This window comes from Chiloscyllium plagiosum, unplaced genomic scaffold, assembly GCF_037043375.1.
Source record: "Chiloscyllium plagiosum isolate Xiang-an unplaced genomic scaffold, Cpla_swu_hap1 HiC_scaffold_21, whole genome shotgun sequence".
Classification (NCBI taxonomy): Eukaryota; Metazoa; Chordata; class Chondrichthyes; order Orectolobiformes; family Hemiscylliidae; genus Chiloscyllium; species Chiloscyllium plagiosum.
In genome coordinates this window covers 5,111,662-5,183,750 of record NW_028270159.1, presented here as the reverse complement: position 1 = coordinate 5,183,750, position 72,089 = coordinate 5,111,662, and the positions used below count along the sequence as shown (strand labels likewise).

General features: G+C 47.2%; 2 protein-coding genes and 1 pseudogene across 2 annotated transcripts; 2 read left to right on the top strand and 1 right to left on the bottom strand.

Moving 5' to 3' along the window:
• Positions 1–31,093: 31,093 nt before the first annotated feature.
• On the top strand, positions 31,094–39,841 carry LOC148146083 (uncharacterized; annotated as a pseudogene).
• An 11,992-nt stretch (positions 39,842–51,833) lies between these two features.
• Positions 51,834–58,543, top strand: surf2 (surfeit 2). The gene is made up of 6 exons (XM_043720649.2): positions 51,834–51,985; positions 53,721–53,872; positions 55,222–55,325; positions 55,750–55,932; positions 56,778–56,890; positions 58,327–58,543. The coding sequence occupies exons 1-6, from the start codon at positions 51,887–51,889 to the stop codon at positions 58,408–58,410; spliced, it is 735 nt and encodes a 244-aa protein (XP_043576584.1). The 5' UTR covers positions 51,834–51,886; the 3' UTR covers positions 58,411–58,543.
• A 913-nt stretch (positions 58,544–59,456) lies between these two features.
• LOC122565012 (surfeit locus protein 4) lies at positions 59,457–70,672 on the bottom strand. The gene is made up of 6 exons (XM_043720647.2): positions 70,520–70,672; positions 65,053–65,239; positions 64,893–64,969; positions 64,317–64,360; positions 63,941–64,127; positions 59,457–61,705 (listed from the first exon to the last, which is right to left on the bottom strand). Exons 1-6 carry the CDS (start codon positions 70,565–70,567, stop codon positions 61,439–61,441), a joined length of 810 nt encoding a protein of 269 aa, XP_043576582.1. The 5' UTR covers positions 70,568–70,672; the 3' UTR covers positions 59,457–61,438.
• Between the last annotated feature and the right edge of the window lie 1,417 nt (positions 70,673–72,089).

Here is a 72,089-nt window from a genome sequence, read left to right as displayed (position 1 = left end):
GTCTTCACAACAAAAGCACAAAGTTTCTGCGAAACTTGCATTTTCACAAAGTTCAGGCCAATCATACCAGCTGCAACTTTCCAGGTGTGTGTCAAACATCAGGAGATGAGAAACCAGCTCAGCACTCAGGAGCAATACCTGATAGCCAGAGGCTTACAGACTGGAATCTAATCGAGGGTTCAGGGAGTTTTTATACCAAACAACGGATACTGGGAGGGAGTTCCAGACTGGAATCTAATCGAGGGGTTCAGGGTGGTTTATATACAGAATAACAGATACCCGGGAGGGAGTTACAGACTGGAATCTAATCGAGGGGTTCGGGGTAGTTTATATACAGAATAACAGATACCCGGGAGGGAGTTACAGACTGGAATCTAATCGAGGGGTCCGTGGTGGTTTATATACAGAATAACAGATACCCCGGGAGGGAGTTACAGACTGGAATCTAATCAAGGGGTTCGGGGTGGTTTATATACCAAATGACAGATACCCTGGAGGGAGCTCCAGACTAGAATCCAATCAAGGGGCTCGGGGTGGTTTATATACAAAATAACAGGTACCTGGGAGGGAGTTACAGACTGGAATCTAATCAAGGGGTTTGGAGTGGTTTATATACAGAGTAACAGATACCCAGGGAGGGAGTTACAGACTGGAATCTAATCAAGGGGTTTGGAGTAGTTTATATACAAAACAATGGATACCCGGGAGGTAGTTACAGACTGGAATCTAATCGAGGGGTTCGGGGTGGTTTATATACCAAGTAACAGATACCCCGGGAGGGAGTTACAGACTGGAATCTAATCGAGGGGTTCGGGGTGGTTTATATACAGAATAACAGATACCCTGGAGGGAGCTCCAGACTAGAATCTAATTGAGGGGCTCGGGGTGGTTTATATACAGAATAACAGATACCTGGGAGGGAGTTACAGACTGGAATCTAATCAAGGGGTTTGGAGTGGTTTATATACAGAGTAACAGATACCCAGGGAGGGAGTTACAGACTGGAATCTAATCAAGGGGTTTGGAGTGGTTTATATACCAAGTAACAGATACCCCGGGAGGGAGTTACGACTGGAATCTAATCGAGGGGTCCGTGGTGGTTTATATACAGAATAACAGATACCCTGGGAGGGAGTTACAGACTGGAATCTAATCGAGGGGTTCAGGGTGGTTTATATACAGAATAACAGATACCCGGGAGGGAGTTACAGACTGGTATCTAATCGAGGGGTTCGGGGTGGTTTATATACCAAGTAACAGATACCCCGGGAGGGAGTTACAGACTGGAATCTAATCGAGGGGTTCAGGGTGGTTTATATATACCAAGTAACAGATACCCCGGGAGGGGGTTACAGACTGGAATCTAATCGAGGGGTTCGGGGTGGTTTATATATACCAAGTAACAGATACGCCGGGAGGGGGTTACAGACTGGAATCTAATCGAGGGGTTCGGGGTGGTTTATATACAGAATAACAGATACCCGGGAGGGAGTTACAGACTGGAATCTAATCGAGGGGTTCGGGGTGGTTTATATACCAAGTAACAGATACCCCGGGAGGGAGTTACAGACTGGAATCTAATTGAGGGGTTGGGGGTGGTTTATATACCAAGTAACAGATACCCCGGGAGGAAGTTACAGACTGGAATCTAATCGAGGGGTTTGGGGTGGTTTATATACCAAATAACGGATACCCGGGAGGGAGTTACAGACTCGAATCTAATCAAGGGGCTCGGGGTGGTTTATATACAGAGTAACAGGTACCTGGGAGGGAGTTACAGACTGGAATCTAATCAAGGGGTTTGGAGTGGTTTATATACAGAGTAACAGATACCCAGGGAGGGAGTTACAGACTGGAATCTAATCAAGGGGTTTGGAGTAGTTTATATACAAAACAATGGATACCCGGGAGGTAGTTACAGACTGGAATCTAATCGAGGGGTTGGGGGTGGTTTATATACCAAGTAACAGATACCCCGGGAGGGAGTTACAGACTGGAATCTAATCGAGGGGTTCGGGATGGTTTATATACAGAATAACAGATACCCTGGAGGGAGCTCCAGACTAGAATCTAATTGAGGGGCTCGGGGTGGTTTATATACAGAACAACAGATACCTGGGAGGGAGTTACAGACTGGAATCTAATCAAGGGGTTTGGCGTGGTTTATATACAGAGTAACAGATACCCAGGGAGGGAGGTACAGACTGGAATCTAATCAAGGGGCTTGGAGTGGTTTATATACAGAACAATGGATACCCGGGAGGTAGTTACAGACTGGAATCTAAACGAGAGGTTCGGGGTGGTTTATATACCAAGTAACAGATACCCCCGGGAGGGAGTTACAGACTGGAATATAATCGAGGGGTCCGTGGTGGTTTATATACAGAATAACAGATACCCGGGACGGAGTTACAGACTGGAATCTAATCGAGGGGTTCCGGGTGGTTTATATACAGAATAACAGATACCCGGGAGGGAGTTACAGACTGGAATCTAATCGAGGGGTTCGGGGTGGTTTATATACCAAATAACAGATACCCCGGGAGGGAGTTACAGACTGGAATCTAATCGAGGGGTTCAGGGTGGTTTATATACCAAGTAACAGATACCCCGGGAGGGAGTTACAGACTGGAATCTAATCGAGGGGTTGGGGGTGGTTTATATACAGAATAACAGATACCCGGGAGGGAGTTACAGACTGGAATCTAATCGAGTGGTTGGGGGTGGTTTATATACAGAATAACAGATACCCGGGAGGGAATTACAGACTGGAATCTAATCGAGGGGTTAGGGGTGGTTTATATACCAAGTAACAGATACCCCGGGAGGAAGTTACAGACTGGAATCTAATCGAGGGGTTCGGGGTGGTTTATATACCAAATAACGGATACCCGGGAGGGAGTTACAGACTCGAATCTAATCTAGGGGTTCGGGGTAGTTTATGTACCGAATAACGGATACCCCTGAGGGAGTGACAGACTGGAATCTAATCAAGGGGTTCGGGGTGGTTTATATACAGAATAACAGATGCCCAGGTTGGGAGTTACAGACTGGAATCTAATCGAGGGGTTCGGGGTGATTTATATACCAAGTAACAGATACCGGGAGGGAGTTCCAGACTAAAATCTAATCAAGGGGTTCGGGGTGGTTTATATACCAAATAACAGATACCCTGGAGGGAGCTCCAGACTAGAATTTAATTGAGGGGCTCGGGGTGGTTTATATACAGAATAACAGATACCTGGGAGGGAGTTACAGACTGGAATTTAATCAAGGGGTTTGGAGTGGTTTATATACAGAGTAACAGATACCCAGGGAGGGAGTTACAAACTGGAATCTAATCAATGGGTTTGGAGTGGTTTATATACAGAACAGTGGATACCCGGGAGGGAGTTACAGACTGGAATCTAATCGAGGGGTTCGGGGTGATTTATAAACAGAATAACAGATACCCCGGGAGGGAGTTACAGACTGGAATCTAATCGAGGGGTCCGGGGTGGTTTATATACAGAATAACAGATACCCCGGGAGGGAGTTACAGACTGGACTCTAATCGAGGGGTTCGGGGTGGTTTATATACCATGTAACAGATACCCCGGGAGGGAGTTACAGACTGGAATCTAATCGAGGGGTTCGGGGTGGTTTATATACCAAGTAACAGATACCCCGGGAGGGAGTTACAGACTGGAATCTAAACAAGGGGTTGGGGGTGGTTTATATACAGAATAACAGATACCCGGGAGGGAGTTACAGACTGGAATCTAATCGAGGGGTTGGGGGTGGTTTATATACAGAATAACAGATTCCCGGGAGGGAGTTACAGACTGGAATCTAATCGAGGGGTTCGGGGTGGTTAATATACCAAGTAACAGATCCCCCGGGAGGGAGTTACAGACTGGAATCTAATCGAGGGTTTCGGGGTGGTTTATATACCAAATAACGGATACCCGGGAGGAAGTTACAGACTCGAATCTAATTGAGGGGTTCGGTGTGGTTTATATACCAAGTAACAGATACCCCGGGAGGGAGTTCCAGACTGGAATCTAATCGAGGGGTTCAGGGTGGTTTCTATACAGAATAACAGATGCCCTGGAGGAAACTCCAGACTAGAATTTAATTGAGGGGCTCGGGGTGGTTTATATACAGAATAACAGATACCCGGGAGGGAGTTACAGACTGGAATCTAATCGAGGGGTTGGGGGTGGTTTATATACAGAATAACAGATACCCGGGAGGGAGTTACAGACTGGAATCTAATCGAGGGGTTCGGGGTGGTTAATATACCAAGTAACAGATACCCCGGGAGGGAGTTACAGACTGGAATCTAATCGAGGGTTTCGGGGTGGTTTATATACCAAATAACGGATACCCGGGAGGAAGTTACAGACTCGAATCTAATTGAGGGGTTCGGTGTGGTTTATATACCAAGTAACAGATACCCCGGGAGGGAGTTCCAGACTGGAATCTAATCGAGGGGTTCAGGGTGGTTTATATACAGAATAACAGATGCCCTGGAGGGAACTCCAGACTAGAATTTAATTGAGGGGCTCGGGGTGGTTTATATACAGAATAACAGATACCTGGGAGGGAGTTACAGACTGGAATCTAATCAAGGGGTTTGGAGTGGTTTATATACAGAGTAACAGATACCCAGGGAGGGAGTTACAGACTGGAATCTAATCAAGAGGTTTGGAGTGGTTTATATACAGAACAATGGATACCCGGGAGGGAGTTACAGACTGGAATCTAATCGAGGGGTTCGGGGTGGTTTATATACAGAATAACAGATACCCAGGGAGGAGTTCCAGACTGGAATCTAATCGAGGGGTTCGGGACGGTTTATATAAAGAACAATGGATACCCGGGAGGGAGTTACAGACTGGAATCTAATCGAGGGGTTTGGGGTGGTTTATATACCAAGTAACAGATACCCCGGGAGGGAGTTACAGACTGGAATCTAATCGAGGGGTTCGGGGTGGTTTATATACCAAGTAACAGATACCCCGGGAGGGAGTTACAGACTGGAATCTAATCGAGGGGTTCAGGGTGGTTTATATACAGAATAACAGATACCCGGGAGGGAGTTACAGACTGGACTCTAATCGAGGGGTTGGGGGTGGTTTTTTTACCAAGTAACAGATACCCCGGGAGGGAGTTACAGACTGGAATCTAATCGAGGGGTTCGGGGTGGTTTATATACCAAGTAACAGATACCCTGGGAGGGAGTTACAGACTGGAATCTAATCGAGGGGTTGGGGGTGGTTTATATACAGAATAACAGATACCCGGGAGGGAGATACAGACTGGAATCTAATTGAGGGGTTCGGGGTGGTTTATATACCAAGTAACAGATACCCCGGGAGGGAGTTACAGACTGGAATCTAATCGAGGGGTTGGGGGTGGTTTATATACAGAATAACAGATACCCTGGGAGGGAGTTACAGACTGGAATTTAATCGAGGGGTTCGGGGTGGTTTATATACCAAATAACGGATTCCCGGGAGGGAGTTACAGACTCGAATCTAATCTAGGGGTTCGGGGTAGTTTATTTCCCGAATAACGGGTACCCCTGAGGGAGTGACAGACTGGAATCTAATCAAGGGGTTCGGGGTGGTTTATATACAGAATAACAGATGCCTAAGTTGGGAGTTACAGACTGGAATCTAATCGAGGGGTTCGGGGTGGTTTATACACAGAATAACAGATACCGGGAGGGAGTTCCAGACTAAAATCTAATCAAGGGGTTCGGGGTGGTTTATATACCAAATGACAGATACCCTGGAGGGAGCTCCAGACTAGTATCTAATTGTGGGGCTCGGGGTGGTTTATATACAGAATAACAGATACCGGGAGGGAGTTCCAGACTAAAATCTAATCGAGGGGTTGGGGGTGGTTTATATACCAAATGACAGATACCCTGGAGGGAGCTCCAGACTAGAATCTAATTGAGGGGCTCGGGGTGGTTTATATACAGAATAACAGATACCCAGGGAGGGAGTTACAGACTGGAATCTAATTGAGGGGCTCGGGGTGGTTTATATACAGAATAACAGGTACCTGGGAGGGAGTTACAGACTGGAATCTAATCGAGGGGTTTGGAGTGGTTTATATACAGAGTAACAGATACCCAGGGAGGGAGTTACAGACTGGAATCTAATCGAGGGGTTCAGGGTGGTTTATATACAGAATAACAGATACCCTGGGAGGGAGTTACAGACTGGAATCTAATTGAGGGGTTCGGGGTGGTTTATATACCAAGTAACAGATACCCCGGGAGGGAGTTACAGACTGGAATCTAATCGAGGGGTTCGGGGTGGTTTATATACCAAGTAACAGATACCCCGGGAGGGAGTTACAGACTGGAATTTAATCGAGGGGTTGGGGGTGGTTTATATACAGAATAACAGATACCCTGGGAGGGAGTTACAGACTGGAATTTAATCGAGGGGTTCGGAGTGGTTTATATACCAAATAACGGATTCCCGGGAGGGAGTTACAGACTCGAATCTAATCTAGGGGTTCGGGGTAGTTTATATACCGAATAACGGATACCCCTGAGGGAGTGACAGACTGGAATCTAATCAAGGGGTTCGGGGTGGTTTATATACAGAATAACATATGCCCAAGTTGGGAGTTACAGACTGGAATCGAATCGAGGGGTTCGGGGTGGTTTATATACAGAATAACAGATACCGGGAGGGAGTTCCAGACTAAAATCTAATCAAGGGGTTCCGGGTGGTTTATATACCAAATGACAGATACCCTGGAGGGAGCTCCAGACTAGAATCTAATTGAGGGGCTCGGGGTGATTTATATACAGAATAACAGGTACCTGGGAGGGAGTTACAGACTGGAATCTAATCAAGGGGTTTGGAGTGGTTTATATATCAAATAACAGATACCCCGGGAGGGAGTTACAGACTGGAATCTAATCAAGGGGTTCGGGGTGGTTTATATACAGAATAGCAAATACCCAGGGAGGGAGTTCCTGACTGGAATCTAATCGAGGGGTTCGGTGTGGTTTATATACAGAATAACAGATACCCTGGGAGGGAGTTACAGACTGGTATCTAATCGAGGGGTCCAGGGTGTTTTATACACAGAATAACAGATACCCGGCTGGGAGTTACAGACTGGAATCTAATCGAGGGATTCGGGGTGGTTTATATACAGAATAGCAAATACCCAGGGAGGGAGTTTCAGACTGGAATCTAATCTAGGGGTTCGGTGTGGTTTATATACAGAATAACATATACCCAGGATATTCCCTCTGTTAACTCTGATTTCTCACCACACCTGCTGAGCTTTTCCAACAACTTCTGTTTTAGTTTATAATTTATCTCAGCTTGTGGAAATGTGGGTTAAGAATGAAGGTTTGAGCGAAAGGAGACAGTTTTTAATCTCGGAGGTTTCCTCTCTGACTCTGTATCTTTGAGAGACTCTTGGACCAAGCAAGAGCAGGTTTCATTACAGCCGTGATGCCCCCACAGTTCAATATCCCCAGCGCTAACAGGTCACCTCTGACCAATTGAGTGGGGAGGGCCAGAGCTGACAGGGTCTGGGTGTGAGATCAGGTTTCAACAGGAAGACAGGATCAAAGCCTGTGTAAAAACTGCTCCAACAATTAATCAGGAACCAATCGATTAGTGTTGGTTATCAATGACAGTGAGACAGCTGGGGCAGGAATGTCAGTGACAGGAGGGTGAGGGTGTGGGGTGTTGGGAGTAGGAGAAGGAGACGCCAGCAGAAAGAGACCCAGTCAACAGACCCTTCCTCCAATTGATCTGGTAAAGAACTTTGATCTAGTCAGGCAATTGGGCCGGAAGTGAGTGCATGAGTGTGTGTGTGTGTGAGAGAGAGTGTATGAGTGTGTGTGTGTGTGTGAGAGAGAGAGTGTATGAGTGTCTATGTGGGAGAGAGAGAGAATGAATGTGTGAGAGAGAGTGAGTGTGTGTGAGTGTGAGCGTGTGTGTGTATGAATGTGTGTGTGAGAGAGAATGAATGTGTGAGAGTGAATGAGTGCGTGTGAGTATGTGAGAGAATACGTGTGTAAGAATGCGTGTGTGTGTGTGAGAGAGAATGAATGTGTGAGAGAGTGCATGTGTGTGAGAATGCGTGTGTGTGAGTGTGTAGTGTTAGTGTGTATGTGAGAGTGAGTGTGTGTGTAAGAGTGAGTGTGTGTGTGAGAGAATGTGAGTGCGTGAGAGAGTGTGTGTGAGAGAATGTGTGTGTAAGAGTGAGTGTGCGTGAGAGTGTGTGTGAGTTTGCGTGAGAGAATGTGTGTGTGAGAGTTTGTGTGTGTGAGTGAGTGTGAGAGTGTGAATGAGTGAGTGTGTGTGAGTGAGTGAGAGCGTGTGTGTGAGAGACAATGGCTGTGAGTGTGTATGTGTGACAGTGTGTATGAGAGTTTATGTGTGAGTGTGATTATGTGTGTGAGCGTCTGTGAGTGTCTCTGAGTAAGAGTGTGTGTGTGAGAGAGAGAATGTGTGTGTGAGAGAGAGAGTGTGAGAGAGTGTGTGAGGGAGTGAATGTGTGAGGGAGTGAGTGTGTGTGTGCGCAAGTGTGTGTGTGAGAGTGTGTGTGCGTGTGAGTGTGTGCAAGTGTGTGTGTGAGAGTATGTGTGCATGTGAGTGTGTGAGAGAGAGTGTGTGTGAGAGAGAGTGTGAGAGAGCGTGTGAGGGAGTGAGTGTGTGTGTGCGCAAGTGTGTGTGTGTGAGAGTGTGTGTGAGCGTGTGTGAGAGAGTGTGTGAAAGTGAGTGTGTGTGCGCACGCGTGTGATGCATGGAGGGTGTGAAGTTGGGATGGGATGTGAGATGGAGCGGGGGTGTGAGAGAGTAGTGTGAAGTGTGTGGGAATGTTGGAATTGGGGGGAAGGGAGTGGGAGTGGGAGTGAGCTGTGTAGGAGAGTGGTCTTATATTTCTCTTTTGAATTGCTGCCAAGCCTCTTGCTCAGCTCCGGCTGCTGTCTGTCTGTGAGAACTTGGTGATGGGACAAAGGGCCCAATTGTCAGTGTCTCAGTACAGCTCAATACACACAGACACACACGTACAAACACAGATGCTCACACACACGCTCACTAACACACGCACACTCACTCACACACTCACACACACACATCGACGCAGTGACAAGGCAGTGAACAAGACTGGAGCTGATGCCTGTGAGTGCTGAAGGGACAGTTAGAACAATGGCAACATGTGACTCAATACCAGCACATTGTATTGAAATGTAGATGGGGAGGCAGGGGGCACATGGGGTCTGGTGTCAATTAAAATCCCCTTGTTCCCAGCAATTGCTCCTGGAGCATTTTTAGAAAGTGATGTAGCTATGTGAATGGATTCAGATCCCTGGGAGGCGAAAGCGAGCAAGAGACAGAGAGAGAGAGAGAGCAAGAGAGATGGTGGCGGGTGATGATGGAAGGATGTTTCACTCTGACACTGTCGTTTTTCTCTCTGTCTTTATTCATTTGGCTGCAGAGTGGGCACAGCTCCTGCCAGGTCACGCTGCGCCTGCTCTCACTGCCAGGTTTTGACCTCTGCATGTGCCCAGTGCACAACAACATCTCACTCCCGCAACTCATTGTCTCCGTGCCACACAAGATGTTGGCACTGCCAACAAGACATCCACAGAACAAGGCCGGTCTGAGCAGGATTTCCAAATGCAAAGGAAAGTTTCCATCAATATACAGGGCCTTTCATCAGCATAACATGGCCCACACTGCCGTGGCGTATTGTGGGAGATCCCACAACGAAACCGCCTGATGATTAAATAGATGGTGCTTTTCAGTGACGCTGGCCAAGAGATCAATACCACACGTGACTCCAGGCAGACCCCATCTGCCCTTCTTCAAATAATGGCCACAAGATTTCTTTCTCTGTCCAAGAAAAGTTACAGAGATATAAAGTCATACAGAATGGAAACAGACCCTTCGGTCTAACCAATCCATGCTGACCATGTTCCCAAACTTAAACGAATCTCACATGCCCACATTTGGCCCATATCCCTCCAAATGATTCTTATTCATGTACTAATCCAAATATCTTTTAAACATTGTAACTGTATCAGCATCTACCACTTCCTCTGGCAATTCATTCCAAACACGCACCACTCCTCAGCACTGACCCTCTGACAGTGCGGCACTCCCTCAGCACCAACCCTCCGACAATGCGGCACTCCCTCAGCACTGACCGTCCGACAGTGCCCACTCCCTCAGCACCGACCCTCCAACAGTGCGGCATTCCCTCAGCACCAACCCTCCGAGAGTGCAGCACTCCCTCAGCCCCGAACCTCTGACAGTGCGGCACCCCCTCAGCACCGACCCTCTGACAGTGCGGCACTCCCTCAGCACCGACCCTCTGACAGTGCGGCACTCCCTCAGCACTGACCCTCTGACAGTGTGGCACTTCCTCAGCACCGACCCTCTGACAGTGTGGCACTTCCTCAGCACTGACCCTCTGACAGTGCGGCACTCCCTCAGCACTGACCCTCTGACAGTGTGGCACTCCCTTAGCACCGACTCTCTGACAGTGCAACACTCCCTTGGCACCGACCCTCTGACAGTGCGGCACTCCCTCAGTACCAACCCTCTGACAGTTATATTCTAAAGCTGAATCTCCAGTCTGAGAGATGAGTGTGAATCCTTAAGCAGTGCTGTAAAACAGTGATACTGTAACACTGCAGGTGGGTGAATTTGTGGTGCCACGTTACAATTCCTCACTGTGGTTTCCTTCAGGTTTACACTCAGCTCCATCACCAACAAAAACCGCAGTGACCTGTCCCAGTGCTAATAAACTCGCTGTCAACCACAGAATTGTGCCCCTTCACTCGGCATTTCATCAGGAATATTATAGCCACTGGTTTGGCTATTTTCTGGGGGGGCCAGTGGTGGTGGAGGGGGAGCGGAGCTTGGATCCCTTTCCTCACTCTGTTACGGTCCCTGTAGAGGATCCTTTGATCCATTCCACACTGCTGTGATCGAGAAATCACACTTCATCTGAATGAGCCAATGGGAAGGGCAAAGATTGACAGGGGCCCCTGATTCTGACCTGGTAGCCCTGTTTTTAATTTGTTGTGCCCATCCCCAACTGCCCTTGATTTGAATGGCTTGATTGGTATTGCTGTGGGTCTGGAGAGTATTCTCATGGCTAAGGTGTTCATTGGATGGAGAGAGGGCAGGATCAGGGTATTGAGCTGGATGACCAGCTGTGTTCATGTTGAATGGCAGAACAGGCTTGAGGGGCCGAATGGCTACTACTGCTCCTATTTTCTTTGTTTCTATCAGATATATCTCAGCTCCAGCACATCTCTGCAGGAGTTCTTCAGGGTAATGTCCTAGGCCCGACCATCTTCAGCTGCTTCATCAATGACCTTCCCTCCATCATAAGGTCAGAAGTGGGCATGTTCACTGATGTTTGCACACTGTTCAGCACCATTCACAATTCCTCAGATACTGAAGCAGTCCATGTTCAAATGCAACAAGATCTGGACAAAATTGAGCTGACAAGGGGTAAGTAACATTCACACAATACAAATACCAGGCTATGACCATCACTAATAAGAAATAATCTAACCACCATCACTGAATCTCCAATTATCAACATCTTTTGGTTTATCAGTGACCAGAAACTCAACTGGACTCACCACATAAACACAGTGGCTACAAGAACAGGTCAGACACTAGGAATACTGCAGCAAGTAACTCCCTCCTGACTCCCCAAAGCCTGTCCACCATCCACAAGGCACAAGTCAGGAGTGTGATGGAATACTCCCCACTTGCCTGGATGGGGTCAGCTTCAACAACGCTCAAGAAGCTCGACACCATCCAGGATAAAGCAGCCTGTTTGATAGGCACCACATCCACAAACATTCATTCACTCTACCCCCAAAGCCGAGCAACAGCAGTGTGTGCTACTTTCAAGATGCACTGCAGAAATTCACCAAAGATCCTCAGATCTTCCAAACCCACCACCACTTCCATCTAGAAGGACAAGGGCAGCAGTTACATGGGAGCACCACCCCCTGAAAGTTCCCCTCCAAGCCACTCACTATCCTGACTTGGAAATATTTTGCCATTCCTTCAGTGTCACTGGCTCAAAATCCTGGAAGACCCTCCCTAAGGGCATTGTGGGTCAACATAAAGCACACAGACTGCAGAGGTTCAAGAAGACAACTCACCATCACCTTCTCAAGGGGCAACTAGGGACAGGCAATAAATGTTGGGCCCAGCCAGGAATTTTAAAAAGGTGCTAGATTCCGTAAAGAGCCTCCCTGACCCAGATCGGATCTCAATGATTGTCTTCAGGCTTCCCATTCTCAAGGCTGGCCTTAGAGACATTTCCCTTATCACCCAGTGCAGAGATGTTGTTACAGACCACTGGAGGGGATGGGACAGGCCCCTCCTAATTCTGAGGTAGAGATACAACTACTGTGCCACAAGAGCACTAATAGCTAGCTGTATATTCTAGATTTGGTGTTAAATGCAGGGCCATTAATTATTGGGACAGGAATCAAGCCCCTGTCACTGACCATTACTCTGGGTTTGTTGTTGCTAATCCTAGTGATATTACCATTACCCCATCACCTCCCTGTGGACAAGCATTGTTCCTAAGGTTGAGGGCAAGATTGTCTCCATGCAATACCTCTGCAGTCAACTGTCTGAAATAATTCGGTGTCTAACTTTGTATCTGGATAATGGTTAGGAAGGTATTGGAAATGTACAACTTGTTCCAAGCTCTAAACAACTGGGGAGTAGGAACAATAGATTTCTGTTGGCAAGGGATCTATTGGATTGAAGGGGAATGGAGCTGAGATACAGGACAGTCACTAGATTCTTGAATAATGGGATAGGTTCAGGTGATTGAATAGCCTCTTCCTACAGGAAATGAGATAAGCACGTGAGAGACAAGAGAATGGGAAGAGTTGATGAATGATTGAGCTTGAGATGATGGATTGAGAGGCAGGTCACTGCCCTACATAGAGCCCACTGAGTTTACCCCATCAAACTCCATGGTTGGAGTTATCAACACTCCATGGTGTTGATAATAAAGAACCTTTACTCTCCTGCAGCACCTGAGGATAAAGGGAGCAGAATCAATGATTGATATCGGGAAAGAAACTGGGCTGGTCACCTTGAAGGAAACAGACTTGCAGGATCACAGGGAGAGAGGAGGGCTGTGAAGCTGACTGGATTTGTCTACACAGAGCTAGCAAGGATACGCTGGGCAGAATTGATCAGTCCTGTGCTGTAATGATCCTATGGCCCTACATGTGAAACAGCAGATGGACTAACTGGTCTGTCTCTGGGCTGCATACTTCACATGATTCCATGTTATTAATGAACCTAACCCCAACTCTATGAGATGGAGCTGGATTTACTGTGCTATGCAGAGACTCTCTTAACCTCTCGGTTATTCAGAAGGATTTCAGGAGGGGACAGGTGGAACTATTTCTGTCTGTGTTTTTTGGGGAATTCCTGAAGCTGACAAGACATTCATTCCGATTTGCATTTCTTAGCAGACGGCCTGTCCATTCATGAGGATTGAAGAGAGCACCAGCTGGGAACTGAGAGATTGAGTGTCGAGTGGTGACCCACACATGATGCATAGTCCCTGCCCCAAATTGGACTTGTTTACACATTCAGGGAGTTTGGGGATGTTGTATTTCTTGGGGCTGTGCCACTGCAAAGGGCTGGATTCTGCTCTGACACATGGGTCTGTGGAATGGCAGGGGATGGCCTATCTCAGCAAATTTGCAGGCAGTGCTGGGAATCGGAGCTTCCTGCGAGCAAAGGGCAGCCTATAAAAAGTGTAAAGGAGGAAACACACACAAGATGCAACTTGCAAAAAATCAGGAGAATTCAGGGTATCTCAGGATGGTGACCCGTGGTCCAAGGAAGTGAATCAGGATATAACAGTGTCCTGAGGATAACAGCAAACAGGCAGAGAATATTGCTAAAGTGAGGCATAGGTTCGGAGGTTTTTGTTTTATAGTCACCAGGACTGGATGCAAGAAATCCAACTTAAAATGGAACACCAATTAATACAGCATGAGGAGAGGGTGCTGATTGGTGGGCAGGGAGATGGCACTGGATCTGCTAATGGCCAATCCTAGCTAATTATCTTCAGACTAGACTAGGCAGGCAAACAGATTCTGATTAGTGAGGGTGTTCCCATGGCGAATGTAGTCCTCTTTCATTGTCTCCTTAATCCTTTCTTAATAAAAAAACAAGGTGCAATTTGTTTTTATTCTTATCTGAACATCACTCACAAGTTTAGAATTTATTTTCCTTCAGCTGATTGGCTCTCTGGGCCATTTCACATTGTACAACATAGGCTGGGGGCCTGTAGTCACACATATGTCAGACTGGGTAGGTCAGATTCCCTCCCATAATGGGGATTAGTGACCTGGATGGGTTTTTATTGAAAATTGTTACGTGGTCACCACTAGGCTCACTTTTAATTCCAGATTCTTTTTATTGATTTCAAATGTTAACTATTTGCTATGTGGGATTTGAACCCAGGTCCCAGGAATATTAACATGGAACTTTGGATTAAAAGATCAGTGACATTACTCCTTCCTCTCCCTAAATCAGGGCCTGTGGACACAGACTTCCTACAAAAACCAGGGCTCTGTGTGTGTGACTATATATAGCTTCTTGTACAAGCAAATGAAATGCATCATGAGCCCCAATCTCGGATTGGTTTCTGGTATAATTCTTAAGCACCATCTGCTGTGGGGTGACACGGTGGCACAGTGGGTTAGCACTGCTGCCTCACAACACCAGGGTCCCAGGTTCGATTCCAGCCTAAGGCGACTGTCTGTGTGGAGTTTGCACATTCTCCCCATGTCTGCATGGGTTTCCTCCAGTGTTCCCATTTCCTCCCACAAAAGATGTAGGCCAGGTGAATTGGCCACACTAAATTACTCATTGTGATAGGTGAGGTTACTCTTCAGAGGGTCGGTGTGGACTGGTTGGGCCGAAGGGCCTGTTTCCATACTGTAGGGAATCTAATCTAATCTAAATGCTGTCCAATTGCAGAATCAATTCTAGTTCTGAACAATGATGCAGACAGTCAAAGGGTCATGTGTTTGATATGGCCGTGAATCCATGGGTATGTGGCCTCAGGAAGTTAGTGGTGCAGGATTGATTACACTGGGATAGTAATCCAGAACCTCCAGGCTAATGTTCTCGGGACATAAATTCAAATCCCACCAAGGCAGCTGGTGAAATTTGAATTCAATTCGAAAAATCTGGTTCGATGATAATGGGTTATCATTGATATTTGCTTACAAGTCAGTTACAGATTTTTATTTATGGGTAGCACAGTGGCGCAGTGGTTAGCACTGTTGCCTCACAGTACCAGGGTCCCAGGTTCGATTCCAGCCTCGAGCGACTGTCTGTGTGGAGTTTGCACATTCTCCCCGTGTCTGCGTGGGTTTCCTCCAGGTGCTCCGGTTTCCTCCCACAATCCAAAGATGTAGGCCAGGTGAATTGGCCACACTAAATTGCCTGTAGTGTTAGGTACATTAGACAGAGGGGAATGGGTCTGGGTGGGTTACTTTTCAGAGGGTTGGTGTAGACTGTTTCCGCACTGTAGGGAATCTAATCTAATCTAATCAAAATGCTAATCTCATGGTAACCATATATCCACAATCAATTCCTGTAAAAACCCATCTGGTTCACTAATCCACTTTAAGGATTACAGGTCCATAGAAATCTGGTTGACTCTTAACAGCTCTTTGGACAACTAGCAATAAGTAATAAATGCTGTCCTAGCCAGAGATGCCCACACAGTGGAGGTTCATTAACACAAGGAATGTCCCAAACGGTTAGGATCAGACACTGGTTACTTCATGGCAACTGACTCTCACAGGGCCCTTTAATGTTCTCCTGGCAAGTGGGTGTCATTGATAAAACTAACATTTGCTGCCCATCCCCAATTGCCCTTGAACTGAGTGAGTGTCTTGCTCAGTCATTTCAGAAAGTAGTAAAGAGTCATCACATTGGCTGTAGGTCTGGAGTCACGTGTAAGCCAGAGCAGTAAGGGTGACAGATTTCCTTCCCTGAAGGACATTAATAAACTAGATGGGTCTCTACAATCAATGTTAGTTACACTGTCACCAACACTAAGACCAGCTTTAAATTCCAGATTTATTCATTGAAATTAAATTCCACCAGTTTCTGTGAGTAGTGAACCCGGATTACTAGCTCAGTGATATTACTACCTAACCACTACCTTCTCCTGCACTGGCCCAGCGACAACTCCAGCAGCAATGGAAATGGGAGTAATTTGGAGTGGGTCAGTATGAGGAAAGGTCTGGTCAGCCAGGCTGACTGGGAGTCACCAGCTTTACCTGGACAAGTCCCACTGATTTCACAGCCTCCTGCCATTGGTCCATACTGCACTCACAACCAATCAGGGCTCCTTCAATGGCCAACTGTATATATTGAAGGTTGAAATCAATAGATTCTTGATCAGTCGGGGAATTAAGAGTGATGGGGAAAGGGTGGGAGTGTGGATATGACGAATGTTGGATCAGCCATGATCCTATTGAAGGTCGGAACAGGCTCGGGTAGCTGAATGGCCTTCTCCTGTTCCTATTTCTTGTGGTCTGATGGAGTGGGTGAAATTGACTGTCAGTTAAACATAATCACCATCCAAAGGTATCCAAATGTGTTTTGATGTGGTGACGCCTTTTCTCACTGCAGTATTTCAGAGTTCCTGAAGACTCCTGGTCAATCCAGGAGGAGTCAGCAACAGTCATTTGGACAGGGCTGTATTTACTGAGGTTGTCTCTTCCTGTCTTTTGTTGCCTCTGTCCCTTTCTCCCTCTCCCTCCCCTCTTCTCTCACTTGCTACTGTCACCCTGTTTGGATCCTCTGCTTGAATTCAGTTGATTGATGTGTTCCTCCAGATGTGCTGGGAAAATGCTGCTCCGTGCCAGCCAGGAGGTATATTGGGGTTCAGAATGCAGAGCCACTTCCCCTCTGCTTATTTCTCACCTGCTCACATTTCCCCGGCTGCCGTCGGGCCCACAGCTTGTCTTACTCCAGTGCAAGTCAGACACTTCCGCAATGTCAACTGATACTCAGGCCACTGGGTTCATCAGTGTGCAATTCAATAGTGGTTTTAATAGTCCCTGCTACACTCTCTCTCACACACAGACACACACACAGACACACACACACAATTACATACTTACACACAGACATACACACGCAGACACACACCCACAGAAACAGACACACAATCACATACTTACACAAAGACACATACACACAGACACACACCCACAGAAACAGACACACAATCTCACAGACATACAATCACACACACAAGACATTCACACACAATATACATACAGAGACAGACATGCAAACAGACAGACACACAGGCACACACCAAGTCACACAAACACACACAGATGTGGATGCAAAGATATGTATTCTCTCTCTCTCATTCACATACGCACACAGAGAGACATGTACTCACACAAAGAGATTTGCATACACAGGTACACGTTTATGTACATTAATTTGCACACACACAAACACACGTGTGTACACAGACATATATTTATGAGCACAAAAACACATACATCACCCACACAGATGTACACACACCCCTCACACACACACAGATACACAGGTATACACACATGCATTCACATAAAAACACAAACACACACAAACTCAGACACACAGACCCACACACACCCCACGCATATAGACAAGCTCACACATACACACAAACACTCACAGACTTCTCCAAACGAAGGAGCAGCGCTCCAAAAGCTTGTGATTTCAAATAAATCTTTTGGACTATAACATGGTGTCACGTATCGTCTGACCTTGTCCACCCGAGTCCAACACCAGCACCTCTACATAATAACACACAAAGACAGACACACTGAACACAAAGATGCACATCTCCAGGTTTCTATAATTCCGACGCCTTGAACATTTCCTGTAATCACTCCAGCAACTGATAAATCCATCTGCTTCCGAGGCTTCTAAGTTCTGGAAATTCCTCTCCATCTTTCGATTATTCCTGTCTAATGCTCCTTCAATCCTCTGTTTCTGCCAAGCTGTTGTCACCTGTCCCAAATATCACTTCATACAATTCAGTGTCATATTCTGAAGTTGCTGAGGACCTGGTATGCCTTTTGAAGTACAACTTAAATGCATGGGGAGGTGGGTAGTGATTTGATACTGAAGTCAGTGTGAGTGGGACTGTACCCCAGTGAGAGTCAGTGTGTGTGGGACTGTACCCCAGTGAGAGTCAGTGTGTGTGGCACTGTACCCCAGTGAGAGTCAGTGTGTGTGGGACTGAACCCCAGTGAGAGTCAGTGTGTGTGGGACTGTACCCCAGTGAGAGTCAGTGTGTGTGGGACTGTACCCCAGTGAGAGTCAGTGTGAGTGGGACTGTACCCCAGTGAGAGTCAATGTGAGTGGGACTATACCCCAGTGAGAGTCAGTGTGTGTGGGACTGTACCCCAGTGAGAGTCAGTGTGAGTGGGACTGTACCCCAGTGAGAGTCAGTGTGAGTGGGACTGTACCCCAGTGAGAGTCAGTGTGTGTGGGACTGTACCCCAGTGAGAGTCAGTGTGTGTGGGACTGTATCCCAGTGAGAGTCAGTGTGTGTGGGAGCTGTACCCCAGTGAGAGTCAGTGTGAGTGGGACTGTACCCCAGTGAGAGTCAGTGTGTGTGGGACTGTACCCCAGTGAGAGTCAGTGTGTGTGGGACTGTACCCCAGTGAGAGTCAGTGTGTGTGGGACTATACCCCAGTGAGAGTCAGTGTGTGTGGGACTATACCCCAGTGAGAGTCAGTGTGTGTGGGACTGTACCCCAGTGAGAGTCAGTGTGTGTGGGACTGTACCCCAGTGAGAGTCAGCGTGTGTGGGAGCTGTACCCCAGTGAGAGTCAGTGTGAGTGGGACTATACCCCAGTGAGAGTCAGTGTGTGTGGGACTATACCCCAGTGAGAGTTAGTGTGTGTGGGACTGTACCCCAGTGAGAGTCAGTGTGAGTGGGAGCTGTACCCCAGTGAGAGTCAGTGTGTGTGGGACTGTACCCCAGTGAGAGTCAGTGTGAGTGGGACTCTACCCCAGTGAGAGTCAGTATGTGTGGGACTGTACCCCAGTGAGAGTCAGTGTGAGTGGGACAGTACCCCAGTGAGAGTCAGTGTGAGTGGGACTGTACCCCAGTGAGAGTCAGTGTGTGTGGGACTGTACCCCAGTGAGAGTCAGTGTGTGTGGGACTGTACCCCAGTGAGAGTCAGTGTGTGTGGGAGCTGTACTCCAGTGAGAGTCAGTGTGTGTGGGACTATACCCCAGTGAGAGTCAGTGTGTGTGGGACTATACCCCAGTGAGAGTCAGTGTGTGTGGGACTGTACCCCAGTGAGAGTCAGTGTGTGTGGGACTATACCCCAGTGAGAGTCAGTGTGTGTGGGACTGTACCCCAGTGAGAGTCAGTGTGAGTGGGACTATACCCCAGTGAGAGTCAGTATGTGTGGGACTGTACCCCAGTGAGAGTCAGTGTGAGTGGGACTGTACCCCAGTGAGAGTCAGTGTGAGTGGGACTGTACCCCAGTGAGAGTCAGTGTGTGTGGGACTGTACCCCAGTGAGAGTCAGTGTGTGTGGGACTGTACCCCAGTGAGAGTCAGTGTGTGTGGGAGCTGTACCCCAGTGAGAGACAGAGTGTGTGGGACTATACCCCAGTGAGAGTCAGTGTGTGTGGGACTATACCCCAGTGAGAGTCAGTGTGTGTGGGACTGTACCCCAGTGAGAGTCAGTGTGTGTGGGACTGTACCCCAGTGAGAGTCAGTGTGTGTGGGAGCTGTACCCCAGTGAGAGTCAGTGTGTGTGGGACTATACCCCAGTGAGAGTCAGTGTGTGTGGGACTATACCCCAGTGAGAGTCAGTGTGTGTGGGACTATACCCCAGTGAGAGTCAGTGTGAGTGGGACTGTACCCCAGTGAGAGTCAGTGTGTGTGGGACTATACCCCAGTGAGAGTCAGTGTGTGTGGGACTGTACCCCAGTGAGAGTCAGTGTGTGTGGGACTGTGTCCCAGTGACAGTCAGTGCGTGTGGGAGCTGAATCCCAGTGAGAGTCAATGTGTGGGAGCTGTATCCCAGTGAGAGTCAGTGTGTGTGGGACTGTACCCCAGTGAGAGTCAGTGTGTGTGGGACTATACCCCAGTTGGAGTCAGTGTGTGTGGGACTGTACCCCAGTGAGAGTCAGTGTGTGTGGGACTGTGTCCCAGTGACAGTCAGTGCGTGTGGGAGCTGAATCCCAGTGAGAGTCAATGTGTGGGAGCTGTACCCCAGTGAGAGTCAGTGTGTGTGGGACTGTACCCCAGTGAGAGTCAATGTGTGTGGGAGCTGTATCCCAGTGAGAGTCAGTGTGAGTGGGACTGTACCCCAGTGAGAGTCAGTGTGTGTGGGACTGAATCCCAGTGAGAGTCAGTGTGTGTGGGACTGTACCCCAGTGAGAGTCAGTGTGTGTGGGAGTGTACCCCAGTGAGAGTCAGTGTGTGTGGGACTGTGTCCCAGTGACAGTCAGTGCGTGTGGGAGCTGAATCCCAGTGAGAGTCAATGTGTGGGAGCTGTATCCCAGTGAGAGTCAGTGTGTGTGGGAACTGTACCCCAGTGAGTGTCAGTGTGTGTGGGAACTGTACCCCAGTGAGAGTCAGTGTGTGTTGCACTGAACCCCAGTGAGAGTCAGTGTATGTGGGACTGAACCCCAGTGAGTGTCAGTGTGTGTGGGAACTGTACTCCAGTGAGAGTCAGTGTGTGTTGCACTGAACCCCAGTGAGAGTCAGTGTGTGTGGGAGCTGTACCCCAGTGACACTCAGTGTGTTTAGGAGCCGTGCCCCAGTGAGGGTCAGTGTGTGTCGAAACTGTACCCCAGTGAGAGTCAGTGCGTGTGGGAGCCGTACCACAGTGAGAGTCAGTGTGTGTGGGACTGTACCCCAGTGAGTGTCAGTGTGTGTGGGAACTGTACCCCAGTGAGAGTCAGTGTGTGTTGCACTGAACCCCAGTGAGAGTCAGTGTGTGTGGGACTGAACCTCAGTGAGTGTCAGTGTGTGTGGGACTGTACCCCAGTGAGTGTCAGTGTGTGTGGGAACTGTACCCCAGTGAGAGTCAGTGTGTGTTGCACTGAACCCCAGTGAGAGTCAGTGTGTGTGGGACTGAACCTCAGTGAGTGTCAGTGTGTGTGGGAGCTGTACCCCAGTGAGAGTCAGTGTGTGTGGGAGTGTACCCCAGTGAGAGTCAGTGTGTGTGGGACTGTACCCCAGTGAGTGTCAGTGTGTGTGGGAACTGTACCCCAGTGAGAGTCAGTGTGTGTTGCACTGAACCCCAGTGAGAGTCATTGTGTGTGGGAGCTGTGTCCCAGTGAGAGTCAGTGTGTATGGGAGCCGTACTCCAGTGAGGGTCAGTGTGTGTGGGACTGTACCCCAGTGAGTGTCAGTGTGTGTGGGAACTGTACCCCAGTGAGAGTCAGTATGTGTGGGAGTGTACCCCAGTGAGAGTCAGTGTGTGTGGGACTGTACCCCAGCGAGTGTCAGTGTGTGTGGGAACTGTACCCCAGTGAGAGTCAGTGTGTGTTGCACTGAACCCCAGTGAGAGTCAGTGTGTGTGGGACTGAACCCCAGTGAGTGTCAGTGTGTGTGGGAACTGTACCCCAGTGAGAGTCAGTGTGTGTTGCACTGAACCCCAGTGAGAGTCAGTGTGTGTGGGAGCTGTACCCCAGTGAGAGTCAGTGTGTGTGGGAGCTGTACCCCAGTGAGAGTCAGTGTGTGTGGGAGCTGTACCCCAGTGAGAGTCAGTGTGTGTGGGAGCCATACCCCAGTGAGAGTCAGTGTGTGTGGGAGCCATACCCCAGTGAGAGTCAGTGTGTGTGGGTGCCATACCCCAGTGAGAGTCAGTGTGTGTGGGAGCCATACCCCAGTGAGAGTAAGTGTGTGTGGGAGCTGTACCCTAGTGAGGCAGTGTGTGTGGGAGCCATAACATGTGAAAGGTGATTTTTTTTTCTGTGGGCAAGATCTTCCGCCCATGTCCCTGTGGATGTTTGGTGGTGGTCACACCAATGTTCCTGGGCTGAACAGAAAGAAACTTGGAACTGTCTTGGGATCTTGCTGTAGGTGTTGGCTTCTGATATTCACCTCAGGCCTCTTGTGCATTTTGAGAATGTTTTCCCTCAAATGAAGGATGAATGGCTCCTGCGGAAGTGCATCAGCTGCTGAGGAGGCAGTCAATGTTTGTATTGTTTGCGGACAAGGTCAACAGGCTTATGGACACTGGCCTGTCCTTACTATGTGCATAGGAAGTGCCACACACTCTGGACACAGTACCATTTCAGTTTGAGGGAGGCTGGCATCCTGTGAGGGGTCTGGGAGAGTCTTTACACTGAGATTTATCCCAGGAGCTCCAGAGTAAACAGACTGTCTGAATGTCAGTGTGTCACCGCTAATGCTGGGCTTTGTCAGGGACACAAATCCCAATATCATACTTTATTGTAACAACAGGATGCATTGATATAGCACCTTTAGCTGAGTAAAACAACATAAATTGCTTCACAGGAACATAAATTACACCAAGTGAGTCCCTGAGACACTTAATGAGGTATGAGCATGGGTAAATAAAGCATTATACTGAGAGTTCATTTTAAACAGACATCTGAAAGGCATAAATGAAGCAAGGGATAGAGATTTCAGGAATTTCCCAGATTTTTCACTGAGACAGTTTAAGACACGACAATCCTTTTGTGCAGCAACTTAAATTGGAAACAGTTAAGAGGCCAGAATTACAGGAACACATCGAACATAAGAACAAGAGCCTGTTCCAACTTTCAGAGAGACCATGGCTGATCTATGGCCTAACTCCATATTCCTGCCTTTGGCCCATATGCCCTAATACTTCTGCTGAACAAAAATGTATCTATCTCAGATTTAAAATGAACAACGGATCCAGCATTCACTGCCATTTGTGTATAGATGTGCTTCCTTTCATTGCTCCTGAACTGTCTGGCCCTAATTCCTAGACTGTACTTCCTAGTTTAGATTAGATTACCTACAGTGTGGAAACAGGCCCTTCGGCCCAACCAGTCCACACCAACCCTCCGAAGAGTTACCCACCGAGACCCACTTCCCTCTGACTAATGCACCTCACACTATGGGCAATTTAGCATGGCCAATTCACCTAACCTGCACATTGTTTGGACTGTGGGAGGAAACCGGAGCACCCAGGGGAAACCCACGCAGACACGGGGAGAATGTGCAAACTCCACACAGTCACCCGAGGCTGGAATCAAACCTGGGACCCTGGTGCTGTGCCATCCTGCCGCCCCTAGTTCTAGAATCCCCAACCAGTGGAAGTAGTTTATCTTTGTCTACCCTGTCCCATTGTCCCTCAGCCCCTCCCTCTCCCGGCCTTGAATCCCATTGGGTGTCTCTAAAATGGTGACATATTTGAGGAGGTGATCAAGTGGATTCATGGGACCTATTCCACCAAATGCCTTTCTCATTTTTCTGGTGTTGATGACAGCCTTCACCATCCCACCAACGCCTCACCATCATGCCAGCCTTTAATGCCCAGTGCTATTCAGGTGAAGAAAGCAGAGGGAGCCTGGCTCTATTGGACTCAGTACTTCACTGATCCAGTGATCTCTGGGTGTGGGGAGAGTTTCTTTAAGAAATGTAATATCACCAAGGACCAATGGGGTTGGAGTGAGAATGCAAGATCAAAAATTACCTGCTGTTTATTGTGTGGCTCACTTGGGGAGCTGGTAAATCAATGACGACATGTAGCTACTCACTCATAGGAAGCCTTGTTCCTGGTGCTTATCTCTGCAGTAAGTCTATCTAAGGTCTTTCCGCTGAAGTACAATGGGGATCCATTCAGTTATCACACTCTCCCTGATGTCTCAAATCAATGTAAAAATCATTGTGTATAAGTAAGAAATGCCTTGGCTTGTTTGTTCTCCCTGTGTAAATCCCTGTCCAGAATCGATCTACTCTAGCGACTTTGTGTGAGTTTAAAGATATATTTATGAATGTATTTTTGAAATAAAGGAAGATCTCAGTGGTACATTTGCCTTCCTGAAGCCTGGGAAAATCTCAGCAAGCAGACAGAGCCCCTCTTGGGAATTCAGTGCTCATTGCTCAGAGCTTCTTCCCAACCTGAACCTCAGCTCTCACACCCCCTCCTCCCCACCCCAGCCCCCGCAATATTTATCTCTCCTGCCCCAGCATTTACCCCCCTCTCCTAATGGGGTAGGGGGAACTGAGGCTCCTCCATCCCACACTCCTGATTCTCTCTGATAGAGTCAAAAAGTTTGGTGCTGGAAAAGAACAGCAGGTCAGGCAGCATCCCAGGAGCAGGAGAATCAATGTTTCAAGCATAAGCTCTTCATCAAGAATGATTTCTGATGAACAACTTATGCTCGAAACGTCAACTCTCCTGCTCCTCGGATGCTGCCTGACCTGTTGTGTTTTCCAGTACCAAACTCTCAGCTCTGATCTTCAGCATCTGCAGTCCTCACTTTCTCCTACAGTGATTCTCTGTATGTAACATTGATTACATTTCTCACTTTAGTTTTCAAATCCCTCTCACCCTTCCTGTCTCTGTAACCCCCTCCACCCCTCCCTATCTCAGTAACCACCTCCAGCCTCTACAGCCTGTCTCCGTTACCTCCTCCAGACCCTACCCACTCACTACTTCTCTAACCCCCTTCAGCCCCTACACCCCCTCCCTATCTCCATCACCCACTCCAGCCTGTAGCCCCATCCAAGGTACTGCATTTATGTAATGGACCATCCCTGATTGCCATCGCTCCATCATTGGTTTCAGTTCCCAGGGCTGTGAGCTCTGGATTCTGCACAAACCCCTCCCTCATTTGGTCATATGTCCTAACACCTTGAGTTTTTATTTGGTCACACACACAAGTGAAGCGGCCTGTTTTACTACCTTATAGGTGCTATATAAATGCACATTTTTGCTTATTGAAACTGGTAGTTATAACAGTGGCAGGGAGGACATGATTCTTTTATAAACGTGGGACTAGGTTCTCGGGTTAATTGAGAGGATGTGGTTATGAAGGTCCTAGTAATTGTGTTCTGAATAATGGATGCAAGATGGGTGATGGATGCAAGGTGGAATGGGATTCAGGGTTCTGGGCAATGGGTGCTGGGAGGGCAGAGGGTTACATAGAACATAGGACAATACAGCACAGAACAGGCCCTTCGGCCCACGATGTTGTGCCGAACTTCTAACCTAGATTAAGTACCCATCCATGTACCTATCCAAATGCCGCTTAAAGGTCGCCAATGATTCCGACTCTACCACTCCCACGGGCAGCGCATTCCATGCCCCCACCACTCTCTGGGTAAAGAACCCACCCCTGACATCTCCCCTATACCTTCCACCCTTCACCTTAAATTTATGTCCCCTTGTAACACTCTGTTGTACCCGGGGAAAAAGTTTCTGACTGTCTATCTATTCCTCTGATCATCTTATAAACCTCTATCAAGTCACCCCTCATCCTTCGCCGTTCCAACGAGAAAAGGCTGAGAACTCTCAACCTATCCTCGTACGACTTCCTCTCCATTCCAGGCAACATCCTGGTAAATCTTCTCTGCACCCTCTCCAAAGCTTCCACATCTTTCCTAAAGTGAGGCGACCAGAACTGCACGCAGTACTCCAACTGTGGCCTAACCAAAGTCCTGTACAGCTGCAACATCACTTCACGACTCTTGAATTCAATCCCTCTGCTAATGAACGATAATACTCCATAGGCCTTCTTACAAACTCTATCCACCTGAGTGGCAACTTTCAAAGATCTATGTACATAGACCCCAAGATCCCTCTGTTCCTCCACCTGACTAAGAACCTTACCATTAACCCTGTATTCCGCATTCTTATTTGTTCTTCCAAAATGGACAACCTCACACTTGGCAGGGTTGAACTCCATGTGCCACTCCTCAGCCCAGCTCTGCATCATATCTAAGTCCCTCTGCAGCCGACAACAGCCCTCCTCACTGTCCACAACTCCACCTATCTTCGTATCATCTGCAAATTTACTGACCCACCCTTCGACTCCCTCATCTAAGTCATTAATAAAAATTACAAACAGCAGAGGACCCAGAACTGATCCCTGCGGAACTCCACTTGTAACTGGGCTCCAGGCTGAATATTTACCATCTACCACCACTCTCTGCCTTCGACCGGTTAGCCAGTTTTCTATCCAATTGGCCAAATTTCCCTCTATCCCATGCCTCCTGACTTTCCGCATAAGCCTACCATGGGGAACCTTATCAAATGCCTTACTAAAATCCATGTACACTACATCCACTGCTCTACCCTCATCCACATGCTTGGTCACCTCCTCGAAGAATTCAATAAGACTTGTAAGGCAAGACCTACCCTTCACAAATCCGTGCTGGCTGTCCCTAATCAAGCAGTGTCTTTCCAGATACTCATAAATCCTATCCCTCAGTACCCTTTCCATTACTTTGCCTACCACAGAAGTAAGACTAACAGGCCTGTAATTCCCGGGGTTATCCCTATTCCCTTTTTTGAACAGGGGCACAACATTCGCTACTCTCCAGTCCCCTGGTACCACCCCCGTTGCCAGTGAAGACGAGAAGATCATTGCCAACGGTACTGCAATTTCCTCTCTTGCTTCCCACATAATCCTAGGATATATCCCGTCAGGCCCGGGGGACTTGTCTATCCTCAAGTTGTTCAAAATGTCCAACACATCTTCCTTCCTAACAGGTATCTCTTCTAGCTTACCAGTCCATTTCACACTCTCCTCTTCTACAATACGGTCCCTCTCGTTCGTAAATACTGAAGAGAAGTACTTGTTCAAGACCTCTCCTATCTCTTCCGACTCAATACACAGTCTCCCACTACTGTCCTTGATCGGACCTACCCTCGTTCTCGTCATTCTCAGGTTTCTCACATACGCATAAAATGCCTTGGGGTTATCCTTGATCCTATCCGCCAACGATTTTTCATGCCCTCTTTTAGCTCTCCTAATCCCTTTCTTCAGGTCCCTCCTGGCTATCCTGTATCCCTCCACTGCTCTGTCTGAATCCTGTTTCCTCAACCTTATGTAAACCTCCTTCTTCCTCTTTACCAGACATTCAACCTCTCTCGTCAACCAAGGCTCCCTCACACGACCATTTCTTTCCTGCCTGATAGGTACATACATATCATGGACACGTCGTATCTGCTCTTTGAAAAAGTTCCACCTTTCCACCACATCCTTCCCTGACAGCCTATGCTCCCAACGTAGGCTCCTCAAATCCTGCCTTACAGCATCGTAATTTCCCTTCCCCCAATTGTAAAACCTACCCTGTTGCACGCACCTATCTCTCTCCATAACCAAGGTGAAAGTCACAGAATTGTGGTCACCATCACCAAAATGTTCACCCACTAACAAGCCCACCACTTGTCCCGGTTCATTACCGAGTACCAAATCCAATATGGCCTCCCCTCTGGTTGGACAATCTACATACTGCGTTAGAAAAGCTTCCTGGACACACTGCACAAACACCGCCCCTTCCAATCTACTTGATCTAAAGAGCTTCCAATCAATATTTGGGAAGTTGAAGTCGCCCATGACTACGACCCTGTGGCTTTTGCACCTTTCCAAAATCTGTTTCCCAATCTGTTTCTCCACATCTCTGCTGCTATTGGGGGGCCTATAGTAAACACCCAACAAGGTGACTGCACCTTTCCTATTTCTGACTTCAGCCCATACTACCTCCAGAGGCAGATCCCCCTCAAACTTCCTTTCTGCAGCCGTTATACCATTTCTAATTAGCAATGCCACCCCCCCTCCTTTTTTCCCACCCTCCCTAATCTTACTGAAACACCTGTAACCAGGAACCTCCAACAGCCATTCCTGTCCCTCATCTATCCACGTTTCCGTGATGGCCACAACATCGTAGTCCCAGGTACCGATCCACGCCTTAAGTTCACCCACCTTATTTCTGATACTCCTTGCGTTGAAGTATACGCACTTGAGCCCATCTCTGTGTCCGCAAGTAGTCCCTGTCAGTGCTACCTTCTCCACAGCCTCCCTACAGTCTTGGGCATCCTGACACACAGCTAGCTTACTTGCTGGACTACAAGTCCGGATCCCATCCCCCTGCCAAATTAGTTTAAACCCCCCCGAAGAGTGCTAGCAAACCTACCCCCCAGGATATTGGTGCCCTTCTGGTTCAGGTGCAACCCGTCCTGTTTGTACAGGTCCCACCTTCCCCAGAATGCAGTCCAATTGTCCAAATATCTGAAGCCCTCCCTCCTACACCAGCCTTGCAGCCACGTGTTCAACTGCACTCTCTCCCTATTCTTTGCCTCACTGTCACGTGGCACCGGCAACAACCCAGAGATGACGACTCTGTCTGTCCTAGCTTTTAGCTTCCAGCCTAACTCCTTGAGCTCTTCAATGACCTCCCCACCCCTCTTCCTATCTATGTCGTTGGTACATACTGTAACCCTCCTACTGCACTGTAATTAATCCCTGAGGCTGAACAGTATACTCAGTAATCTCTTGGTTAATTAAAACTGAACTCCAGGTTTAGACAGTGTTTATCTGCTCCTGGGTTAATATTAACCAAACATCTCAAGCCAGAGATTAAGGTCAATCCTGCAGCACCAATAAAATGAGATCAATTATCCTGATTATTTACCTCAAAGGAACAGAGTGAGACTATTCAGCCTCAGTTACACCAGGATCCAAACCTTAATTCCATTCTCCTGGCTTGGCTCTATCTCACTTCATAACAGATAATCCTCTAATTGTCTTCATCCTACGGAGTCCAAGTCTATGTAAACCATCCTAATGATGTGGAGATGCCAGTGTTGGACTGGGGTGGACAAAGTTAAAAATCACACAACACCAGGTTATAGTCCAACAGGTTTATTTGGAAGCACTAGCTTTCGGAGCGCTGCTCCTTCATCAGGTGGTTGTGGAGGTTAAGACCATGTTCTTAGGATTTATTGCCAAAGGAGTCCAGTGTCATGGAGTTGGGATACAGCAAACAATCTTAGATTAGACCAAAATGGACTCCACACTTTCGGCCAGCACTCAGGATACAGCAGTACACTTACGGGACACTCCCAAACAGGGAAGGTGACAAAACTACACCACGTACACGCACACCAAGAACAGGAAACAGGAGAAACTTGGCATCACCACCAGCAGTAGCCAAGCCCCCCGGCACCATGGTTGAAAACATTATCACCACGGGGAAGTTGATCATCAACATATCAGACCACACCCTTCAACTGGAAGAGATCGAAGTTCTTAGCAAAGGGCTCAATTTTTGCCCCATCACTAACGTGGACCCCATCAGTCTAGCAGCAGAGGAATTCATTAGACAGATAAGACTCTCAAGATGCCAGCAATGATCCCAATGACTCCACCAACGAACCAGAATAGTCATCACAAAGCATCCAAAGAGGAGCGACCAAAAAAGACGTCAACTTGGACCCCACCAGAGGGCCGCTGCCCTGGGCTTGCCATGTATGCTCAAACCATCAGGAAATATATAAATACCAGATTCCTCAGCCGCACCCACAATGTAGAGCAGAACATCACCCGATCACAGCACAACACCATCCAGGCTCTCAAACCCAATCACAATCCCATTGTCATCAAACCAGCAGATAAAGGAGGAGCCATTGTCATTCAGAATAGAACAGATTGCTGAAAGGAAGTGTACCGACAACTGAACAACCAGGAACACTGCAAGCAACTACCAGCCGATCCAACCAAAGAACACACCTGTGAACTAAACACATTGATCAGGCCTTTGGATGCAATCCTTCAGAGTTCCCTACATGCCCTCATCCCACATACTTCTGGCGTAGGCAACTTCTACTGACTTCCAAAGATACACAAAGCCAACACAGCAGAATGTCCTGTTGTATCAGGCAATGGGACCCTGTGTGAGAACCTCTCTGGCAATGTCGAAGGCATCTTGAAACCCATTGTACAGTGGACCCCCAGCTTCTGTCGCGACACTACAGATTTCTTAAGGAAACTCAGCACCAATGGAACAGTCGAACCAGGAAAATTCCTCATCACAATGGGTGTTTCAGCACTCTACACCAGCATCCCCCACAGCCTCAGTGCTCAGTACCAATAACTGCCAATCTCCAAGCTGCAACTCATCCATTTCATCCTTGACCACAATATTTTCACCTTTGACAACCAATTCTTCATCCAGACACAGAACAGCCATGGGGACCAAATTTACACCCCAATATGCCAACATTTTCATGCACAAGTTCGAACAAGACTTATTTTCTGTACAGGACCTCCAACCAACACTTTCCACCAGATATATTGACGACATTTTCTTCCTCTGGACCCATGGTGAGGAGTCACTGAATATCAATGAGTTTCATCCCACCATCAGATTTACCGTGCACTACTCTCTACTATCTGTGTCTTTCTTAGACACAAGTATCTCCATCAAGGATGGACACCTCAGCACCTCACTGTACCACAAATCCACAGATAATCGCATAATGTTACACTTCTCCAGCTTCCACCCAAAACATATTAAAACATCCCCCATGGACAAGCCTCCACATACACAGGTTCTGTTCAGATGAGGAATAATATGACGGACACTTGAAAGTGCTCAAGGATGCCCTCATAAGAACGGGGTACGATGCTCAACTCATCAACCGCCAGTTCCACAGCAAGAAACCATAATGACCTCCTCAGGAGACAGACATAGGCTGCAACAGACAGAAGAAAGTGAGGACTGCAGATGTTGGAGATAGAGTCGAAAGTGTGGTGCTGGAAAAGCAAGAGAATCGACATTTTGGGCATAAGCCCTTCATCAGGAATCCTGTTCCTCGGATGCTGCCTGACCTGCTGTGCTTTTCCAGCACCACACTCAACTCTGCAACAGACAGGCTACCCCTCGTTGTCCAGTACTTCCCGACTATGCCATGTTCCTCGCAGCCTGCAACACATTATCCATGAGGATGAGTATCAAGCCAAGACCTTCCCTGGGCCTCCACCTTTCGCCTTTAAATAACCACCAAACCTTAAACAGATCATGATCCGTAGCAAACTGCCCAGCCTACAGGACAGCAACACCGTACAACCCTGCCCCAGCGGCTGTTACAAGATATGTCAGAGTATGGGGACACCTCCCACCACGTATACGGCGAGTACTCATGTGACTCGGCCAATGTTGTCTATCTCATATGCTGCAGGCAAGGATGCCCTGAGGCATGGTACATTGGTGAGACCGAGCAGATGCTAGGACAGCGGGTGATTGGACACTGCACAACAACCACCGGGCAGGAATGTTCCCTCCCAGTCAGTGAAGACTTCAGCGGTTCGGGACATTTGGCCTCGGACCTTCAAGTGACCATCATCCAAGGTGGACTTCGAGACAAGCAACAACGCAGCGTGGCTGAGCAGAGGCTGATAGCCAAGTTCAGTACCCATGGGGATGGCCTCAGCCGGGACCTTGGGTTCATGTTACACTACAGGTGACCCCACTGCACTACACACAGACAGACAGACAGACACACACACACAGACACACACTCCTACATACTCACACACCCGCGCAGACCCTCCCTCATACACAAGGTCTCATATGCACACAATACACCTCCCACACTAACACCAACACATGCACCCTCTCGCACGTACCCCATAACACTCACACACACTTAACGAAGCATACACACACACAATCACTTACATTCACACCCAAACACCCACACTCAAATGCACACTCACTCTGTTGCTCCTACATGCACACACATATAAGTTTATGGGGTGAATTTGTTTTTGCAGAATTACATTTTATTTTGTGAAGAAACTGCCTGAATCCATGTAAAACTCTAAAATCATGCAGAGGGTTTGTCAGTCTGACATAGCATTGGGACACAGACAGATTCACACGTATTGTTTAAAAAGCTGAGCTAGCTTGAGAATGTAATTTAAAAGAGGTTCTGGGATTTACATATCAAAGACCAGAAACCAGCATATCCCATTCTCAAAGATGAAAGTTTTAATCTAAGATTTTCTCCCTGACACTGGCCTCCTGTGGCTTTAAATTCTGTGAGCATGATCTTAACCTCCACAACCACTTGATGAAGGAAACTACTGCTTCCAAATAAACCTGATGGACTATAACCTGGTGTTGTGTGCTTCTTAACTGTCCTCGTAATTTAACCCTTTAAACCCTAGGATCAGTCAGGTGACTGGGTGCTGCTGCCCCTCCAAGTCTGGCAGCCCCTCCCTGGGGGTGGGCTTGACTAACCCCCATACCCCCGCATGGCCTACAGCAGCTGATTGAATGTTGACTGTATCATAGAATCCCTGCAGTGTAGGTAGAGGCCATTTGACCCATCGAGTCTGCACAGACCCTCCACAAAGCATCTTCCCCAGAGCTCAGCCCCAGCCTTGCACCTCATCCTTTTCAAGGCCACATTTCCCATTGCTAACCCACCATAGTCTGCACATCCCTGGACACCAACAGCCAATGGCCAATCCACCCTAATGTGAACACCTTTGGACTGTGGGAGGAAACCCATGCAGACATGGGGAAAATGTGCAAACTCCACACAGACATTCACCTGAGGCTGGAATCAAATCCGGGTCCCTGGCGCCATGAGGCAGCAGTGCTAACCACTGAGCTTGGGGGTATTTCTGCTCTGGCCCTCCTCACTCAATGTACTGGAAAATCCCAACCCAGAGACTGGAATTATTGACAATCATGTTTCTCTCCTGCTGCTGGAATCTCTCTGGGTCCCTGCGAGAGAGTTGCTTTTATTGGTGTCCTTGATAAATAGTACATTCTGCATGTGTGCACACTCACATGTGCACACTCTCACACATGCACACTCAAATGCATATGCACACTCATACATGTGCACTCACACACACACATGTACACTGTCACACGTGCACACTCACACACATGCACACTCACACATTTACAGACACATACACATTCACATATGCACACTCACATACTCACACAAATTCACATTTTCACACATCCTTTCTCTCACACACTAACAGCTGGTCTCCCACTGATCAGTGTCAGAGGCAGGAATTGAATTTTCCATAGTTCCTACCACCTGCCTCAGTAGCAGTGACCATCGATCCTGGGCCTGACTTTAAACAGAGTGTCTGCTCCATGACCTGACACTGAACAAAGCAGAGGAATTAGCTCATTAGGTTAAATACCCAGCGAGTGAATGCTTTCTCACACAAACTAACCTGTAAGTTGCTGTCTCTGTCAACAGTGAATTTAATTGAATGAAAGTGAGGTGAACTCTGAATGACCTCAGCCATACATTGCCAAATTCTTAGAGTGTCTACGTAGTCCCAGTTCTGGGACATTCCCAACACAGTGTTAGGGACTGGAGTCAAATCTCAGACCAAAGGTCATCCTGGGGGCTGTCAGCTCCTTGTTGACCCATCAATCAGCTCATTAACCTGCCTCAGCTTTTACTGGGGAGATCAAGCTGTAAGAACAACCAACTCCTAGAGTAGGACCGAGTTGCCAACTTTCAAAGATCACTCTGGAGACTATAGAGGTTAATCTCCAGGACAATGGGAGCGACACATGGCAGGTATATTGAAGATGGGGCATTAAAATAACCTGTGAACTATCTCAGGAACATTTTTGTTGTGATAGTATTGGCCAAAAAGAGAAGGCCCAGAGATGTTGAAACTGGAATTAGCAACTCAATGGTGTCCTTATGATTTGGATGATTTGGAGGAGCTGGCGTTGGACTGGCATGGACAAAGTTCAAAATCACACAGCACCAGGTTATAGTCCAACAGGTTTATTCGGAAGCACTAGCTTTTGAGGTGCTGCTCCTTCATCAGGTGGTTGTGGAGCAGGACCAGAAGACACAGAATTTATCACAAAAGCTTAGTATCACGGAGTTGTAATGATATGTTAAACAAACTTAGATTAAGTCTTGCATCTTTTAGGATGGGATACACTGGTTTAGACTCTTTAATATGTAAATTCGAGAACTCCTTTTAAGTTACATTTTCAAGGTGGCTTCAGTTTATCTAACAGTAGGTGTTATCTTAGCTCAGACAATGTATTAAAGCTGTAAACTTAAAGTCTGTCTCAATGTTGAGTCAGTTTTATTTCTAAAATGCTTCCAAGTAAACCTAAACCACCTGATGAAGGAGCAGCACTCTGAAAGCGAGTACTTCCAAATACTTCCAAAACCTGCTGCTGTGTGATTTTTAACTTGATCTGGATGAGGACAGGCAGACACAACAAAGTTGTTATTTACTGTAAAAGTGACTAAGCTCTGCAGTTTAGGAAGGAGAGGGTGTGGACAGAGATTCACTAAAACAGGTCCGGGGATGATGGACTGCAGGGATGTGGAGAGACTGCAGACTCTGGGATTGTCCTCCTCAGAGCAGAGAAGGTGGTGGAGATTATTAATCCAATTTGGAATCATAAATGGTTGTGCTCGAGTCAATGAGGAGAAACTGTTTCCAGGGTCAGGAGGGTCAATGATCAGATGGACAGAGATTGTAGGCAATCGGAAAAGGGCTAGAGATGTGGTGGGGAGTGGATTCAGAATTATATTTGATGCAGTGATTTGTGATGAGAGGGACATGCTGTTTGAGAGAGGAGTGGGAATAGATTCAACAGGAGTTTACAGGTTGAAGAAATGCCTGAAAAGGAAGAATGGGGTACAAGCAAGGGGCACTAGGATTAATTGGGTTGCTTTTGTGGGAGTCAGCACACAGGCATGACCTTTATGTGGTCTGTATCATTCTCTGTTCCTGTGGTGACTTATTGTGATAGCCTGCCCATTGAGCATTCCCACTGACTGGCATCACCAGCTTTACCAGATTGGAACTTCCAGTCTGCTCATGTGGACAGGGTCAGGGTGTAGAAAGGACCGTAGTCTTGGAGCTGGGCACAATCTTTCCCTGTCACCGATTCTTGGAAATCACATCCTGTGTGTGTCCAACTACTTGCTGCCAATCCTTTCAAGGCAGTGATGTTCTCTACAAAGTATCACTCAGTCAGAAACAGATCCTGGTTTGGGAAGAGCTCCCCCTCAACTGATGCTATGAGAATGCGAGTCCAATAAAGATCAGAGAATTCATCTCAAATCAGAAAAGCTGCTGAACAGCCCCATACTCCCCTCACACTGGTTTACTGTCAGTGAGCTATATACTGCATTGGGAAATCAGTCAGGGTTCCTGCTTCTGATCACTGTCCACTGATCCCTGGGTTAGAGAGAGAGAAAGAGAGAGAGGGCAAATCAGTCAGCGTTCCTGCTCCTGATCACTGTCCACTGATCCCTGGGTTAGAGAGAGAGAGGGGAGGGGGGAACTCAGCCAGGGCTCCTGCTCCTGATCACTGTACACTGATCCCTGGGTTAGAGAGAGAGAGAGAGAGAGAGAGGGGGGAAATCAGCCAGGGTTCCTGCTCCTGATCACTGTACACTGATCCCTGGGTTAGAGAGAGAGAGAGAGAGAGGGGAAATCAGCCAGGGTTCCTGCTCCTGATCACTGTACACTGATCCCTGGGTTAGAGAGAGAGAGAGAGAGAGGGGGGAAATCAGCCAGGGTTCTTGCTCCTGATCACTGTACACTGATCCCTGGGTTAGAGAGAGAGAGAGAGAGAGAGGGGGGAAATCAGCCAGGGTTCCTGCTCCCGCCGCGATATTAACCGCTACCTGAACTCCCACACTCCCCCCACCCACTCCAACCTCTCACCCTCGGAACGCGCAGCCCTCCACTCCCTCCGTTCCAACCCCAACCTCACCATCAAACCAGCTGACAAGGGAGGCGCAGTAGTAGTTTGGCGCACTGACCTTTACACCGCTGAGGCCAAACGCCAGCTCGCAGATACCTCCTCCTACCGTCCCCTTGACCATGACCCCACCCCCCACCACCAAACCATCATCTCCCAGACCGTCCATAACCTCATCACCTCAGGGGACCTCCCATCCACCGCCTCCAACCTCATAGTCCCACAACCCCGAACCGCCTGTTTCTACCTCCTGCCCAAAATCCACAAACCTGACTGCCCCGGACGACCCATCGTCTCAGCCTGCTCCTGCCCAACCGAACTCATCTCGGCATACCTCGACACGGTCCTGTCCCCATTAGTCCAAGAACTCCCCACCTACGTTCGTGACACCACCCACGCCCTCCACCTCCTCCAGGATTTCCGCTTCCCCGGTCCCCAACGCCTCATCTTCACCATGGACATCCAGTCCCTGTACACCTCCATCCCCCATCACGAAGGACTCAAAGCACTCCGCTTCTTCCTTTCCCGCCGTACCACCCAGTACCCTTCCACCGACACCCTCCTTCGACTGACCGAACTGGTCCTCACCCTGAACAACTTTTCTTTCCAATCCTCCCACTTTCTCCAAACAAAAGGAGTAGCCATGGGCACCCGCATGGGCCCCAGCTATGCCTGCCTCTTCGTAGGGTATGTGGAACAATCCATCTTCCGCAACTACACTGGCCCCACCCCCCATCTTTTTCTTCGCTACATTGATGACTGTATCGGCGCTACCTCGTGCTCCCACGAGGAGGTTGAACAGTTTATCCACTACACCAACACCTTCCACCCCGACCTCAAATTCACCTGGACAGTCTCGGACTCCTCCCTCCCCTTCCTAGACCTTTCTGTTTCTATCTCAGGCGACCGAATCAACACGGACATCTACTACAAACCTACCGACTCCCACAGCTACCTGGACTACACCTCCTCCCATCCTGCCCCCTGTAAAAACGCCATCCCATTCTCCCAATTCCTTCGTCTCCGCCGCATCTGCTCCCAGGAGGACCAGTTCAAAATACGTACAACCCAGATGGCCTCCTTCTTCAAGGACCGCAATTTCCCCCCCCGACGTGGTCGACGGTGCCCTCCACCGCATCTCCTCCACTTCCCGCTCCTCCGCCCTTGAGCCCCGCCCCTCCAACCGCCACCAGGACAGAACCCCACTGGTCCTCACCTACCACCCCACCAATCTCCATGTACAGCGCATCATCCGCCGTCACTTCCGCCACCTCCAAACAGACCCCAGCACCAAGGATATATTTCCCTCCCCTCCCCTATCAGCTTTCCGTAGAGACCACTCCCTCCGCGACTCCCTTGTCAGATCCACACCCCCCACCGACCCAACCACCACTCCCGGCACCTTCCCTTGCAACCGCAGGAGGTGCAACACTTGCGCCCACACCTCCCCCCTCACTTCTCTCCAAGGCCCCAAGGGAAACTTCCATATCCGCCACAGATTCACCTGCACCTCCACCCACATCATCTACTGCATCCGCTGCAGCCGGTGTGGCCTCCTCTATATTGGGGAGACAGGCCGCCTACTTGCGGAGCGATTCAGGGAGCACCTCTGGGCCACCCGGACGAACCAACCCAACCAACCTGTGGCACAGCATTTCAACTCCCCCTCCCACTCCACCGAGGATATGCAGGTCATTGGACTCATCCACCGCCAAACCACAACAACCCGACGGTCGGAGGAGGAGCGTCTTATCTTCCGACTGGGAACCCTCCAACCGCAGGGGATGAACTTGGACTTCACCAGTTTCTTCATCCCCCCTCCCCCCACCTTGTCTCAGCCGGATCCTTCCAGCCCGGCACCGCCTTCCTGACCTGCAGTCTTCTTCTTGACCTCTCCGCCTCCACCCTACTCCGACCTATCACCCTCACCTTGACCTCTTTCCACCTATCACATTTCCAACTCCCCTCCTCCAAGTCCCTCCTCCCTACCTTTTATCTTCTCCTGCTGAACACTCTCTGCTCATTCCTGAAGAAGGGCCTGTGCCCGAAACGTCGAATCTCCTGTTCCCTGGATGCTGCCTGACCTGCTGTGCTGTTCCAGCAATAAAGTTTCAACTTTGATCTCCAGCATCTGCAGACCTCACTTTCTCCCCGGGTTAGAGATCCCTTGGATTGAGAGAGAGAGTGAGAGAGAGAGGGAAAATCGGTCAGGGTTCCTACTCCTGATCACTGTCCACTGAGCCCTGGGTTAGAGACAAGAGAATTTCTATGAGTTTATTTACCATTAGTGACCACTGACAGTTCCTGCTCTTAACTTTCGGATAAATGTTGCCCCTAAAGCTCTAATGACTCCAGAAAGTGAGTGTGAAAGTCTGTATTGAATAAAGCAGCTTTGTCAATGTTCCAAAGCAATGCTCTCCATTTCTGTGGTCTGGAGGTACACGAGGCCAGACGAGCAAAAGACAATTCCTCCTCATTCTGGATAGAACTTGATAAGAATCCAGCTACAGTTTGAACTGGGGTCTGCTGATCATCAGACCTTTGAATGAAGTGTCCAGGACCACAATCATTAGACTGCTGCCTGCTCACTGCAGTGGTGTCTCACAGTCACAACCCCGCAGCAGAACAGTATCTGAGAGAGGACTGGGGTCCATGATTGGGTTCCTGCTCCTGATTGCCAAGGGCTGGAGCAGGTGGGGGTGACTGTGCACTGGGAATTGGGCATGCCTGATGACAGTGTAGCACTCAGGATCAAGATTGGGGAGACACTTAAGGTTCAAAATCTGACTTTCTTCAAGATATTCAGGCATCACAAACTTATCACAAACCATGTATGTACTTTGTATCTCTCGTGAACTTTAGTGATCTGCAGATACACTCCTACAGTAACTCCTTATCATGGACAAAGCCATGTGTTTGACATGTCTGAAGGCAGGTTGTTTGTTGTGAACTGGCGCATCATAAAACACTGACTCAGGCTGTCCACAGGGCTCACTCACTGCTGCACACTCATTACAGGGGGAGCCAAGTCCAGATTCCAATCTTGCCCCATGAATCCACGTGTGTCTCACTGTTAACCTTGAACCTGAACAGTATATACCAACTTAAAGAGAAATATTTAGAGACAATACAACAAGATGGGTGTGAGAGAACAGTACCCCAGTGAGAGTCAGTGTGTGTGGGACTGTACCCCAGTGAGAGTCAGTGTGTGTGGGACTGTACCCCTGTGAGAGTCAGTGTGTGTGGGACTATACCCCAGTGAGAGTCAGCGTGTGGGGGACTGTACCCCAGTGAGAGTCAGTATGTGTGGGAGCCGTACCCCAGTGAGAGTCAGTGTGTGTGGGACTATACCCCAGTGAGAGTCAGCGTGTGGGGGACTGTACCCCAGTGAGAGTCAGTGTGTGTGGGACTATACCCCAGTGAGAGTCAGCGTGTGGGGGACTGTACCCCAGTGAGAGTCAGTGTGTGTGGGAGCTGTACCCCAGTGAGAGTCAGCGTGTGGGGGACTGTACCCCAGTGAGAGTCAGTATGTGTGGGAGCCGTACCCCAGTGAGAGTCAGTGTGTGTGGGACTATACCCCAGTGAGAGTCAGCGTGTGGGGGACTGTACCCCAGTGAGAGTCAGTATGTGTGGGAGCCGTACCCCAGTGAGAGTCAGTGTGTGTGGGACTATACCCCAGTGAGAATCAGTGTGTGGGGGACTGTACCCCAGTGAGAGTCAGTGTGTGGGAGCCGTACCCCAGTGAGAGTCAGTGTGTGTGGGAGCCGTACCCCAGTGAGAGTCAGTGTGTGTGGGAGCTCTACCCCAGTGAGATTAGTGCACCCATTTGTTGATTATTGCGGGGAGGAACTCTGTGCTATTGCAGTGAAAAGGCCAGTTCTTAACCAGCAGGTGTTTGGCCAAATGGAGCATGATGGTGATGAGCTGTTGTGCAGTGTTCAAATCCTTTTGTTTTGTTTCCCGTCGCTGCTCTGTCGCATCATGAAGGTGTTTGAATCCGATGGTCGTGTCGTTGTCATTTTGACCAATTTGTAGCAAACTCCAGCAATCTGGAATGATTAATGAAAAGGTAAATGGAAAACAGATAGGAAATTGTACATTTGTTGGTGAGGTTCCTGTTTATGACTGGTCTAAGCCCAGTCCAGGAGACAGAATGACAGGGGAAGCTAATACCTCTTCATTCCCACGATAATCACTTTCCGTCACCAAGGTTAAAGTGATTATTTCTTTTTGTTGATGATGAGGGATTGAAGAGAGAGACATTTCCCCCATGGCTTTGAGATGATCCCGGATATCCCTCTCACTGACACGACAGTTGGGATTCAGTCCAATTCCACTTCCCACCTGAACAAACAGTGAGCATTCACATGGAGCATCATGGCAGACAACACAACCTTCTTCACTTCCCCAGGCTTCACACTCGCACGCACACTCACAACACAACCTCATTCTCAAGCAGCGAGAAAGAGACTCAGTGGGAACAGGTTAGAGTAAACTACATTGGACACTGATGACAATTCATTTGTGCCCATGGGTCTCATCATTTGCTACTGCCATGTCACAACACAAAGTACAGACAACAATGAGGCAGAAACCTTCCTATTCACACACACTGACTCTCACTGGGATACAGCTCCCACACACACTGACTCTCACTGGGATACAGCTCCCACACACACTGACTGTCACCGGGGTACAGTCCCACAGACATTGACTCTCACTGGGATACAGCTCCCACACACACTGACTCTCACTGGGGTACAGTCCCACAGACACTGACTCTCACTGGGATACAGCTCCCACACACACTGATTCTCACTGGGGTACAGTCCCACACACACTGACCCTCACTGAGGTACAGCTCCCACACACATTGACTCTCACTGGGGTATGGCTCCCCCACACACCGACTCTCACTGGGGTACGGCTCCCACACACTGATTCTCAGTACCTTCATTCTCTCTGTTTCTCTCTCCCTCTCTTTCTCTCTCAGCCTACTCTGTGTAATCCCTCCAATTCCCTTGTGTGTGCCTGCCTCACTTTGATTTCAGATTATTTGAAGAATCCTGAGCTGCTTTTGCATAAAGTCTCAAACATGTTCTTAGTTTAAAATTAAAAATACAATACTACCCACTGATGATGTTCTCATTAAAAGCTCTGTGCAGAACCTTGGAACAAAGCAAAAATCACCCAATCAGATCACCTCAGCCGACAGTGATTTCACAGCTCAATAAGCTGAAGAATTTGTTCACAGGCTATTCAACCACAAGGTGCTTCACATTCAAGCCTAATCGTGTTTGAAACAGCAGCCCACACATGCTGCCCACAGGAACAAACCCAGGCATGATCCCTTCCCTTGCCAGGGGGCTTGCAGGTTTACTGTGAGAGCAGACTGAGTCTGTCAGGTTCACAGGGTGTGACAGCTACTCACTTACACTGAGTCAAGAGGGAGTATACCAGTTCCTGCACCCAATCACAACACGCTTCAATCCAACTCAGAAAATCCCAATCATACCAATACACTCCTGAGACACTCTGCCACCTTCATTTAAAACTCATTAGAGGGTCAGTGCTGAGGGAGTGCCGCACTGTCGGAGAGTCAGTGCTGAGGGAGTGCCGCACTGTCGGAGGGTCAGTACTGAGAGAGGGCCGCACTGTTGGAGGGTCAGTGCTGAGGGAGTGCCGCACTGTGGGAGGGTCAGTGCTGAGGGAGTGCCGCACTGTCGGCAGGTCAGCGCTGAGGGAGTGCCACACTGTCAGACGGTCAGTGCTGAGGGAGTGCCGCACTGTCGGATGGTCAGTGCTGACGGAGTGCTGCACTGTCGGAGGGTCAGTGCTGAGGGAGTGCCGCACTGTCGGAGGGTCAGTGCTGAGGGAATGCCGCACTGTCAGTGGGTCAGCGCTGAGGGAGTGCCGCACTGTCGGAGGGTCAGCGCTGAGGGAGTGCCGCACTGTCGGACGGTCAGTGCTGAGGGAGTGCCGCACTGTCGGACGGTCAGTGCTGAGGGAGTGCCGCACTGTCGGACGGTCAGTGCTGAGGGAGTGCCGCACTGTCAGACGGTCAGTGCTGAGGGAGTGCCGCACTGTCGGATGGTCAGTGCTGAGGGAGTGCCGCACTGTCGGACGGTCAGTGCTGAGGGAGTGCCGCACTGTCGGACGGTCAGTGCTGAGGGAGTGCCGCACTGTCGGACGGTCAGTGCTGAGGGAGTGCTGCACTGTCGGACGGTCAGTGCTGAGGGAGCCGCATTGTCGGAGGGTCAGTGCTGAGGGAGTGCCGCACTGTCGGAAGGTCAGTGCTGAGGGAGATTCTCAGTATTTGAAGCAAAGCAGCTATGGTCTCTCTGGCTCCTGACCAATCTTCTTTTCTGTCAATTCCTCAGCGTCTCAGCTGACTTGCTTCTACTCAGTCGGTGATGGTGATGATGATGTTGTGATGATGGTGATCATGATGTGGAGATGCTGGTGTTGGATTGGGGCGTACAAAGTTAAAAATCACACAGCACCAGGTAATAATCCAACAGCTTTATTTGGAAGCACTAGCTTTCGGAGCGCTGCTCCTTCATCAGCTGGTCGATGGTGGATTGTCCAATCCTGAAACTGCAAATTCTGGCACCAAGGAGTGGCAGGGAGTGTTTGAGGAGGTGGGTGAGTGGGATGTTCCAGTTTCTGTGTGCTCTGCCCACTGCCTGTGCTTGGTTGCCACATGCTGCACACCATGACGTTCACTGTGGGTGGCACCAACACAGATGCTCCCTCTCCAGTTTGTGTATTCTGGGACACACATGTTTGTGGGATGTTACATTTGCTTAGAGACACTTTCAGGGTGTCCTTATACTATTAACTCTGCCCTCTGAGCACTTGACTGGGGAATCTTGTGTTGGGCCTGGGGACAATGTGGCCCACTCATCACCACTCGTTGTGTGTGACTAGAGCCTGGGTATACAGGTCTGGGAGAGGACGCTCACATTGGTACACCTAACCTGCCAGTTGCTTGCTGCTACATTTGAGTTCTCCGATGTTGAATACTCTGTGTCAAAATAACTATTCATGAATCAATATCACAAAAATCAATGCCACACTGCTGGCTGTGGGAGTTTGCTGTGCAAACATTAGCTACCATGTTTTCTTCATTGCAACATCGTTACCTTTGAAGGCAACCTGAGGCTATGGAATTTGCTACTGAAATGCATGTCTTTCTTTTCTTTATCAATCTGTTACTTCCAGGCGCCCCACAACCCTTTGGGATCCCTACACTCCTCTGATTCCAGCCAGTTCATCACAAAATCAGAGAATCATACCATATCCAGTCAGAGTCATGGAGATGTTCAAAGACCCTTCGGTCCAACCCATCCATGCTGGCCAGATATCCCAACCCAATATAGTCCCACCTGCCAATACCCGCCCCATATCTCTCCAAACCCTTCCTATTCAGATAGAAGAGGCCTTTCAGCCCATTGAGTCCACACTGACAAAAAATTACTCTAAACCTACACCAGTCCCAATTTCCAGAACCAGGCAAATAACTGAAAGTTATGACATTTCAAGAGCTTTTCCAAATACTTTTGAAACATGCTGAATTTCCTGCCTCAACTCCCCTCCCAGGCAGTGCTTTACAGATCCCCCACCCTGAAAAGGTTTTCCCTCAAATCCCCTCGAAACCGCCTACCTTTCACTTTAAAATCATGCCTCCTTTTATTGACCCTTTAACTTAGGGGAACAGCTATGCTCTATTCACCCTGTCCATGCTCCTCAATCTTATAAATCTCTATCAGGTTCCCTCTCAACCTTCTCTGCTCCAAGAAAAACCACCTGAGCTTATCCAGCCTGTCTTCATCGCTGCAATGCTCCATCCCAGGCAACATCCTGGTGAATCTGTTCTCCACCCCTCCTGTACAATCACATCCTTCCTGTAGTGCGGTGACCAGAACTGCACGCAGTGCTCCAGCAGTGGCCTAACCCAAGTCTTGTTTAGCTCTAATGTAACTTTCCTGCTCTTGTAATCTATTCCATGACTGATAAAGACGAGTGTCCCATATGCTGCCTTATCAACTCTATTCCCTTCAGGGATCTGTGCACACCCCTGATATAAATGGTTCCTCCACCTGCAGACATGCTTTCACATACCAGATCCAGAGTTCAGAAATTCCCACAGTAAACTCACTGCCTCTCCCTCTCCTCCATAAATGCCTCCCCCCGGCCCACCCAGTTGAGCTTGGGGCAGAGTGAGGTGTTGCTTTAGGTGGAGACCATTCTGAGTGGGGGGGGGTGTCTGTTACAAGCAATGGCATGCAACACCAGGACAGCCAACAATCACAGGTAGAGTTAGCCTGCCCTCTTCTGTACAGATACCATATTTCAGATCACACTTCACAGGCTTCAGACCAATTACAGAATCTCTGGAGAATAAAGTTTCCACCTCAGGATTTACCCCAATGAGGGTCAGTTTGTGAAGGACTGTACCCCAGTGAGAGTGAGTGTGTGTGGGAGCCGTACCCCAGTGAGAGTCAGTGTGTGTAGGACCTGTATCCCAGTGAGAGTCAGTCTGTATGGGAGCTGTACCCCAGTGAGAGTCAGTGTGTGTGGGAGTGTACCCCAGTGAGAGTCAGTGTGTGTTAGAGCTGTACCCCAGTGAGAGTCAGTGTATGTGGGACTGTACCCCAGTGAGAGTCAGTGTGTGTTAGAGCTGTACCCCAGTGAGAATCAGTGCGTGTGGGAGCTGTACCCCAGTGAGAGTCAGTATGTGTGGGACTGTACCCCAGTGAGAGTCAGTGTGTGTGGGAGCCGTACGTTGGTGACGGTATCTGAAAATATTTACATTTCAAAGTGAAATTCCATTCAATCTCTTCTGTTATTGTGTCAAAATCTTGGGAAAATCTAAGTGTCAGAATAGATAAAGGTTCCAGAGTCTGTGCCAGTGGAAACAGGTGAACGATTGGGGCCAATAAGAGAGCCCAAGGACCAGACAATGGGGTGAGACCTTACTAATTTCCAAGGTAAATAATTTCTCCAGCAGCTGCAGCCAGGGGTCTGGAGTTCAGGAAATGTTGCATTTACCAGGAGGCGGCTTTATGCTGAGATAACAGCTGTGTCCTGATCCACTCTGTTATTCCGCACTCTATTTCACATCCCAGGACCAGCCGAGAATTCCATAAACATAATCTGTCTCCAGCTCACTCTCAAAAACATTTCCCTCCTGATTAGGAATCACCTTGGATGGAGTTATTAAACTCCTAGTGTGATAGGGCACAGCCTAATGCTACAACAGGTCACATTTTTACTTTCCCTCATGAATAAACCAAAACTGCTGACATTTTGTGGAAAACACGCTCATCCAACCTGTATTAAAACCTTGTATACCAGACTCTGAGGTAGGGACACACAACCTGAAACGTTAATTCAGATTTCTCTCCATAGATGCTGAGTTTTTCGAACAATTCCTGTTTTTGTCTCTGAATACCGTCTTGCTGTTGTTCTGGACCAACAGTTTTACAGTCAGAGAGTCATAGAGATGTACAGCATGGAAACAGATCCTTTGGTCCAACTCATCCATGCCAACCAAATATCCTAAATTAATTTAGTCCCATTTGCCAGCACTTAGCCCATATCCCTTCCTATTCATATACCAATCCTGATGCCTTTTAAATGTTGTAATTATACCAGCCTCCACCACTTCCCCTGGCAGCTCATTCCATACACACACCACCCTTTGCATGAAAAAGTTGCCCCTGAGGATCTTTTTAAATCTATCTCCTCTCACCCTAAACCTATGCCCTTTAGTTTTGGACGCCCCCACTCCAAGGAAAGACCTTTTCTCTTTACCCTATCCATGTCCCTCATGATTTTATAAACCTCTATAAGGTCAGTCCTCAGCCTCCGATGCTCCAGGGAAAACAGCCCTCGCCTATTCAGCCTCTCCCTATAGCTCAAACTCTTCAACCCTGGCAACATCCTTTTAAATCTTTTCTGAACTCTTTCAAGTTTCACAACATCTTCCCGATAGGAAGGAGACCAGAATTGCACACAATATTCCTACAGCGGCCTAACCAATGTCCTGTACAGCCACAACATGACCTCCCAACTCCTGAACTCAATACTCTGACCAATAAAGGAAAGCATACCAAACACCTTCTTCACTATCCTATCCCCTGAGATTCCACATTCAATGAGCTACGAACCTGCACTCGAAGGTCTCTTTGTTCAGTGACACTCTTCATGGCCTTACCATTAAGTGTACAGGTCCAGCCCTGATTTGCCTTTCCGAAATAAGCACTGCCAAGTTCTGCAAAACAAGCTGCTAGAAACATGGCTTGGCCTAGAGCCTCAGTACATTGTCTATAGAGGAGACAGTTCCAGATTGTCACTCCCATTTGTGTGAGGAAATGCTTCCTAGCATTATCGTTGACCATCGCAGCTCAGATGTTAAGTTCCTGACCCTTCTTCTGGGCTCTTTCCACCAGAGGGAAGAGTTTAGCCCCACCAGTCTGATAAAATCTTTCTGTCATTTTAAATTTATCAACAAAATCCTACAGAACTTCATAGTGAGCAGATAATTAGACTTCTGGGCAATTTGAAATTAAACAGTAATCCCTTACAGTAAGATTCTTCTAAAATCCACACCCCTCACTGTGACACCCTGATATACCCCACACCCCTCACTGTGTCACCCTGATACATCCCACACCCCTCACCATGACACCCTGATATGTCACACACCCCTCACTGTAATACTCTGATATTTCACACACTCCTCACTGTAACACTCTGATATACCCCTCAGATTAACATTCTGATATATCCCACACCGTGACACCCTGATAGGTCACACACCCCTCACAGTAACATTCTGTATCCCACAGCCCTCACTGTAACACTCTGTATCCAAAACCCCTCATTGTAACACTCTGATATACCCCACACCCCTCACCATGAAACCCTGATATGTCACACACCCCTCACTGTAATACTCTGATATACCTCACACCCCTCAGATTAACATTCTGATATATGCCACACCGTGACACCCTGATAGGTCACACACCCCTCACTGTGACACTCTGATATTCCCCACACCACTCGCTGTGACACCATGATATACCCCACAGCCCTCACAGTCACACACTAATATACCCCACACACCCTCACTGTTTCACCCTGATATACCACACATCCCTCGCAGTGCCACTCTGATTTGTCCCACACCCATCGCTGTAACACCCTGATATATCCCACAACCCTCACTGTGACAGTCTGATATACCCCACACCCCTCAGATTAACATTCTGATATACCCCACACCCCTCACCGTGACACCTGATAGGTCATACACCCCTCACTATAACACTCTATATCCCACACCCCTCACTGTAACACTCTGATATTTCACACACCCCTCATTGTAACATTCTGAAAGACCCTTCAGCCCTCACCTGATCTGTCCTCGCACCGTCACTGTGTCACCCTGATACACTGTACACCCTCACTGTAACACTCTGATATACCCCACCCCCCTCACCACACTGTCACACCCTGATATGTCCCACACCCCTCACTGTCACACCCTGATATATCCCACCCCCCTCACTGTGTCACCCTGATATACCCCACCCTCCTCACTGTGTCACCCTGATATACCTCACACCCCTCACTGTAACACTGATATACTCCCCACCCCCCTCACTGTCACACCTTGATATATCCCACCCCCCTCACTGTGTCACCCTGAAATATCCCACCCCCTCACTGTGTCATCCTGATATACCCCACCCCCCTCACTGTCACACCCTGATATACCCCACCCACCTCACTGTGTCACCCTGATATACCCCACCCCCCTCACTGTCACAATCTGACATATCCCACCCCCCTCACTGTCACACCCTGATATACCCCACCCACCTCACTGTGTCACCCTGATATACCCCACCCACCTCACTGTGTCACCCTGATATACCCCACCCCCCTCACTGTCACACCCTGATATACCCCACCCCCCTCACTGTCATACCCTGATATGCCCCACACCCCTCAGATTAACATTCTGATATACCCCACACACCATCACCGTGACACTCTGAAATACCCCACACCCCTCACTGGAACACCCTGATATATCCCACCCCCCTCACTGTCACACCCTGATATATCCCACCCCCCTCACTGTCACACCCTGATATATCCCACCCCCCTCACTGTCACACCCTGATATATCCCACCCCCCTCACTGTCACACCCTGATATATCCCACCCCCCATCACTGTCACACCCTGATATATCCCACCCCCTCTCACTGTCACACCCTGATATATCCCACCCCCCCTCACTGTCACACCCTGATATACCCCACCCCCCTCACTGTGTCACCCTGATATACCCCACACCCCTCACTGTGTCACCCTGATATATCCCACACCCCTCAGATTAACATACTGATATACCCCACACCCCTCAGATTAACATACTGATATACCCCACACACCCTCACCGTGACACTCTGAAATACCCCACACCCCTCACTGTAACACCCTGATATATCCCACACCCCTCACCATGACAACCTGATATGTCACACACCCCTCACTGTAATACTCTGATAATTCACACACTCCTCACTGTAACACTCTGATTTACCCCTCAGCCCTTATTTTAAAATCCTGATATGTCCTCACACCCCTCACTGTGTCACCCTGATACACTGTACACCCTCACTGTAACACACTGATATACCCCACACCCCTCACTGTAACACACTGATATATCCCACACCCCTCACTGAAACACACTGATATACCCCACAACCCTCACCACACTGTCACACTCTGATATACCCCACACCCCTCACGGTAAAACCCTGATATACCCCACACCCTCATTGTAACACCCTGATATACCGTTCACTCCTCACTGTGAAACTCTGATATGTTGCACACCCCCCACTCTAACAAGGGAAAGTGAGGACTGCACAGACTGAAGATCAGAGTCGAAAAGTGTGGTGCTAGAAAAACACAGCAGGTCAGGCAGCATCCGAGGAGCAGGAGAGTCAACATTTCAGGCATAAGTCCTTCATCAGGAATGTGACACTCTCATAAAGGACTTATGCCCAAAACATCGACTCTTCTGCTCCTCAGATGTTGCCTTTCCTGCTGTGCTTTCCAGCACCACATTTGTTGACCCTCACTGTAACACTCTGACAGGGCTTTGTTATAGCCCCTCGAGGGTAGTGTTCATCACTCCCTAAAAATTTTAATTTTTTCTTTCCTGTGTCTAAGTAGAAAGTTTTTCATCCTCCAGACTGATGGTTTCTTTATTTCCCCTGTTTATTGGTCAGCGCAGAGTGCTCATCCATGATCTAGTGCTGTATCACAGTCTGTTTCTGTTCCTGCCAAACTTGCTAAGTAATGCCTTGTCAGAAATAAATGCTAACCCTCCCTGGCTACTGTGGCAGGACATCCCAAAGTGTTGTGATTCAGTCATTTGGCTGGTTTTCTTGAAAGCCAATGTTAATGAGCTATGGGTTTCTATGTGTTAGCCAAATGAACATAAATAGGAGTGAGGTAAGGTATGGCCGATCTTTTCATGGACCCAGCTCTACTTACCCTGCTCACCGTAACCACTAATTCCTTTACTATTCAAAAATTTATCTTTGCCTGAAAAACATTGAGGAAGCTTCAAATGCTTCACTGGGCACAGAATTCCACAGATTCACAACCTGTTGGGAGAAGAAGTTCCTCCTCAACTCAGCCGTAAATCTGCTTCCTCTAATTTTGAGGCTACGTCCTCATTGTCCTAGTTACACCCACCGGTGGAAACATCCGCTCTACTTCTATCTTATCTATTCCCTTCATAATTTTAAATGTTTTCATAAGATCTCTCCTCATTCTTCTAAATTCCAATGAGTATAATCCCAGTCTACTCAGTCTCTCCTCATAAGCCAACCCCATCAACTCTGGAATCAACCTAGTGAACCTCCTCTTCACCCCCTCCAGTGCCAGGACTTCTTTTCTCAAGTAATGAGACTAAAACTGTACACAGTACTCCAGGTGTGGCCTCACCAGCACTCTATACAGCTGCAACATGACCTCCCTAGTTTTAAACTCCATCCCTCTAGCAATAAAGGACAATATTCCATTTACCTTTTAATTTCCTGCTGCAGCTGCAAACCAACTTTTTGTGATTCATGCACAGGGACACCCAGGTCCCTCTGCACAGCACCATGCTGCAATTTAAATAATAGTCCATTTTGCTGTTATTTGTACCAAAATGGATGACCTCATATTTACCAACATTGTGCTCCATCTGTGAGACTCTTGTCCACTCACCTAACTGATCTGTATCCCTCTGCAGACTTTCACTGTCCTCTGTACAGTTTGCTTAAACACCTATCTTAATATCATCTGTGAACCTTGACACACCACACTTGGTCCCCACCTCTAAACTATCTCTGTAAATTATAAACAATTGCAATCTCAACACTGATCTCTGAGACACACCACTAGCCACTAATTGCCAATCAGAAGAACACCCATTTATCCCCAATCTGCTTTCTGTTAGTTAACCAATCCTCTATCTATGCTACTACTTTGCCCACCATGCACTGTTATGTTTTGCAGGAGCCTTTTGTGTGGCACCTTGTCAAATGTCTTTTGGAAATCTACCATATCCACTAGTTCCATTGTCCACCCCACCCACTCATAATGTCCTTGAAGAGTTCCAGTAAATTAGTTAAACATGACCTAACTTTCATGAATTCTTGCTGTGTCTGCCTGATGGGACAATTTCTATCCAGATGTCTCGTTATTTCTTCCTTGATTATAGCTTCAAGCTTTTGCCCCACTACAGACATTATGCTAACGGGCCTATAGTTACCCACCTTTTGTCCACCTCCTTTTTTAAATTGTGGTGTCACATTTCTGTTTTCCATGACTCATTTGGAGGCACATTCTCTCGCATCCAAGCTCAGAGGTTGAGCGTTCAAGTTCCACTCCACAGCCAAATTTACAATGACATTCTTGATGCGGTATACACACAAGGGATGTGAGTCAAAGACATTGGGTGTTTGAGGTTACAAAGATGGTGAGGATCATGCTGCATTTGAAGTAGTGCTGTGAACAGCTGTAATCTGTGTGTTATAAAAAGGAGATGGAAGCACCTGGAGAAGATGGAACATGATTTCTGCAGCAGAGATTCTGAACTGAAATGAACAAGCTGACCTCCCTTGAAAGGTGACATGATAGAGACATTCAGAATTTTGAAAGGGATTGACAAGGTGACCATGGAACAATTCTTTCCACGTAAATTGTGGGGAGGCCTAAACTATGGTCATCAATACCGTCAAGTCCAGTAGGTAATTTGGTTATTTAACCCAGAGCGTGTGAGAACTTGCTGCAGTATGGTTGATGTGAATGTACATTTGAGGGATAACAGGTGAGGAAAAAATACAAGGGAAGTAGATGGGTTGTGTGAAATATGGACTTACAGCCCATTTCACTTTGTCAACAGCATAAACACAATCATTTTCCGGTCCCTTTAGTTCTGAAGAGATCATTGGACTCAAAACTTTAATTCCGTTTTTCTATCTCTGCGGCCAGAACTGCTTTTGACAGCATTTTTAGTTTTTAATTTTGGTTTCACTGCATAATACAGTCGAGATAAAAACTGCAAGGCCATAGACCTGCATTTCCCCAGCAGGAAACAACCAAATTTCTCAAGCTTTAGTTTTATTGAAGGGGTCCATTCTCACGGATAAGCTCCACATGTTTTACTCGTTATTGGAGATAGTGCACTTTCACATCTGCCATCTTACCGGAAGTTCCTTATTTACTCTCCAAATAGATTTTTGGAATAGAAAACACTGTTGTTGGAGTCGGGAGGGGGTTGTCCTGACTCTAGACACTGGGTTTTGAGACTCTGATTCAAATCAGTACGTTAAATTACGTTTTAGTTTCTCGTTTGGTGGTTAGGTTAAAAAGTCCGGAAGTGTTGTCATTTTTTATTTCCGGTTACTGGTGGCCCACGTGCTTGACCCGGAAGTACCGTTGTTATACTCGATTTTAAACGGATCGGATCGACTCCGGCTCCATCTCCATGGAGGGGGTTCCTGAACTGGTCTCTGACCCTCTATCTCCTGAAGTGATTGCCTTTCTGCAGCAACACCCGGCGCTGCAGCCTGGCCACAACAACCGAGTGAGTGTGAGGCAGAGCCTTTATGTAATACCTTATTGACCTTTAAATGCCCCCATCTCTTTAAATACCTGCTTGGTCCCTTTAAGAGGCCCTACGACTCTTTAAAGAACCTCTTGTCTTTTTAAATAGCTCCACGGTTTCTTTAAGTTACCCCTTTAAACACCACGTGGTCCATTGAAATGCTCCCACAGCCACATCGCCCCCCGACACAATAAACTGCAGTTCCACTGCTCTCCCACTCCTCCCCTGTTTGAGCCAGTTCTACACAGAAGGTGATTAACTTTTATACAGGCTTGAACCTGCTGTCATTCTGGGCGGAAAACCTGCAGAAGCTCTTTAAAAGCCTCTCGCTTTCTCTCTGGAGAAATCAAGATATGGAAAACTGCGGATGCTGTAAGATCTCAGAAACAACAACAAATTGTTGGAAAAGCTTAGCAGATCTGGCGGCATCTTTGGAGAGAAATCAATTAATGTTTCGGGTCCACTGACCATTCGTCAAAATACTGCTGCTTGCTGCATGTGTTTCCGAATCCCAGCAATAGTTTACAAATATATTATTGTGGTAAGAGTGGATTTGACAAATAGAGATGCAGTGGTAAAGTGTACTGGTGTCCTTTCTATAAACCAGAGAATGAATTCAAATTCTACACTGAGCAGTTTGAGAATTTGATTAAAAATCTGGAATCAACTAAATTGATTGTGAATTGAATAGGTTGCTGGATAAATTCACTGGACTACTTAATGTCTTGTAGGGAAGGAATCCTGCTACCCTGTGTGGGACTGTATGTCACCCAGATCAATGTAATTGATTCCTAGTTGTCCCCCAAGACACTCAATTCTATCAAGCCTGTATAAAAGTTAATCACCTTCTCTGTAGAACTGGGGATGGGCATCGATGATAGTTTAAGGATAAAGGGAAAACCTTTTGGGACTGAGATGAGAATTTTTTTTAATGAATCCGTGTAATTCACTACTACAGAATCTGGTTGAGGCCAAAACATTGTATTTTCAAGAAGGAAGTCGATACAGCTTTTGTGGCTAAATGGATCAAGGGATATGAGGGGAAGCATAGACTAGGGTATTGAGCTCAATGTTGAGAGTGAGGTGCTGGAAAAGCACAGCAGGTCAGGCAGCATCTGAGGAGCCAGAGAATCGACATTTCGGGCAAAAGCCCTTCACCAGGAATTGAAATCGGTGACCAGGCGTGAGAGATCAACTAGCCTGCTCTTATCTCTTATGCTTCTATTTTACCAATCCACCAATGACACTCTCATCCCCAGAATTACTGAAAAAAAACTTACTGTTAGTTAGCTTGCAGGATCATGAGCCTATATGGTGGCACTTGGGAGTGGAACAGAGGGGACAGAACAACAAGCCTTAAACCTTAAAGTCAACTTTCACACTCTTGAAGGGCAATACGAAACATTAGTTTCAGTTAAGGAGGTGGTTAGTTCAGTTATGTGGACCTTGGAAGAAAATAACCAGTTTCTCAATCTAACAGTCTCTGAAACAATAATCAGCTGACTGATTAAGACTCCAGGGAACAATATATGCAGAGGGCTGCCTAGGAAGATCCCACGTGGAATGTACAATATAGGACAACCATTGTGGATTTGGATGAGTGAAGAATGTTGGGCCAGAGCACCAGGGACTAACGCTCTTTCATTCCCTCTCCATTCAGTTAAAATTCCCATAAATATTTTCATGCGACTAATGTTTGTATTGTGTGTTGAAGGTTAAATGTTCTCTGACTGGTCATGAGTTGCCATGCCGACTGGCAGATCTACAGACCTACACCAAAGGCAAGAAGTACCAACGCCTGGCAATGAAGGAGCCATTTAATTTCAGTCAGTTTGAGCCACACATTGTCCCCAGCACTAAAAATCAGTAAGTGTGAGATGCTCCGCATCTTATCTGACTAAGGGTTTAGAGCAATCAAATACTCACAAGGACAGCTACAGTATGGGGTTAGATACAGAGAAGAGCACTGTCGGAGGGTCAGCGCTGAGGGAGTGCCGCACTGTCGGAGGGTCAGCGCTGAGGGAGTGCCGCACTGTCGGAGGGTCAGCGCTGAGGGAGTGCCGCACTGTCGGAGGGTCAGTGCTGAGGGAGCGCCGCACTGTCGGACGGTCAGCGCTGAGGGAGTGCCGCACTGTCGGAGGGTCAGTGCTGAGGGAGCGCCGCACTGTCGGAGGGTCAGCACTGAGGGAGTGCCGCACTGTCGGAGGGTCAGCGCTGAGGGAGCGCCGCACTGTCGGAGGGTCAGCGCTGAGGGAGTGCCGCACTGTCGGAGGGTCAGCGCTGAGGGAGTGCCGCACTGTCGGAGGGTCAGTGCTGAGGGAGCGCCGCACTGTCGGACGGTCAGCGCTGAGGGAGTGCCGCACTGTCGGAGGGTCAGTGCTGAGGGAGCGCCGCACTGTCGGAGGGTCAGCACTGAGGGAGTGCCGCACTGTCGGAGGGTCAGCGCTGAGGGAGCGCCGCACTGTCGGAGGGTCAGCGCTGAGGGAGTGCCGCACTGTCGGAGGGTCAGCGCTGAGGGAGCGCCGCACTGTCGGAGGGTCAGCGCTGAGGGAGCGCCGCACTGTCGGAGGGTCAGCGCTGAGGGAGTGCCGCACTGTCGGAGGGTCAGCGCTGAGGGAGTGCCGCACTGTCGGAGGGTCAGCGCTGAGGGAGTGCCGCACTGTCGGAGGGTCAGTGCTGAGGGAGCGCCGCACTGTCGGAGGGTCAGCGCTGAGGGAGTGCCGCACTGTCGGAGAGTCAGCGCCGAGGGAGTGCCGCACTGTCGGAGAGTCAGCGCCGAGGGAGTGCCGCACTGTCGGAGAGTCAGCGCCGAGGGAGTGCCGCACTGTCGGAGAGTCAGCGCCGAGGGAGTGCCGCACTGTCAGAGAGTCAGCGCCGAGGGAGTGCCGCACTGTCGGAGGGTCAGTGCTGAGGGAGTGCCGCACTGTCGGAGGGTCAGTACTGAGGGAGCGCCGCACTGTCGGAGGGTCAGTGCTGAGGGATGTAAGAGATATCGTTACAACCAATTTGGAAATGGGGATTTTGTTCACCAGTATTTATCCAGCAAGTCACTGTAACTTAAAAAGCAGATTATCATGTGGTCATTCTGTTGTTGCTCTAGGATCTTACTATGCACACATTGGCTGCTTCACTTCTAACATTCCAGCACTGGCTATAGTTACACGAAGTGCATTGTTAACTGTGAATTCATGTGGGACATTTCTCCATTTGTTCAGGGATCAACTGTTCTGCAAATTGACCATTCGCCACATTAACAAGATTCCACAGCATGTTCTTCGCCATGTGAATGGGAAACGCTACCAGAAAGCACTGAAGAAATGTGAGTGTATTGTTCAGATAGGAAGGTGTGCCAGGCACTAAAATGGAAGTGCAGAAGAATGCACTGATTGAATGTTTTGAAGTTCATTTTATTTTATATATAAACCACCCTAAACCCTTTGATTGAATTCCAGTCTGTAACTTACTCCTGGGTATCTGTTATTGTATATATAAAGCACCTTGAACTCGATTAGATTCCAGTCAGCAACTCTCTTGTTGAGGTCTTTGAGTGAATTTTCCTGTTCAGAATCTGGCGTGCAGAGAAACTGGTGCTGGGTGGATGAGTAGGTAGTTGTTTAGTTGTTTGGTGTCAGTTTTAGCCTGGCAGGGGTTTGGGGCAGACACAAATGTGGGTGAGGTATTGGATTGACCTTGGGTTAGAGTGACCACCTCCACTAACATGTTGTCCCTCTGTTTCGGCCCAGTTAATGAGTGTGATGCTCTCGGGGTGCCCTTTGTACCAGCATGTCTCTCTCAGAAGAGAAGGCAGGATCGAGAATCTAACAGGGAGGAGTCTTGTCACAATCGGAAGGAATTCTGGGAGCCTGACAAGAGCGAAGGAAGTGAGAGTGATGATTCAAGTGACAGTATGAGTGATTTGTACCCAGGTGAGTGACTGTTAGCAGGAGCTCTGTGACCGTAACCTTTAGGTTGGATCCCAGCAGTGGTTCTGAGCCTTCAGGTGCACTTTCAGGAGGAGATTTCAAATTTCAATTCACTGAGTTTAGAAAAAAAAACCTCATTAACATTTCTTCTCTGAAGAGAATAGTTAGTTTTCCCTAATCTCTCCACAGAAAACATGTAGCTTGTCCTTGACATACCTTTGGGTACAGAACCAATGGCTGAAGCATTTGCACCTATTTTCAGCCAGAAGTGCCAAGTGCATGATTGATCTCAGCCTCTAACAGAAGGACAAGGGCAGCAGATACATGGGAACATCACCCCTACAAGTTCCCCTCTAAGCCACTCACCATCCTGACTTGGAAATACATCACTGTTTCTTCAGTGTCGCTGGGTCAAAATTCTGGAATTCCCTCCCTCATGGCACGTGGGTCAACTCACAGCACACAGACTGCAGCGGTTCAAGAAGGCAAACATCACCTTTTCGAGGTCAATGAGTTACGAATGATAATTCTTTTAAATTCACTTATGGAGCATGTGCATCACTGGCTGGGCCAGTGTTTATTGCTCATCCCTAGGTGCCCTTGAGAAGGTGAGGGTGAGTTGCCTTCTGTTGAACTGCTGCAGTCCATGTGCTGTGGGTTGACCTATAGTGCCCTCAGAGAGTGTAAATGCCGGCCCAGTCAGCAACACTCATGTCGTATGAATGGATATTTAAAAATTAATCCGTAACCCCTCCCTGAAACGCTTGTGCTACTCATGGTATCTTTACAAATGTTAATCTTGGGTTCAGTGATCAGTTGATTCTTAACAGTTAATATTTGTCTTGTAGAACACATCTTTAACAGAAAAGATGACACAAAGGCAGAGGTGTTCCCGAACAAAGAACATAGCAATGGTGAGAAAATGGAAGTTGAGGTAGCATCGCCAATGAAACGGAAAAAGGTAAAGGCTGCACCCATCACATGGAACCAATAATGTGTTTGATGCTTCTTCGGAATGGGAGGTCATTCAGCCTATTAGGCCTGCTCTACCATTCAACTCTTAGCTTAGATTTTTGTTGGGTAATGAAATTATCAAACTATTTTAATGTGGAGGTGCCAGTGATGAACTGGGGTGGACAAAGTCAGAAATCTCATGACACCAGGTGTAGATAGGCAGACTTCTATGGCTGTGCGCTTCCCTCCACTTCACCTGATGGAGCAGTGCTCCAAAAACTTGTGATCTCAAATAAGCTTGTTCGACTATAACCTGGTGTTGTGCAACTTCAGACTATTTAAAAATTGAGTTATTTGAAGGAATTGCAGAGATCTGCAATTCTTTTTGTGAAGTAGTTCCTGACATCACCCCTCAAAGGTAATTAGGAATGGACAATGAATACTGGCCTTGTTAGTAACACTCCCCTCCCAAGCATGTAGAATATATAGCTCAAATGTAAAAAAACTCTCCCACTGACTAACCCCCTTTAATATGCACCCCTGCCAATACAACGTCTCCCCAACTTATCAAATCTATTAATCACCTTAATCAAGTCACCCTTTCAATGTTCTGTACTCAAGTAGTACAAGTTTAGTCTGACGATTGTTGTGACACAATGGTAGCATCTCGACCTGTGGTCCAGAAGGTGTGGGGTTCAAATCCCATCTGGCCCAGAGGTGTCATTTTCTTAACAAGGTGATATGTGGGCTCTTGTGGTGCAGTGGTAATTTGCTTGCCTGTAAGCAAAGAGGCCCAGGTTCAATAACATCTCTGAACAGAATATGACAGCACATAAAGAGATCCTTTGGCCCAACTCATTCATGCTGACCTGTTTTCCTAAACTGAACCAATCCTGTTTTCCTGTGTTGACCCCTATTCCTCCTTCCCCTTTCATATCCATGGAGCTGTCCAGATGTCTTTTTACTGTTGTAATTGTACTTGCCTCTATCAACCTGTTCCATATATGCACCACCCACTTTGTGAAACAAGTTGCCCCTCAGGTCCCTTTTTAAATCTTTCCCCACTCACATTGAACTTATGTCCTCTAGTTTTAGACTCTCCTACTCTGGGGAAAAGACATTGGCTAGGCTGGTGAGAAAGCTGACAAGTTTTGTATGTGCAACTTGTCCTCAAATTTAATCCTTTTAACCAGCTCACCTGTCACAGACTATCTTTCCCAGCACAAATGCAGTTACTTCAAATGGTATGGAGGTTAAGACTGAGATGAACAGAATTTTGTTGGTGAGAGTATTGATGAAAATGGAACAAAGTGTGCAGCATGAGTCTGATATGACAGACTGAGGGACTGAATGGTGTCTAATGTTTGTTTTCTCTCATGAATAGAAGGTTGGGAAATTAAATTGCTCTTCTAATATCCAGTGAATGTTTCTCCCCATCCCCAGCCACAGCCACAAACTTACATGAAGAAGAAATTGAAGAAAGGGGCCTCTCAAAGACCCAGCAGTCACGGCAAGTCTAAAACATAACTGAAAACTGGAAATCAGAACTAACCCTGGGAACAACTTAGCCATTTGGTCGCCTGGTACAATGTGCTGAGTAGTTACTGTACAGTTTCAATTTGTATCTGTGTAGGGAGTAAAGCATACCTGAAACAGTAAAGCTGTGAGCATCTTTGAACCTCTTGTTCAACTGTAACCTTGAGTCCTTCCATCTCCTCTGTTAACAATGTTGACTCACACAAGGATGCAGGCTACAAAACTATTTCTATAACTTGGTATCATAGCCATATGTACCCAAGAGGATAATCAAACAAAACTTGATGCTGCAGAGGAGATATTAGGACAGGTGACCAAAAGTCTTAGTCAAAGAGAGAACTTCCAAGCTGGCACACTAATTGAAATTTGAGCTTGTTCAAGGCTGGGTTGGAGTAACGCGGGTGAGGGTTGTGGGGCCGGAATTGAAAATTGAATTTCAAAACTTGTATGAGAATTTTAAAATTGGCTCTGAGTGAAGCAATGCTTCAGTGTTGGTTAGTGAGTTGGGTGCTGGCTCAATGTAATGTGATAGAAGTTAGAATGTTGGCAGCAGAATTCTGGTTCTGATGTCAGTACCACCGGATGTAAATGTAACCAGAGGGTTTCAACTTGCACTTCATAGCAGTGATGGGATCAAGGACCATGGTTCATGTCCTACCTCTGTAGAGAGGTAGACCAATGCCTGGCTCAGAGTAAGTGAGCACAGCTGAGGCTGAGATAACAATGTTTTTCTGCTAGAAGATTCCATAATGATTGAGTCAAGGTTTTACTTTCATTTCTGAACACATGTAAAGCTGATCTTTATTACCCATTCATAGTGGCACTTACACCTAGGTTTTGATGCAGCAATATGGGAATGGTGCCTCTATCTGGGTGAAGAGGCTAATATGTGGAAGGGGTATTTGGAAGTATTCTGTGCTGTAGGCTGCTGAGCTTGCCAGTTGCTGTCTTGCATCTGCTAATCCAGCAGACAACAGAACAAATCCCACTACCTCGGTTGAAAAACAACTGGTATGAATGCAACAATGCAGAGGGGGTGCAGGGAAATTCACAGCTTTTATTTAACAACAAACTCAACAGCACAATTTTCAGAAGAGAACAAAGGTTCCTGGAATTTTGCACTAATAGTTACCCAATGGTCTGGAGCTGCTGTGGCCACAACAGCAGTAAGAGCTTGCCTCCACTCCAGTGACCTTGTACTCTACATGTGAACATTTTTAAAGGAAAAAAAAGCTGTGTAAACACGTTCCCAGCAGAAATGCAGGTACGCTCTGTACCACCCCTCCCTCCTCCCAATCAGGCACATCGACTAATACTGACAGTTATTGCACTGAGCGGCTTCAGAATGAGTCCATCGTTATTGCTGTTTATATAAATTATTTTCTATCCCTCCTCTCTTGAAGTGAACTTTGTCAGGAATTTCCAGTCCATTGGATGCTGGCTGTTTATTTCAGCTTTTCAATTGCAGAGGACATCACAGTCTAGTTTGACCCTTGTGTTTCACACAATTCCATGCAAGAGTCACAGTGAGGAGGAGAGGTGAGGCCTGGGGTGCCTGAACATTTTGAAAATATTTCTGTTTGAAACAGAAACAACTTGTATAGGGACCAGCCATGAAGTGTCACCCATTTCTGCCACTGTGCAGGGTCTACTAAACCTAGCAGAATACCAAGATGCAACGTCAAGGGAAAGATAAATAATGCAACCACTTTTAAAAACAGGAAGCAGACCTTAACATATTTTTGAAAATTACAGCCACAGCAAGATTAATTTTGAAACAGGAATATTCAGTGGCAGTATATGTTAATACCAAATCCATCAATAACATGATCAGCAATCCACTGCAAAATTAACTTGGAAATGTAGGTCATTCACTCTCACACTACACTCTGCACTTTGTGATGGTGGTGGCAGTGATATTCAGCATTATCCTCCTTATAGAAGGGACTGGCTCTGTCTGGCAGTTTCCACACATATCTCAAGCAACAAGGGCACTCTATGAGCCTGAAGAGTGATGGATAGGTATTACGATATGGTAGATGGGAATCAAGCTGAACCTAGTAAACACATTAATTACACACGAGCATGCTTTTACTCGCGTGCACAATTGGATGAGGACCTAAAATCTGAGTCAGTTTCCCCTTCTTAACCCTCAGTGATTATCAAAGCAACAACTCCAATCACATACCTCCACCTACACACTGGGGAAATCAAACCCCAGTCCTTTCAGAATCACCTGGCACATACATCAACTACACAGGCAGTTTGTACTAGCCACTTTTAAACATCTAGCAAGAGGGTTCTGGGTCTTGGTAACAGCCTTTGGGAATGTCTGTCCCATGATCTCAGCATCTACTTATATCTGAGATCAGTAAAGGTTACAGAAACTGCATTCGCAGAGAAAGGATGAACAACACTAGGAGTTGATCCTCAGCTGGTAGTTTGGACAGACAGAGCCTGGGAGGGATTTTAATCAATAAGGGTACCTCATTTTGGCACAACTTAGTGTTAGAGAACATAACCATTTTTAGTGAAATGTAATTAAATAAGGAGTTATAATAGCTACAAGTTGACTCATGAGAGTAGGAAAATATTCCAATTCCTTTCCTCCTGGGACAAGAATATGCAAAGAGAACTAACTCTACACAGTAGCAGGAACCTGAACTGGGGCTTCATTTTAACTTTGTTTTTTTTTAAAGAGGCTAAGTTAATTCTTTAATACATAGCCAGTGTCAAAAGTCTGAACCTGAAATACTTTACTGTTGGGACATTGTAAATTTACAATTGTCTTTTATCTCTGAAAGCCAAAAGAAGGCTGTGTTTTGTGAAGTTACCAATGAGCAGTGGAGCATTACATGCCCTGAATGAGAATGCATTGAAATCTGGGTAAAAGTACATACTGTAAACTGTACAAAACAGTGGGGAAGGATGGTTGATAAGGAAGAGGGATGAAAGGTGGTGGTTGTGGGAAGAGGAAGGCGGATGGAGGGTGGCAGCAGTTTTGAAGATGGTACACCAATCACCACTCTTTCTTCTTCTCGTCCATTGAAACACCGCCAGGGCCCAGTGCAACCACAAGCAGGAGCCCCCCAATCACAGACATGCTCTGGAAGAAGTCATATTTCAGGAAGTCATGCATGGGCTTGTAGGCAGGGATTGTCCAGAAGGCATTGAAGTAGAGGTTAAGACTGAAGAGCCAGACGACCAAGGTCAGAGCGGCCAACTTCGTTTTGAAGCCGATTGCCACCAGGACGATCAAACCTGTTCCCACCACGTTCTGGATAATCTACAAAAGGGAGAAAAATTACACACGTTCTGGGTCAGATGGGAGCACAACACTAATCCTGACCACGTTATTACACCCTTCTCCAATGCAGTGCTGACTCCTGCTGGCATTTCAGATTCAGAAACCATTTACCCAGATACAACTGACTGCTCAACCATATGAAGCACCATACATTACATAGAATTACTTAAGCAGAATATGACAGACGCAGGGAAACTGTAATAAAAGCAGAAAACACTGAAAACGGTCAGCTAGAGTCAGTGAGGAGAGAAACTATTAACTATTCAGGTCTGTAACCTTCAGTCAAATAGTAAAAAGATGTAAAGGAGTTTTATTGCTCACTCAGCTGTCCCACAGTTTCAACATTATATTTTGTCAAGGCTAACAGCAACTACCATAGGTCTTCAAGTGACAGAAGAGTGCATGTCACACCTGCTGGGAGGAGAGAGAACAACTATAGCAGCTAGGTGATCTCAACTATCATGGCTTCACACAAAGTGTGACCATCAAGATTCCATGGATAATAACAGCTCTCCAAAGTATCAACTCCAATATCACAGGCAGGGTTACTTGCCAAGTCCTGTGGCGATGGAAACACAGCAATGTACCTGGCTGTCCCTAATCAAAACGCTGCACACAGGTGACAGATGTATGCAGGTCACTAGATATGTGCTGGGTCTGAGATGTCTTTTGGCAGCAGCATATGATGGAGTATTCCCTTTCAGAATACTCTCTGCTCACTGAATATGGGGAAGGAGTTAGAAAAGATGCCTGGAGAGGAAACTATCCCACTTTCACCCAGGGATCAGCACATTGTGGGATCACCATTTTCGTGGTCAATCAGGGAACACTTGGCTTTTGCAACTTAGAATGTTAAAACATTCATAATTAATCTTGAGTGTGACTAAAAGGACTACCATATAAATAGAAGCAAAGGGAAATCATAGACAAATGAAAGACTGGAATGCTGATTAGTAGCAACAATGCAAATCTGAAAATACTTAACTAATATTGCCCTTTTTACATTAATATGAAATAACTTGTTAGCTCAGTTTTATTCATAAGGCTGGCACAACGCCGAGGGCTGAAGGGCCTGTACAGTACTGTTCTACGGCTCTATGTCTGGGAAGAAGAACTGCAAACGCATAGGTGTATAGTAATAGGGTATGGGAAAGGGTCCGAGTGGGATGCTCTTCAAAGGGTCAGTGTGGACTAGTTGGGCAAAATGGCCTGTTTCCACAGTGTAGGGATTCTGTGATGATGATGATTGAGCCCCATTTTCCTGGAGGGGCGGCTTAGAGCAAGCAGAGGATATTCTACTGGAAAGGCAACACTGGCAGCAACCCTTACATGCATGGAATTTGTTTTCGGATCTTGGATGTGTTTTCAGAACTCCCCAGTATTGTAAATGAAGGCTCATGACATTACAGCTTTGGCTGGGTCTGAATAGTCTGCCAGGTCAAATTTCAACTCTCAAATGGCCAGTGTTCTGGGGAAAACAATGGGAATAGGACTAAGGCATTTGAAGCTCAGTAGCACTAAGGGCAGCTTACTGCCAATCATTGTAAATGGCAATCTGTCCATCATGCTGCATCACACGTTGAGTCAAAGTGTCTTAACGTTGAGGCAGAGTGGCAGCAGAGAAAAGGAAGCAAATTCTGTACTCCTGGTTCCACTACCTCATGGGATGTCCTGCCCCATGTACCCATAGATCTCTGGGTCGAAAACCAGCCTGTTCAGTCACAGTAGCATCTCAAGATGCAGACATTATCCTTAAATCTGGGGGTAGCAGACGACAAAGATTGGAACCTATTTTTGGCAACATTCAAGCAACAAATAACAAAGACTGAGATAGGCCGGAATGCAGGAGAGATTAAAGTGCAGAAGCAGTATGCTCCAAAGCAAAATGAAGGTGTAACGGTAAAAATAAAAACTCAAAAGTTGTGCTAGAGATAGTGGAAGTGGAAGAGCAGAATCTAAACTGAAATAGCACTAGAAGTACCAAGCGTGGAGGAGAGGAGGAATTAATTCCTGAGGCTGTTACTCCATCTGGTATGACCTGGGTTGTACGCACTCTGAAAATTTTAAGTTACTGGACTGTTTCAGCACAAGAATTGGGCTTTTCAAGTAAGCTAGTGTGTTCCTTTGAGACTGCTGTATGTCTTTTTCATGTTATTAATAAAGATATCCAGCACACCCGGACAACCCACCCCAGCACGCCTACTCCCAACTCACCGAGAAGAAGTTGGCGTTAAAATGCAACAAGGTCATGAACATCAGGATGAGCAGGACACGGCCTCCCAGCTGCATGTATTGTTTTGGGGAGCTCTCGCTGATTGTTGGAACGCCAGCAAACATGCTTTTACCTTCTGATCGAGACTCAGCCAGCAACAGCAGCAAGCCACCCCCTAGGGCCAGGTTTCTAACCAGAGCAAAGAGAGGGCCAGAGTATTAACACAGGTCATTGAAACTCAAATTCCAACACGTTACACATTTTAGCCATTGCGCTCTTAACCCGAAAGCATGGACGCTGGAATGTACAGCAGAGCAACGCTGGCTGGAAGTAAAAAAGGGGAGGTGGCAGACAGCCAGAGTGGGGGGAGATACGCACCTCATCAGGAACTTCAGGTCCCATAAGATACTGTAGGCAACAGTCTGAAATCAAAGAAATGGAGCAGTTAGTGCACATCTCATTGCTGACTACAGGAGAGGAGACAGGGCAGGCAGTCTACCCAGTAAGAGACCAGGAAACTTGATGGAGAAACATGAGCCACACTCCTGTTTAAATAATAGCAATAAATGGTATGGATAACGCCTGGTTGAGAAACTTTAAACAAAACTCCCGTGTCAGAATACAGCATTCAATTGTAGTCACATCAGAAGGGAGTCAAATCTGAATAATTCTGCAGCAATACCGGGAATGTGATGAAGAGTGAGATTCTGGGCTGATATTTCCACTATTAGAGACTGACCTCAGTCTCTGAGCTAATGACAGACAAGATACCATTTCACTTCTCACTCCATCTCTGCACAATCATAAATTTTAAAACTTTTTTTGAGGGAGAATGCGTTAGCTGTTAAACTCTAATATACAAAATTATGGATTCGGAGAGACTAGACTCCAGCTACAGATCTCAGGCTCAAGTTACTAATTGTTAAAAAGCAGTGGAGAGTTCTTCCTTATTACCTGTAATCCTATAATTCCAAACAGTCCAAAGCAGGCATACTGTACAAAATTTCGACTTAATATCAGGATACATCCACCTGTGGAGAAGACAACAAGTCAACAGACCAAGATGCAGCATAAAATGGGGTAACGGTGAAAAGAACAATTGGTTGCCTCTTACCTAACTGTCCAAAGAGGTTGATCAGTACAAAGCAGATAGCCAGGAAATAGCCACAATTCCAGGTGGCCTCAATATAATCCCGCTGCTCATTCCACTGAAACCACATACGAATCCCATCCTCTAGAAAGGTGCTTATTAGACACAGGCGCGCAAGGTGAGGCAGGTAATGCTTGGTCATCCGCAGAAACTGTAAGTATGGAAAACTAAATGAAAGCAGTGAAAGTGCAAACTGAAAATACAGCTCAACCACCGCGACAGCCCTGGGACCAGTACACTGCCTCCAAAAATCTCAAACACCTCTGACAAAGCCATGCTGACTATCCCTGATCAAAGCTCACCTTTCTAAATGGAGATAGATTAATTTTCTCCTTCATTACTTTCTTTCAATAGTTGCCCTACCATTGATACTAGACTCACCAGTTTCACATTCCCCGGTTCTGTGCTGTACACTTCTCTGATTCTTTCTACCACACTTCTTGGAAAGTATTAACTGCCCTCCAGTCCTTTGGTATCTCCCTTATGGCCAGAGATGATTTAAAAATTTGGGTAAGGGCCTCTACAATTTCCTTGAGGAGAAAGTGAGGTCTGCAGATGCTGGAGATCAGAGCTGAAAATGTGTTGCTGGAAAAGCGCAGCAGGTCAGGCAGCATCCAGAAGGGCTTATGCCCGAAACGTCGATTCTCCTGTTCCCTGGATGCTGCCTGACCTGCTGCACTGTTCCAGCAACACATTTTCACCTCAACAATTTCCTCCCTTGTCTCCCACAATTCTGCCGGAACTGGAAATTTGCCTTCTTTTAAAACAGCTAAAACCTCCAATAGCTCCTCGTTTCTTATATCAATGTGCTCAAGAGCTGCACAGTCCATCTTCTTGAATTCTGTCCTTGTATACTCCTCCTCCTGAGTAAAAACATATGTGAAGTACCATTTAATCTTTGTGCCCTGTGATGGTGCCTTTTGAGCACAAATTCATACTCCAGTCACTAGAGTTCCATCCACTCCCGAATTGACCTACTAGGAGACGCTCAGGCCTGAGAAATACTTAAAAAGGGGGAACTCAACACCCAGCTGGAATTTAACCAAAATACAGAAATTTCTCATTATTAAAGATATCAGAATTACAGGTTGCAGAAATCTCGGAGTATTGAGAGGCTAAAGGAGATCAGATGTGGAGGTGTAAGACTATGAAGAGATTGGAAAACATGGATGAGAATCAGAACCCGGTGCAGTCATTACAGCAGAGGCTAAACTTCAGAAGCACTTATTAATTGGACAGCTTGAAGGTTGTGAAAGGCACTATCAAAATACAGAAACTCTCTCTCCTTGAGAATACATTTGCAAATACTTGCTCCAGTGTTGATTTCAACATTATATTCACTTAGAATCCCTCACATGCCATTCAGTTCTGTACATGTCCTTGAGATTGCAGATGTTACACTGTCACAGTGAACAGATAGAGAGAATTCCAAGCAGAACCCAGCAGTAATTTAAGATTAACCACAAAACTGTTTCCCTTTCGGATCCTGTGTCCAAGCTAACATACGGTCCACTTAAGCGTTCCTCATTCTGGGATTTGGGGAATGAACTTTCCCTCTCTTCTACCCAAACCAGTAACTGTAACTGCTCGCTTTTGGCATCATTATACAATCTGCTGGCTGCTTTGTTCTGGGGGGGATGGAGGTTATGGTGGAGACAGAAAGAGACAACACTTAACCAAGAAAAAACAGGCAGACATAGACTTCAGCAGCACCATGCAAGTGGGCTCAAGGAAGAATTTGTTCTTATAGAAACAAACATTTCACATCCATTGGATATTCCAAGAAAGTTTTCAGCCAATTATGCATGGCAGTATGATATTTACTAATTCATTTATTTGGAAAAACAAGTCACTGCTTAAGAGATAACTATTGTTCATGACATGGGGCAACTTCCTTACTGTTCTTCAAAACAGTGGCCATGAGATCATTTCTGTCCACTCAATGAAGTCAGGGTTTAGTATCTGTTAGGGGCATTTAGTAGATCTTTGATCATCCTGGGAGCTCCATAATAGCATGATAATAGCATTTCAGACTAAGCACAATGATCAAACTCTAGCAGAAAGATGACAACAGACTCAGACGTGGCTGAAAACTGTCATTAAAATCATTCCTTCCTCCCAAATGCATTCTCTCATGACATCACTTCACAAATAACCATACTGTAGTCCAAAATGTGGTCTGTAAGAAGCAGCTATGAATAGGTCATTGACAGTAGAAAGGCTGTCCTTTCTAAATACGGGCCTGGCAACCAAAGAATACTAACCCAACAGTGACCAGTAAACATCCAGAGGTTCCAGTGGTGATAAAAGCAGCTCCTGACAGATCCACACAGCTACTACTGGGAGAGCAGGGAGTTCTCCCATATCCTTTGCCAATGTCTACTTATCAATGAGATTAGTAAAACACAGATTATCTATTGTCACACCACTGACTGGGGGAGCTTGCAGTGCACAGACCGGCTGCCATGTTTATTACATTGTAATACTTACGATCCTCTGGGGGAAAAAAAAAGTATACATCACTGACTGTTAAATGCGTTGTGAAAGCCATTCTAGAATTCTAAGTCCTTTATGCAATTTTCTTAAAAGAAATCCAAGGGTTTTGTTGATGTTCCAACTTGTCACAATCTGCAAGAGACTTCCTTTGATCTCACTCTCCAAAAGACATAGGGTGCTATTCTAAAAGTACCCATTCTTCACAGCCATGCCTGGAGTCATACCTGGCACATAGCAAGATGGCTGAGATTGTTGGAAGTCAGTCATCTCAGGTTCAGGACATCTCTGCAGGAGTTCCTCAATCGCGTCTTAGGCTCATCCATCTTCAGGTACTTCAATAATCTCCCCATTATGTCAGAAGTGGGGATGTTTACTGATGATTGCAGTGCTCAGCGCCATTTGTGACTACTCAGATACTGAAGCAATCAATGTTCAAATACAATATCTAGACTTGGGCCGACAAGTGGCAAGTAACATTTACGCCACACATTTGCCAAGTAATGGAGAAACTGAGGACGGCAGATGCTGGAGCTCAGAGTTGAGAGTGTGGTACTGGAAAAGCACAGCAGAACAGGCAGCACCTGAGGGGCAGGAGAATCGACATTCTGGGCATAAGCCCCAATGAAGGGCCTATGCCCGAAACACCGATTCTCCTGCTGCTTGGATGCTGCCTATCCTGCTGTTCTTTTCCAGCACTACACAAGTGCCAGGCAATGACCAACTTCAACAAGTGACAATCTAATTATTTCCCCATGACATTCAATGGTGTTACCATTACCAAATCTCCAACCGACATCCTGGGGATTGCCACTGAACAGCAATGGAACTGGACTAGCCATATAACCAGCAGCTACAACAGCAGGTCATAGGCTAGGAATGCTGTGGCAAGTAACTCACCACCTGACACCCCAAAGCCTATTCAACATCTATAAGGCACAAGTCAGGAATATGAAGGGACACTCTCCACTTGCCTGGACAGATGCTGCTCCAAAAATATTCATGAGGTTTGACACTATCCAGATCAAGGCAGTCCACTTGATTGATACCAGGTCCACTCCCTTACTATCAATGCTCAGTAGCAGCTCATGTGTAAAATCTCCAAGGTGCACAAGGCTCCTTAGATAGAACCTTCCAAACCCACGACCACTTCATCTAGAAATTCAAGAGCAGCAGATCCATGGGAACACCACCACAACCTACAAGTGTCCCAAGCTACTCACCATCCTGACTTGGAAATATACTGTCTTTCCTTCAGGGTTGTTGGGTCAAAAGTCCTGGAATTCCCTCCTTATGGGTATTGTGTCTCTACCTACAGCATACAGACTGCAGCAGTTTAACCAGTGCACTACCACCTTCTCAAGGGCAACTAGAAATGTTGCCTCAGTAAATGACACCCACACCCCATGAGTTAATGAACAAAACAAAGGAATACGAATTACTTCAGAGTTTGTAGACAGAGTTTCAGTGTCACACTGTAATCCTGGATGATTTGGTGCAATCTAACAGGGGACAGTATACGTCAGCTAATTACTGCTGTAACCAGCTCTTTGCCCTGCAAACTCAGAATTCAATGATAGATACATAGATCGTAGAATCCCTACAGTGTGGAAACAGGCCATTTTGGCCAATAAGTCCACACCGACCCTCCGAACAGTAATCCATCCAGACTCATTCCTATTACTCTACATTTACCCCCGACACATCCCTGAACACTATGGGCAATTTAGCATGGCCAGTTTCCCTCACCTGTACATCTTTGGACGGTGGGAGGAAACTGGAGCACCTGGAGGAAACTCCACACAGACAGTTGCCTGAGGCTGAAATCGAACCCAGGTCCTTGGCGCTGCGAGGCAGCAGTGCTAACCACTGAGCCACCAAAGTGCAGAGATTATGTTGCTTGACTAACAATCCAAATAACAGTATTTTGTACCCCAGTGCAGTCAATTTAAGAACCTATATTCTGTTTAGTTCTGGAAACAGATATGGGACAAGTTAAAGTTACCATGAAGTTGTTAACTGTCAGAAACAGTCCAGCTGCTTCATTAAAGTCCCTTAGCAAAGGAAGTCTTACTCAGTATGTCGATAGTAGTCATGATTTGAAAATGCCGGTGTTGGACTGGGGTGTACGAAGTTAAAACCACCTGATGAAGGAGCAGCGCTCTGAAAGCTGGTGTGTTTCCAATTAAACCTGTTGGACTATAATCTGATGTTGTGTGATTTTTAACTTTACTCAGTATGGACTGACTAAACTCACACTGTAACTCAATTTGTTTGACTCATTTATCAACATAGCAAATACCACTTCATAATTAAGAAGTGGACTGAAATATTAAAAAGAGATAATAATTGTGTCACACTGCATATCTGCACAATTTTCCATAGCTATAAAATCTACTGCAACAGTAAGGTTTAATTAGAGAATGACCTGTTTACACAGGTATTTAACATTGCACAAAGAAAGCGAGATTCCATACAAAGAATTATAAGTAGCCGCAAACAGAGACCAAAATGAGTCGCATCCTGGACATGTTCGATGGGTGAGAGTTAAATTCATTCAAAAGCACCACCCTTCAGAAACACACACATTAACTCGAGGATCTGTACTTGATAAACACAAATATTTTTTCATTTATAGGTTTGAGCGAAACCTGTTGCTAACATCAGAGATTAAAGTGATTTTACCGTTCAGCTATTTAACAGCAGAAACAATGCAGAGAGCGCCTGGGGTAAGGAGACTACAGCACAAGGCAAGGACAAGGCAGCCAGACCCCCGCGGGGGAAGTACCCAGACCCGGGGACAGGGGGTGGGGGGGAAAGTGCCCAGAGCCCGGGCCTCAGGCTGAGACCTGGCGCTGAGGGGTGGCCGGGCCGGAAGGTGTTGCTGCTGCGGGTGGGGTGGGGTGGGGTGGGGGGGCCGGCTTACGGGCCCTGGTACCTGGTCAGCGATGTCCTCCGCCGCGCCCATGATGTCGCTGTAGCCCATTTCGCCTTCCCGCCGCCCGGCCGCCGGAACTGTGGGCCGCACGTCTACTCACACCATCAGAGGGCGGAGCCTCACCGTCTCCCACAACACACCGCGCCGCCACGTCGGCGGCTGGGGGGCGGGACCACACCTGCAGACGGTGATGGTCTCGGTCAAGGGGCGGGGCTAGGTCAGACGGAGGGACGAGATGGGAGGCGGGGCTAGATGGCGAACTGCGTGGGACAAAGGTCAGGGGGGCGGAGCTAGATCAGGGCGCATGACTTGATCACGGGGCGGGGCTAAAACAGGGGCGGAGCTAGAGGCTGGTTTGATGTGGAGGTGCTGGTGTTGGTCTGGGGTGGACAAAGTTAAAAATCACACACCACCAGGTTATGGTCCAACAGGTTTAACTGGAAGCACCAGCTTTCAGAGAGCTGCCCCTTAGTCAGGGAGCTAGTGGGGTTCGATCATAGGATACAGAGTTTATAACTGATGCGACGTATTGAACAAATCTAGATTGCTGTTAAGTCTTTAATCACTTACAATGGAAATATATGTTTCGATTGATTAATATTCATTAAATCCCAGAACTTCTTTCAAGTCACAGTCCCAAGATAACCGAAGGTTTTATAAAAAAGACAATGGATTAAAGGTGTGAGGTTACAGTCTGACCCAATCTTGAGCCAGACTGGTTTTATTTCCAAAGTATGAACTTATAAAATGTCACATGGACTGACTGCCTACAGATTGTGTTTTTTTTAACAAAATAGAATGTTTCTACAAAAAAAATCTGCAAATGCAAATTCTCCCCATAGACTGATGTGTGTGTGTGTGAGGGAAAGAGGGAGAGTGAGTGTGTGTGAACAGAGTGAGAGTGAGTAAGTGTGTGTGGGTGCGTATGTGTTTGTGGTAGAGAGGGAGTGAGTATTTGTGTGCATGTGAGAGTGCGTGTGTGCATGCTTGATAGTGTGTGCAGAGTGTGACAGAGTATATGTCTGTGTGAGGATGTGTACGTGAGTGTGGGTGTGTGTGTCTGAGAGAGTGTGTGTATGAGAGAGCGTCTGTGTGAGTATGTTAATGTGATTGTGTGTAAGTGTGTGTGTTTGTGTGCTTGTGTGTGAGTGAGAGTGTATAGTGTAGTGGAGTCACCTGTAGTGTGATATGAATCCAAGAACCTGGTTGAGGCCATCCTCATGGATACTGAACTTGGTTTATCAGCCTCTGCTCAGTGACTCTGTGTTCTTGCATATCCTGAAGACCACCTTGGAGGATGGTCACCTGAAGATCTGAGCCAAATGTCCTTAAAGTGTTCCCTGACTGGGAAGGAACATCCCTATCTGGCAATTGTTGCGAGGTGTCCATTCATCAGTTGTTATATTTTAATTTTAATTGAATTAAATTCCACCATCTGCTGTGATGGGATTCAAAGCCAGATCCCCAGACATTACCTGGATCTTTGGGTTGACAGTCCAGCAGTAATGCCACTAGGCCATCACCTGCCCATAGTGGGTGACTGTAACTTCTCCAATATTAAATCACAGCA

Excerpts from the sequence above, each read along its gene's own strand:
- surf2 (XM_043720649.2), top strand. The coding sequence starts at position 51,887 with ATGGAGGGGGTTCCTGAACTGGTCTCTGACCCTCTATCTCCTGAAGTG. Across the intron at positions 55,326-55,749 it reads CCAGAAAGCACTGAAGAAAT|TTAATGAGTGTGATGCTCTC; the intron begins GTGAGTGTATTG and ends GTTTCGGCCCAG. Across the intron at positions 55,933-56,777 it reads TATGAGTGATTTGTACCCAG|AACACATCTTTAACAGAAAA; the intron begins GTGAGTGACTGT and ends TTTGTCTTGTAG.
- LOC122565012 (XM_043720647.2), bottom strand. The coding sequence starts at position 70,567 with ATGGGCTACAGCGACATCATGGGCGCGGCGGAGGACATCGCTGACCAG. Across the intron at positions 64,970-65,052 it reads CAACCTCTTTGGACAGTTAG|GTGGATGTATCCTGATATTA; the intron begins GTAAGAGGCAAC and ends TCTTCTCCACAG. Across the intron at positions 61,706-63,940 it reads TTAACGCCAACTTCTTCTCG|ATTATCCAGAACGTGGTGGG; the intron begins GTGAGTTGGGAG and ends TCCCTTTTGTAG.